Source organism: Crocodylus porosus, unplaced genomic scaffold (assembly GCF_001723895.1).
Source record: "Crocodylus porosus isolate Cpor-Errol unplaced genomic scaffold, CroPor_comp1, whole genome shotgun sequence".
NCBI classification, from domain to species: domain Eukaryota; kingdom Metazoa; phylum Chordata; order Crocodylia; family Crocodylidae; genus Crocodylus; species Crocodylus porosus.
The window spans coordinates 6,477,181-6,540,097 of record NW_017728934.1 but is presented as its reverse complement, the minus strand read 5'-3'; the positions used below and the strand labels follow the sequence as shown (position 1 = coordinate 6,540,097).

Genomic DNA, 62,917 nt, shown 5'->3' with positions numbered 1-62,917 from the left:
CCAGTTTCTTAATGAGAACGGGGTGAGAGACAGTGTCAAAAGCCTTCCGGAAGTCCAGGAAGACTATGTCCACTGCTACCCCTGCGTCTAATGATCTGGTGATCTGTTCGTAAAAGGCCACTAGGTTGGTCTGACAGGACCTGCCACTGATGAGCCCATGCTGGTTGCCCCTAAGCATGCAGTCCCCTGCTGGCCCCTCCTGGATGTGTGCCAGCATAATTTTCTCATAATTTGCTTGTGTTATTCACGGGCTTCTTTCTCCGTGGAAAGGAAGGGCCCGGAAGGAGCGTGGGGAGGGAGATCTCCCAGTCTGCAGAGGGCCAGACAAAGGCCATGAGCTGAAGCATGGCCCTAGTCTGCTTCTGCAAGGATGTTACCTTCGGCTGAGGAATCAGGTCAGATCAGTAATAAAAGCTTGGAGGAATCCTAGGGGCTGCTGTGACAGCAGGATGGTCCCCTTGGAAAGTACTGTCATGGCAAGGATGCGCCCTTGGGATCTCTGCAGCAGCCGGGACAGTGAGTGCTGTGCTGGCCAGGGCAGGCCTGGGGAGTGTGGCTGCACCATGACAGCGTTGGGGCCTGTGTGAGAGAGTCGGGCCTTGTTTTCTTTACGCCTTACTGCAGTGAGTCCCAGGACCTGGCTGCCTGCCTACAATTAGGAAGAGCAAAGGAATGAAGCTCCGCTTCGGCCAGTCTGTGCAAAATGCCCAAATATGGACATTTCTCTGGGTTTCAAGAAACCAGCTCCAGAGCCAGGCATGCCTCAGCCCTTAGCAACAGCATATACTGCAGGGTACGGGGCTGACGCACATGCTTCACCTGAAGGGCACGGCGAATTGACAGTGAGATGTGGACGGAGCCCTCCTGGCCTGGTGCAACCTGTACTTTGCACAGCAAAACCTGTCTGTGAACATGCATAGGTACATGTGCACACACTTGCTTCGGGAGGGTGGTGCATGCACATGCACATGTACATATATATGAGTCTGCGTGTTTAGAGTTGCGTGTTTAGAGTTGCATTTTTAGAGTTTTCTGCAAGCAACACCTGGAGTGGTGTCCTGCTGCATTTGGCTACGACTTCAAGGCACATGATTTTTACCCCAGCTTGTTAGATGGAGCCTTTTCCATGTTTTCTCTGGCAGTGATAGGCTATACAAAGGTCTCACAAAGAAAGGTCCCTGCAGTGTGCAGCGATCTCCCAGCCCTAGTCCTGAGCTCAGTGGTGGGGCCAGTCATGCTGCTGAATATCAGCGTGGTAACCATCAGACATAGGCTTCTTGTGTACAGTACGTGCTCTCTGGCATACAGTATGTGTCCACACTGGTGTGGAGGGTGATCCACAGCTATGTGGGGCAGGCAGCACGACTCTGCAGGAGTTCTGCTCTCTTCGGGAGAAGAGGTCTTAGGGGACAGTATTGGGCAGTCCGTTGTCTGTTTGCCTCATGGGTGACTCAGGTGGATTGTGTTGGGGCCAGCCTTGGGTGTGTATGGGAGTCTGCACTGCCAGCATTGAATGCACATCAGGGTGAGCAGGTTACTGCCTGAGCGGGCACAGCAGTATGCGCTGTTCTGACCTGAGTGCACACATACGCCTGCAGGCTCTCTCCCTGAGCATGTCGGGGTGCAGGGTCCTGCCCTGAGTGTGCACGGACCATGCAGAGTCCTTGCCTGAGCGGGCATAGGAGCATACAGAGCCCTGCCCAGAGCGTGTCTGAGCCTGCAGAGGTCTCTGAGCAGATACGCTCTGTATTCCCAGTGCGCTGCCCCCCAGCCTCGTCATTCTGACACATACCATGCCAGCCTCTCTTCCCCATCCAGGGTGCTTGTGTTGTGATATCACCTGCTATTCTGTGGAGGCCTCTTGCCCTCATCCAGCTGCCCACTGTACCTGTAGCAGCTGCTGTGGTTGCTGTCGAAGGAAGCTGGCTGGGCCTTGGCCTTGGCCTTGTGGAAAACCTGATCACTCACATGCCCAGTTTGCTTTTCTTCCTTCCCTCAGCCCTCCTTCCAGTCCTGTCTCTCCCTGCACCCTGGCCTGCTCTTCCCAAACTCTCCTTCCTTCCTGCTCTGCTCTTCCCAAACTCTCCTTCCTTTCTGCTCCTTAGGACATGCTGTCCTGCCCAGCCAGCCCACTCTGCTCTCTTGGACTTTTTTCTCTGCTTCTGGCTGACAGCTCCAAGCCACTGGCACATCCAGCCCTTGACAGCAGCTCTGGTGTCATCCCAGCTATGAGTAGCAGCAGTGCCTGCTAGAGGCAGCTAAGTTTGTTCCATTTTGTGTCCAGCTATTTTGACAGACAACTCATAGCTTGAACCCTGAGCATGAAGGAAAGAGGAGCACTAGTGCCCCAGGAGCAGCCAGCTTTCTGCACTGGAAGTGCCCAGGGTGCATAAGACAATGTAACGGCAAGGAATAGGATGAGATTTGATACCCAGACCAGGCTGAAAGACTGTGGTCACCCTTGGTGACAAGCCTGCCCCATAGGGGCATTGGCAGACTCAGGGCTGCTCCTTGGGCCATGCTTCCAGACATCAGCTTTCCCTCAATTCCTCGCTGTGGGACCTCACTGTGATTTTTACCCTCCATTTTGCCACAGTGGAATGAAAATGATGCATTTTAAAGGCCACTTGGACTGGGTCCTGCATGCTCGCCTGGGAAGTCTGAAGTTCCCCAGCAGATGAGCCGTGAATTAAATGTGCACTGAGCCCTCAGCATTGAAGCATCATGGAAGGAAGGGGTTTCCCACCAGTAACAGTCATCAGTATGAAGCCTAGGAAAAGCCCTTGTGTGTAACACTATTGCAGTCTTCCCCTACAGTCAACTACAAGTTTCAACCTTGATGCTGCAGAGCTCACTGCCCTGCCCGTATTTGCAGCAGTCCTTGGGGAGATCATGTCCCACAGCCAGATAGCCGGCCATCTGCATCACGTGTAGCGTGTAAGTGACCTTTATTAATGACACAGTGGGTGATTTCGTACAGATTGCAAACACGTTTTACATTCACAAATTACAGAGCTGAAAATGGCAGGAGTGTCAGCTTGTAGTTTAATGCTTTTTTTTTTTTTTTTGGATTATTCTGGAAAAAACCCACCTAATGGAGTCTTAAAAAAGACACTGCTATGTTAGCTAGCTGGATGGATTTCCAGTGGAGCATGACTACTCCTGTTCATCATCATCACCATCATCCCCATCACTTAGAAAGTACTTACTAATTAGTTAAGAATTATACTTTCCACATGGGAGAGCTATTATCTCCATTTTGTAATGAAGAAAACTGAGGCAAAGTGGTTAAGTCCTTGGGCTTCAGAGTAAGCTGCTGTTGATAGGTGGGGGATCAAAAGTGAGGTTTACCTGGGTCCTGAGGCTTATACTCAAGCATTAATGCACACAGCCTTTGTACAGAAGCATGTGTCAGTACAGATCAGAGAATGGGGACAGTTGGGTAACATGCTCTGTTGGCAATAGCAGATCATGGAACGCTGTCTCCTACATCTTCTGGCAGCCCTACACCAGATCACTTGACTAGGTAACTGGTGGGTATTCGGGGGGAAAGGACCAACTCAGTGACAGTCTGGTTATTATTCTGTAGTGTCTTGTGAAAGGTGGGTTCAGAGCTGAGTTCCTACTGGAGTCTCCAGGAGTTCTGGGTCTCAAAAAGTTAGTGGCATCATTATCTCATCCCACCTTGGTAAGCTCAGGTGTGAACCACTGTTAGGGTTCATTGGACTTCATAGTATCATAGTACTTAGGGTCAGAAGAGACCTAAAAATGATCATCAGGTCCGACCCCCTGCCCTGGGCAGGAGTGGATGCCAGGATCGTATCAGCCCAGCCAAATATGACTTCCACAAATGACTTCCTCATTTGTGCTCCATCCACAGCACAGATTTCAGCCACAGAGCCTGGATCTTCAGCTCTTGTCTATAGCTCTGGTATTGATCAAGGTGGGGGCTGCCCTTGAGCTCTGCCATAGGAGGGCAAGGAGGATATGTATAGGTGGGAATCCCATGTCCAACCACCAGAATGGAAACCTGGGGGGGCCTGGCACACTTGCAGAGGGACGGGGGGAAACAGTGAGTGTGGTGGGTTTCTGTTGCCCACTGGGCAGCTGACAGGTGTGCTTTGGCAGCTGGGGGCAGATGCAGATCTCTCTATGCATTATGTATCTGTGTTATCAAAACCTTATGGCTAAACAAATATACCAAAGTTTTTTTATTTACACACAAGCAGAGGGAAGCAAGGAAGGTGCCCTCCAGCCTCAACTCCAGAACAACCTGCCCCAGTTTTCTGTGACTAGGTTTCCACTTCCATCGTTCAACATTACTGCATCCTGGCGTGGTTTAGGCCCATCTCTAAGCCTAAGTCTAAACCTCATACCCAATCCCTGCTATTGCATTCATGCCCTCTATACACAGCAGCCACAAGCTACAGTCGCTGCCTGGTGTAATTGCAGCAAAGCAGACAAAATAATCTCATTGAACCACACCTGCATATTGATGTTCACAGACAGAGCTGTCTGTGGAAGGGGTTCCTGTACACATGCACCGGTCTGTTGTGTGCACAAGTGTGCACAGGCACCCAGCAGGCGATTCAGTTTCAAAGGGGCGAGTTATATCCCTCCATGCTGGGATACCACAGCCTATCAGTTCATTCCACCCAGGGTAGGGAGGATCAGAAGCCCAGCAAAGTAGCAACAGAAGGGCTCCAAAAGCAGATTTTCCATCCTGCAGAAAATTGAAATGTCAAACTTTTTTTTTTCATTCCAAATTGGGCCCCAAAGCAAAAATTGCAAAAAAAAATTCTACAAAACAAAATTTTAAGATGAGAGTCTTTTGGGTTCTATGACCATTTCATTTCAATACATTTAAACCTTTATAATTTCAAAATATTTTAAAATTGAAATATTTTGCCTTTTAAAGTGCTTAAAAACAAAATAAAGCAAATTTTGAAGCAAAATGTCTTTTAAAAATGAAAAATCATAACGTTTTGTTCCAAACTTATTAACCTGGGACATTTCTAAGTTTCTTGACAAATGTCATTGAAAGTGAAAGCAATTCATGAATCATTATGGAGGCATCAAAATAGTGTTTCCTAATGGAAAATTCTTTCAACAAAGTATCTCAACCATCTGTCCAAGCAATGCGCTGCTGCTCATCTCTCTCTCTCTTTCAGGACAGAAAATCCTCTTAGGGTCTGTGACTGAACTCCTCTAGAGCACTTCTGCCAGACAGGGCCAGGGGGGAATTGGCCCATCCCTCCCCCTAACCGGGAGAGTGTCTAACGGGTCCTCTTTTGAGGGGACCCATTTATTTCCCAGAAAGCTTAAGATTGTAACTCTGCAGTTATTACTATCAAAATAGCATGTGCCATGCAGGACTGGACATAACTGAGCACAAGTAGTTAGCAAGGAGAACAACCTCCAGTGGGCTGTTATGATGCACACTCCCTTCTACAAAACCAGGCCCCACTTTGTGATTCCCCAGAATCCTTCTTCTCCCTCAGCCCAGACTCTCCAGGCTGCATCACATCCTGGAACTCTCCTCTGTTTCAATGACTGGCTCCTCTTCTTGCCCTCACAGACCTCAGTTTGCTAGATACTGAAAACCACAGTGAACAACTCATCTCATTATTCCCGAACAATTTCTTTCATGCTGGAATTTGGAAACTCGCAGCATGGCTGCAGTAATCCCTCTAATCCCCTGTCACTCCCCTGGTGCTTTGGAGCCTCCTTGGTGAGTTACAATGTGTGACAATTACAGCAAGAGCAATCAGATCACCCTTTGCCCCTGAGAAAAGCAGAATCTGTGCAGTCAGAAAGTATCTGTCACTCAGGCATATATGCTAATACCATGTCCAAACCTGCCTTCCACTCCACTTTGGTTAGGGAGTAACAGCTGGGTGGGAACTATACATGCCTGATGACCACTGACCAAACTGAGCTAGAGAGAGAGGGCAACAGAGCACTGTGCATGCAAGCCTACAGGTAAGGGTGAGTCCTTCTTGAACAACAGCCTGTGGACTAAGCAAGTTCTTTTTCTCAGAGGTACAGAGGAGACCTCCTTTTCTCTGCCTGTAACTCTCATATGCATAGCAGAGCCTTGATTTGAAGCACTGTTTTCTCAATTCAAACCCTGCCTTCCCCTCTCCAGTCCCTGAAGAAAGTCCCATGCTCTGTCCATTGCAAAGGAAAGCAGCAGAGCATGTGGAGCAGAAGAGTTACAGTGTAAAGTGTGTCCCAACAGCCTGGCTCCCCTTGACTCCTCCAGGCTGGTGCCATAGCAGGAGCTTGGAAATCAGGGAAAACTGAGCCCTAAAGATTCTGTGTCTAGGTTATATCAGGGTTGGCTCTCTGCAAACTTCAGTTATTGTATTATGCAAAATCTCAGCATCATGTATATCTCTCCAGAAAAAACATTCAGCCAACATGACATGTCTCCTCTCCCCTTCCATCTTAGGTCCCCTTTTTCTTTTTGGAGGAATAGAGATCCTGGATCCACAGAGGTGGTGGCAATTGGCTTCTGCCCAAAACTTGCTCCTGCCTTCTGATCTGCTCTACTCCAGACACAGCTTTCTGCCAGATACCCGCAGTGGGCTCCCAAGACAAGAGAGCAGCAAGAGCCATGGCTGCTGATATTTCATGGTAGGAGTGCTCCCATGTATTTGTAGACCCACACTGTCTCTCTGCTGCAACCCAGACCAGGACACAGATATTCAAGGACATTCTCAGTAGGGCTCATCCTGCATCACTGCATCCACATTCCAAAATTTCTGAGCAGAAATGGAAGCACCCCAAAACCTGTGTTCCAGCAACCTTCTCCTCAGCATCTCCAGCTGGCAGGGCAGGGCAATACACTTCGGCACAGGCTAAAAGAAAAAGCTGTAGGATTTGAAAAATAAAAAATAAATACTACATCTTCCTCACGCATGTCATCCAATGACCCCCCACCCCCCCATGCCCTTCTTGGCACCCGGTCCCCCTCTTCATTCAGTCCCATAGAGAACACTGCTTCTTTAGCTTTGGTGCAGTCAGGTGGTCACTGCGGAGTCCCAAAGGGCTTGTCATGTAAACAGTCATCATGAGAATGGCAAATGTCTTGTACTCTGCCACACAGGTCTCAGTGTGTGGGAGATCTGGTTTCCGCTTCCTATTGCAGCAATTTTGGCACCTCCACCTGCCAAGATAAAATGGTCTATTATTTTTCAGTGAGCATTAGGGGGAATTGTTGGAAAGGCTGGGGCTTGTTTGTCTTTCAGTGAATTGTAAGTGAATGAAAGTCCTGCATTAGGAGCTCTGGGGACTGAGTCTCTACCTGATGAGCTGACATACCACAGGCAACTGCTCAAGACCCTCCCCACTATCCCAGCTCACGAAGAGTTCAGTCTTCCTGAGAAATTCAGAGTTTGGACTTCCCTCTGTTGGCCAAAAAGACAGCTCACTGCAAGGAAGTGGGAACCTGTTCATTAGGAGGCCATTTAGCTGGAGCCACAATTCATTTTACACAGATCACCATGCTGTCAGCAATTCAAAGTGAGTGGCACAGCCACCACAACTGCCCCCAGGGTCTCTAGCTTTTATTACAAAACCTCAGTCTTCATGCCAAGACAGTCAAAACTTGGGGTTTATATGAGAGCATGGACTTCAACATTGTTCTGGGCACTGGTAAGGTGAGGTCTACCTCATTAACTACATGTGAGGCCTAAGCTCTGTGACACCTAGTACATACATCTGGGATAACATTTGTCAAAGGCCTATTTCCTTATAAATTGGTCATTAAGGGAGAATTTGTTAACAGTCCTCAGCATCATAATGTAAAGAAGTGTTTAATATAAAGATCTAGGACTACAAACCAGAACTTTGCTACACTGATGAAAAAAAATCTAAACATGGAAAAACTGTTAAATATAGATAAAACATTGCAAAATATAAAATAAATTAAGAAGGAAAGGGAACTTTGAAGCTGATGTATAGCGCAAAACCCAGGACTAGCAAAACTAGTGCTAGTTCTTTATTACCTATTGATTTAAAATAAAAAGGGTAAAAAATATAAATTAACATTTTATAAATTCAGGGGGAAAGAATTTTCAGTGCAGTACAAAAATTTAAAGCATTCTTTTTAACCCATGAGCATATGGACTTGGAAAATCCTGATTCACTTACTGTCACCTAATGATATAGATGAGTTTTAAGGCTATTGAGCTAACAGGCAAAATCTCTGGTCTCAGGAAATAGCCAAGGATTTCAAAGGAAAGGGGAACAGAATTTGACTGCTGAAAATAACTGCCCAGAAGTCTTCTCCTTGCTGATTTGAGGTCCACGTGCTTTAATGGGGCACATGATGAGCGGGTCTAACTAACCCAGGGGTGGGCAAAATGTGGCCTGCGAGCCAAATGCGGCCTGCCAGGCCATTCTATCCGGCCTGTGGGGCCCCTAAAAAATTTAGAAAATTAATATTTATCTGCCCCTGGCTGCGTGTCAGCGGCCCCCAATGGCTTGCCAAAACTCAGTAAGTGGCCCTCCACCCAAAATAATTGCCCGGCCCTGACAAAGAAATGACCATAGTGGAGTACCACGCCCTGCCTCTGATTGGCTATCCCCCTTGGCCAATGGAGCTGTCCAAAGGAAAATAAGCCTTGCAAGTAAAACAAATACGGTGCAGGATGTGCTTGTAGTCAAATGCCAAAAGGCCGAGACGGGGCATCTTGAGCTACATCTGAAATTTGGTTCACATAAAAAAGCCTATCAATATTCCATAGAGGCTCCAGGTCCAAACATCCCTGTTTCAGCCCCTCACTTGCCTTCTTTAACTGTTTGACATTGCTGGATCGAATGGCAGCCAAAAGCTGATCCCGCGAATTCTCCTGAGCAGGAGGTGCTTTTTCTGCCATCTTCCTCTGCGTGGCCGGAGAGAGAGAATTCCTTAGGTTTTCATTGATCAGAGGTGGAGCCAATGGAGGTGGGGGTGGGGGAGGTGCAGCTGGAGCCCCACCCTTTTTAGGAGAACTTTTAGGGGAAGACCAGGGGGATGATTTGGGGGATGGTTGTGGCGAAGGCTTGGGGGAGCCTTTTAGCAGGCCTCCTACTTTGGGCACTTCCAGCAGGTCTTTCTTCTCCCCCCGTTCTTGAGCTTGTTTCTGCTCCTGCAGTCGTTTCTGCCTCTGCTTGTCCATGTTCCTGCTCAGCAGATTTGTGACTGTCATACGGGGACCTGCCAGCTCAAAATGGTAGCCCAACTTCAGAAGGGTAGTGTTCTCTTTTAGTAACTTGGCTATCTCCATCTCTGTCTTGCCTCCACAGATGTGCCTCTGATTATGGAAGCGCAGCTCTGTCAGGACGTTGTTCTGCAGCAGTGCACGGAAGATGGCCAAGATGCCTTTGCCTGTGATGTGATTTGAGTCCAGATTGATGCTGGTCAGCATCTTGTTTGACTTCAACAAAATGGCAATGGCAAAAGCAACATGGTCGTCAGCACGAGTATTAGCCAGTGCAAACACTTTGACCACGGTGTTAAATTCCAGGGCTTCTGCAAAGCGCACCAGGATTTCATTGTTTATGCAGTCAGAGTTATTAACATTGACTTCTGTGATCTCTGGGTCATTATTTTTCACTCTTTCTAAGAGTTCATCAAACATACTCGAAGCTGCATCTTCCTCCTCCTCGGTTGGACCTGGAGGGGTGTCAGCAGGTTTGGCAAGGCTGTTCTCAGGGACCTGTTTTGTCTCTTTCTCTGGTGCTGGAGGAATTTTTTCTTCTGGTGCCTTTTTGGAGTCAGTTAGTGATTTCTCTTTGCCATAAGCTGTGGAATATTTCTTTGAAGCAGAGCTCTTTGTTTCTTCGCTTTTATCCTTTTCTTTCTTCTCTTCTTTTTTATCCTTTTCTTCTTTTTTATCCTTTTCTTTCTTCTCTTCTTTTTTGTCCTTTTCTTCTTTTTTATCCTTTTCTTTTTTCTCTTCTTTTTTGTCCTTTTCTTCTTTTTTATCTTTTTCTTTCTTTAATGCCAAACTTTTCTCTGCTTCCCTTTTATCTTTTCCAAATTCTTTCTTTAGAGCTGTACTCTTCTCGTCTTCTTTTCTATCCTTTCCTATCAGTTTTTTTTCCATGGCCTTGACTTTGTCATTGGGAAATTTTCCCTCTTTGTGTTTACTGTCTACTTCATCTTTCTCTTTTTTACTGGTTTTCTGAAGAGTTTCTTCCTTTTTGCTCTCTTTTCCCAGTGCAGGAACATGTTTCTTCCCCAGGTCTTTGGAATGAGCTCCCTTCCCCTTTTCTTCAAGGTTCTTGAGCTCTTTCTTCTTCTCTGCTTGTTTCCCTTCCTACCAAAAAAAAAAGAGGATGAAACAAGACACTATTAGGTTCAATTTCCATGACTATGTAGCACATCAACAAAATAGTTGGGCACTGGGCAGTGTTGTTTCAGTGTTGCGTGTACTACAATGTCAATAGCGCTAATGCCAAGTGATTGTAAACTCTTTTTCTATTTAGATTTTTAAACAGTAGATTAACAGTCTTTGGTATTAATCTAGGTCATCACAGGGCACAATATATATACAGACACATTAACAAAGGAGTGTAATAATACATACATCATATACGTTGTTCATGAGAAGAATGTGGGAATCAGACCCACAATTTATCTAGTTCAGTATCCTGTCTCTAACACTGGCCATAGCCAAGTGCCAGTAGATAGATATAGGATAATCTTTTCCTCTTAAAATTCATCTCTTAATCTCAGCTAGTGAGAATCTGGCTTAAAGAACTAAAGCACAAGGTTTAGTGTCCTTTCCAAAACTGCCGCTGTCATGTCCTATTCTAACTCTGGAGGAATGACACCCAGTCCTAACTGGCTCAGTAGCCACATGAGTAGTCAACATTAATAAAAAGACCCGACACCACAGACATCCTTAAGTGAATTGTAGCAAACCCATTCCAGTTCAAAAGAAAAAATCTGTAGCCCTTGTACCACATTTGGGGGCTCGTACTCTGTTTTTATGACTGCAGGAAAGACATGCCCAATGCATGCAATAAAAAAAAATCTTTGATAACATGTTCCATGATGAGCTGGAAACACTTGTGGCTCTAAAGCTGCTGTTCCAGATAATCCAGGTATCCATTCAAGGGATGGCCAATGATGACAAATCCAGGTATCCACAGAAACATCTGATTCTTTGAAACTTGCAACATTCTTGGCTTCAGTGACACCCTGTGACCAGTAGTTCCAGTCTAATTGCACTTGGAGTGAAACAGTTTTGGTTTTGAATTTGTCACCCTTTGATTTCATTCACCGTTCCTCTGTTACAAGATAGGCCCATGCTCAGCTTTCCCTAGATCATGTTATGATAAGGTGTAAGAGTGGTGTTGTTGCCATGATGGTCCAGAAATTATATGAGAGGCAAGGACATCTTCTACTGGACCAACTACTGGAGTTGGAATAGAGTTAGACAAGCTTTTGAATGCAAGGTGACCTGATGAGGCATGTCTTGCATTCAAAAGTTTGTCTAACTCTATCCCAGCTCTACAGTATGTCGAATCAAAGATATCACCCTAAGAAATGCTTGCCTCTTCCCTAGACCATTCATTATTTTGTTGTGTCCCCTCTTACTTCTTTCCTTTGTAAAATAACATCCTAATCTTTTCAGCTTCTTCAGAGGAGAGGTTTTCCAGCTCCTAATTATTCTTATTGCCCTTTCTGAACCCCCTCTAGTTCTGCATTTTCTTTTGGAGATGGGTGGACAATAAAAGGCCCAAGATTTCATGTGAGGGTGCACCATTGATTTACATAATGACACTATGATATTTGCAAAAGGCAAGGATTTTTTGGGGTGCTAGCCTTAGACTAATTGCATAGCTGGGAGACATTTTAGACACGGTTGGTCCAGTAAAAGTTTCCTCCCCAAAAAATCCTTGCCTCTCACGTACCAGTGTTTCCTGGACCATTGCAGTTACAACATCACTCAGACATTACTGCTATGGAGTTTTCCATTTTATTCTTTTCATGCCTCTTAATGCCCTGTTTGCTTTTTCAGCTGTAGCTGCACCCTGCACAGACGTCTCTATTGATCCTGTTGTACTATTCCCCTTCCTGAGTCAGTAGAGCTAATTTAGCACCCTGAATAGTTTAAATTCCCTGCTGCCCTTTGTTTGTGTTACTATTCATTTATCAACTTTAAATTCTATTTGTCATTGTGCTGCTTGTTCACCTAGCTTGGTTAGGGCCCCCAAAAGCTCCTTGCAGTCCTCTCTGGTCTTCACTAAGCTAAAATCTTTGCAACATTTGTTTCCCAGACAGTTTTTTCATCTATGACAATATTTTGCCTCTTGCCAGGCTACTTAGCTTCTTTAACAGTTTATCGTGGGTGAGCTTGGGCTAGATCCACATAGAGGGATAGAAGTCTGACTGCTACGCTGGACATTTATATTCAAATTTTTATCCTTAAAACCTACCGTCTAACCCTGGAGGTACCTAAATTGCTGACCCAGGGTACAGGAGAAAACAAGAAGTCTCAGCAGGAGCTGGCAGCCCAGTGCCAGAATTCACCTGGGATTTCCAGGCGAGGTCTTCCCCACCACACCTCCTCTGAGCATCCACAGGCACAGTCCAAGCCCAGAAGTCAAGAGGCTGGGTTGTGCCTCGGTGCCTCCTTTTGAGCCATCAGTCTCTAATGTTTCACTGGTAAACTTCTGGGTTTGGTGTTTTTCAACAGACTCGGGTGGCTGAAGGGTGCACAGACCCACCACTGCTGCTGTGTAGACAAGCCCTGCAAGTGGCATCTCCTACATGGGCAAGTGCTAGCCTTGCACCTGAAGCACAAATCGGAATAAATGGTCTGTAGTTTGTGTCTGTCATGTGTGGCAATGGTCTCCTGTAAACTCTGTTTCAGGCCCATTATCTTGTACCTCACTGTATCCCTTTTTTGGCTTCCTAAAATGTAGTGGGACTTGTCTTGCAGTCACTGAACTGCCTACTGCAAAGTTAGCGTAGTCCTCTGCACACAGGGCTAGGGTGACCATGCATCCCTAATTGAGTGGGACCATCCCAAAGTGTAAACATTGAGACCCAGGGGCAGCATTTGTCCTGGATTCCCCTTGGCACAGTCAAACAACTAGCATCCCAGTATCACGTGCAGGGATCTAGGTTTTCCATTCTCCTCAGAAAAAAACTTGGATTCTCTCCTTTAAAGGAGAAAACCATGAGAAACCACTGGTTTCCCCTTGCAGGCTGGCAGAGTACAGCCTGCAAGGGACTGCTTGGGGCTATGGGGAACAGGACACAGGGGGCACCATGTGCATGTGTGCACTTGTATATATGCACATGGCCAGCAATATAACGAGGCAGCAGTGGAGAGCAGCTCCCCGAGCTGCCTGCAGGTAAGTCTATGGGGGGAAGGGGGCATAGGAGAAGCAGGGGCAGGGGGCAAAGGGGGCATATTGAAACCCCCACAGTGAGGGAGGGAGCAGGGCAGGGTTGGCAGCTGGGGCTGAGGGTGTTGCCTGGCAGGGTGGTGCATGGGGCCTGGGCTGAAATGCACAGCTGCAGGGCCCAGCCAGGGAGCGGGACAGAGCCATGGGCAGCTTGTCCAGGGGGCAGTGAGGGGGGCATGTGTCCCACTTATGTATTTTGAAAAGGTGGTTCCCTTACACAGGCTACATGGAATAGGTTCAACCTGTGTGCCAATCACTCTTCCTAGTAGTGTTTCTGTCTTCCCTAAATGTTCAGAAGAGAACGGAGGAAGCTGGACCTCACAAGGAGGTGGCCAAGCTTCTCTGCTCAGGGGTAAGCACCAGGCATGCACTGAAGTCACCCTAACAGACAGCTTGATAGTAAGGTGAGATGTCAGACCGGGCTCAGCTGCTGTGACTATTATGAGGGCTCAGATTCACAGGAGGGAAGACAGGATGCTCCAGATGTCCCAGCAACCATACTACCTTGTTTCTGGAAGGAATAGGACATGGCAGAGAAAGAAACTTCTCTGTGCAGGGCCTTTGACACTTGGGAGTTTAAGACAGACCTCTGAGAATGATTTTTTCTATGTTTAAAAATTGTAAATTGTCTAAAAAAAAATCGCAAATCTCTGAATAGAAAACTAAAATCCATTTTTTTCTGCAGTTAAAATGAAATGCCACTGATACCTATATATATATAGGTATCAGTTGAACACAATTTTTATTTATTTACAATTTTAAAGCAATTTGGAAGCCTACCAGTGCCTCCAACACTATAATGAAATACATTCTAAATACCTATAAATGTTGGCATTTGATTTTGAGTTTTTTGTCATGGAAAACCAGAGCTTCCCCTGCCCCTTTTGCTCAGGACATAGGTCCAGTGCGGCTGTTGCCCCCTGCCCACTTTGTGGCATTGAGCAGTCATGATATGCTGGTACCCTGCCCATGCCATTGCTTCTCACTTCCCGCCCACAGCTCCCAGCCCTGCTGGAGGGGGCCCCAGTTGCCAGGGCTGTGGGGCCAGGGACCTGGGTCCACAGCCCCCTGCCCTCCCCAGTAGCGCTCAAGCCCTGTACATGTACATGTACATGGCTCCCCCTGCCTGACCCCCCTCCTCCCACTCCCCCCAGCCCCTGGCAGGCTGGAACTCTGCCCGCCTGCAAGGGGAACTGTTTCCCATGGTCTTCTCATTTAAAGGAGAAAATCTGCATTCTTCTCTTTTAAATGAGAAAATCCACCTTTTTTTTTTCTTAAAATGAGAAAATCCACATTTTACCACATTTCTCCATGGCGAACAGAAAACACGGGTCCCTGCTTGTAAGTTACCACTATGAACAAACTCAGTTACAGGGGAACTCCAGAACCACTTGAAATGAAAGTCCAACCAAAAGAACCGAGCCAGCAGCCCAACTCTGAATGCCCTTTGCTTCAGGGATTTTTGGGTCTGGCTCGGGCCCATCTCTGCTTGAATTGTTTCCATGGTGCGCAATATACAGGTTGCCAACTCTGTCCTACTGAATGTGCACACAACAGTAATTTTTTCTTTGGAAAAAACTGGCTTTGCTCTAAGCAGAGCTGCCCTTGGATACTGTTTGTACCTGGAGTATAAACAGACGCCATTTGGGACCGGATTTCTGTTTATTTAGCTAAGATTTTTCTTGGCTCCTCATCATGGATCTAAACAAGCAGCAAAAGGGTATATACCAGACAGCTAAACAGTCCTGCATCCATGATTCCTGCCAGTTCCTTCCTATCCAGCCTGGAATGCAAACTACCAAGCCCTGTTACCCATCTGGGAGTGTGCTGCTGGGGGGAGGGTGTCTGAAGAGCTCCCCCTTCCTTAAAGCCACTGGAGTAAAGTATGACCTGCAGCCTTGTCTTTTCTTTTTGTTATTCTGGGTCTAGCTCCCAAGAGAAGGAAACTTGATCTTGTCCCAGTGGTGGAAGAAAAGGAGCTGGAGTGACTCCTCTCACTGAGATATAAGCACCCATTTCTGACATCTGGATGAAGAACCTGAGAACAAGAAAGGATAAGCAACAGCATTTGTGACTGCCCAAGCCCCTGCGAAAGGAAAGAACAGGGCTCCAGCAGCAGGTGTCCAAAGTAGGCAACTGGCCAGCCTGAGGAGCACGTGGTACTTGCTGTCAGACGGTTTCTTTGCTTCAGAGGCTAATGAGGCTCATTCTGTCACAGTGATCTTTGCAATGGGAACAGGAGTTTTCCTATAGTTAGCATACATCTATCCTGTCCCAGCTCCCCAGCTAGGGCACTTGCACAGGCAAAGAACTGGATCCTTTTGGTCTGCACAGTACCAGCCCCTTCCTCTTTCTTTAGTATCCTCCCTCTTCTCTTTTCCCTCGTGTACCACCTTTTCCCCCTGTAGCAACAACTTCCCTTCTCTCACATCAAACATCTTCCCTTGTTCACAAAACCCAGTCTCCTCCCTTCTGCACAGCAACCCAACCCTGATCCCACCCACAGCAATCCTGCCTTATAATGACCCTCCCAGCCCATCCTTTCCTTATAACAATGTTTCCTTTCCCTGCAGGGATCCCATCTGCTCCATCTCCTCTTTACAGCAATCCCACAACCTCCCCAGCGCACAGAGACCTGACCCACCTCTCGCACTCCCACAGCCAACCCGTCTACCCCTCCATGAACCACTGCCTCTCCACCCCTCTCCGTAACAGCCTCCTCAGCAAAAGTTCCTCATCTGTTCTTTCCTTTGCTGCAATCACAGTACTTCTTGCTATTGCTAGGTTTTCCTTCCCTCCTAGTCCCACGGCTTGCTGTGCAGTTTGGTAGGCATTTACATATCGTTTAAAAGTAGGAGGGACTCATCACATTACTGTATGGCAGCAGATGCAATGAAAAGCCTTCTCTCCCTCAAATCTTTATCTCAAGATATTGCACTCTCTAAGCCCTTGTTTATACATAAGGGTTTCCTGGTGTACCTGTATAGGTGGAGCTGTCCTGGCAGTCCCGTTTGAAGAGCAGCTTAAACTGGGAAAACGTTTTTTTTCCAAGTACATCTTAAACTAGTTGCCTTATTGGAATAAACTGAACTGCCACAAGGACATTTTGCTGATATGACTGCATCTACACCAACCTCTTGCTGGCACAGCTATGTCAGTTCTTGTGGGGAGAGGACTCATACCTGACTGATGCAACTCTGCCAACACAATATTAAGTGTAAACCAGAGAAGAAAAGCCCTAGTTAGGACATCTGCATCCCTCTGTTACAGTACTGTTCCAGGCAATGAAACCTGACTCAGCCATTGCACTCTGCTGTGGAACCAGCAGTGATAGAGACTGTTCCCAGTCCCGGTCCCACTGGGCCCCCATACAGCCAAGACACCTCTCATGTTTGAAAGAGGAAGCATGTCATCACAGACATGACTGAACTGTTGTCTATTTGCATTCATCAGTCTTGTCTTTAGCTTGGAAGTTCACTAGGCCCAAAGTCTCCCATTTGGCCTGTAGAGTGTCCAATATAATAAAGTCCCATGCCTGGCTGAGGCCTTTTCCTACTAGGATACAAATCAATCAATAATGTCAGAAGTCAGGGCAGCAAGTGAGCGAGTTAGTCCCCAACTGGCCCTCATTACCCAGATGAGCCCAGCTGCCAGTGACCTAGCTAACTACTTCAAGCTGGCCCTAGTTTCCTGTATGGATGTAGCTGCCTACTTATATGTATGTATATATGTACTTATATATGTACATCCTGTATGGATGTAGCTACACCTACTCTCTCAGGTGCCCAGTAAACTACCCAATGGATGTTTCTTTGTATAGTCCTAGGCTTCTGATTCCTTCTTCCTGCCTGCTGATGCCTTATTCCCAAACTGTTGCCTCCTAAGCCTTTTGCTCCATTGTGGAACCCTGTTTCTCAGCCCCGATCCCCTGGTGGATGACCTTGTAGGGCAGGGGCAGGCAATTATTTTGGGTGAAGGGCCGCTTACCGAGTTTTGGCAAACTGTTGAGGGCTGCATTACCCTTTCCAGTGCAGGGAAGCAGGAACAGCCCCATGGCCCCAGGCCAGAAGCCTCTGCTAGGCAGGGGTTTCTGGTTGGGGGGGCAAGGGCTGGGCAGACCTTGCTGCTGGGTACTGCCACAAGCTTCCTTTTTTTTTTTTTCCTGTCATCTTTGCCAGGCAGCTAGGAGCAAATAAATATTAATTTTCTAATTTTTAGGGGCCCCACGGGACGGATAGAATGGCCTGGTGAGCCAGTTCCGGCCCCTGGGCCATATTTTGCCCACCCCTGATCTAGGGTGACAGTGTGGTGGGGACAGGGCAGGAAGTGCTTATCTCTCCTTCCCCAGTCAGGATCAATGCACAGCTGCTTGGGTAAGAACTGGCATTTCTATAAGCTTTGCTGCCCTTCATGGCCAAAAGAAAAGGTGGATCATACCTCCATTCACCTGAGAAGCTCTTTCAGTACGTTTGCTAGCTCCTGGAGCCAACTGCTATGGACAGCCCAGTTCTTTTGTTGTCTTGTTCAGCTAAATGAAGTTTGAAAATGTTGAGACTCTTGGACTAGTCCAAGCACTTAGAGTTATAAAGGCAGCATTGTGGCCTCTCATAACAAGGGTTCCAGGCTTATGGCATCCAAAGAAGCCAGCTTCCATATAACTGAGTGGCAAATAGTGAGACTTTGTCTGAAAAATGGAAGCAATGAAGGAAGAACTGGGATAAGAGGCACATAAACATGTTTTGCCATGTAGGAAATGCAGACAGAGTGGAAAGATGGAAGGATTGACAGAATCACAAATAGGTTTCTCCAATTGAGGAGAGATAAAAGAACAATAGGACACTTAGCAGATTTCTGCTTAACAGATCTGCAGCAGAAGCACTGATAGAATATCTAGCACTGCTAACACCATTAATATTTAATTTTTACTGTTCTTAACTAAGAAGTTCTCTACTGTTCTCATCTAACCAGGTGCTTTAAGTCCTGTGCCCACTGCAGACGGACTCTTTTGGGCTCTGTGCCCAGTGCAGAGTCCTTTTGGGTTTGCTCTGAGATGTAGCTTTAGAAGGGCTCTGAGAGCGCATCTACATGTTGCCCTATGGTGATGTTGTTACTATGCTGTGCTTTAGTACTTCCTTTTGGAAGTACTAAAGCATGGCACAGTAACTGCCTGTACCACGCTGTACATGCTCAGTGCATGGTTATTTTTAGCAGCTACTTCACCGTAGCTGCGCATTAGAACAGGGAAGCACACCACTATGGTGAAGTAGCTGCTGGTCACGTGTAGACACCTGTGGACACTATGCTGCCATAGTGCACTGCTACAGTGACAAAGTGTCACATGTAGATTCATAGATTCATAGATGTAGGGTCGGAAGGGACCTTGCAGATCTTCTAGTCCGACCCCCTGCCCTGGGCAGAAGAGAAAACTGGGCTCAAATGACCCCAGCCAGGTAAACGTCGAGCCTCCTCTTAAAGACCCCCAGGGTAGGAGCCAGCACCACTTCTCTTGGAAGCTGGTTCCAGACCCTAGCTGCCCTGACTGTGAAGTAGCGCCTCCTGCTGTCTAGTCTGAACCTACTCTCTAACAGCTTATGGCCGTTATTCCTTGTTACTCTGGTAGGTGCTCAGGGGAACAAGGTCTCTCCCAAACCCTGCTGGTTCCCCCTAGTAAGTTTATAGATAGCCACCAGTTCCCCGCTGTAGATGCGCCCCAAGTTTCTTTAGTCTAGCAATGGCAGCACTTCAGGGTAAAAGTCTCTGCAACTTCAAGTGAAGGAGGGTAGCAAAGTTTCCAATAAGCACAAACTGGCTCAGAAGCCTCTGCTCTCATGGCATTGGGATTACTGGGTTCATGGCTCTGGAACTGATTTTCATATTGGGCAAGAACTGTCTGAATACACAGTGGTTCCCTAGTGTCCCAAGACAGGCCCAAAGGGAGCTAAGAGGGTAATTTAATCTGATACTGAAGTAAAGGATGGTCCAAATGACTTCAGAAGGCAGAGGGACAAGCCGAAGCAAGAAGAGCCATTTCATTTGGAACTTGATGCCAGGGATTGTTCTCTGGGAATTGGCAGGAATGCATTGACAATCACAGGAGCGAGTCACTGCCGATCTCATTCATCATGTGGCAAGAACATGAGCTGTCCTGGGGGTTCTCTGTGTAAATGCACAATTCCTAGTACTGCCAGTAAGATACAGCTACAGAGCTCTGCCGACACAGCTAATCCCACTGTCCCAGTGCCTGCAGCAGCAGGAGAAGTGCTGTCTATATTTGTCACTTTGCCTGCTACATAATAATACCCATCCTGCCTTCAACCTGAACTCTTCCAGTTCAGGTGCTGGTACTGCCATCTATCCATACTGCATATAAAAATGGGTTATAAACTAGCTAAATGGGGGTCATAGCAAGTAACCGTGAAAAAAGAATCATTATCCAGTAGGAACGTTTCCAGTGGGAACTTGTAAGGACATATCCATTGTCTAAAGCTAATCAATATCAAATCAAAGTGCAAGGTTTTATATTCAGGAACCAAACAGACAGGTCACACCTACAGGGTGGGGGGGCTGCAGTTTAAAAAGCAGTGACCAGGAAAGGAATTAGGGGTCATGATGGCAAATAAACTGACCATGAGCTCCCAGTGCAATAGCGTAGCTAAGGAAGCAAACACAATCCTTGAGTGCATAAGCTGTGGAAATACTGAGCAGAAATAGGCTTTTGTTATTACTAGTGTGTGCCACATTAGTGAGACCATTAGACTCTGTCTCCAGTTCTGAGCTACAAGACTTACCCAAAGTCTGAAAAATGCACCTTATATCCAAAGTCTATAGAAACTCTATCTAGGGAGTTTCTCAATAGATTGTTTAAAGACAAGATTAAAAAGTGACTTGATCACCAACTATCTGGTACTTAATAAGGGAAAGACTTCTGAAAGTATAAGGATCTTTATTTAATGGACAAAGGATATCAAGACCCAATGGCTAGAACGTGAGACTAGACAAATGCAGGCTAGAAAAAAAGGTTTAAGAAGTAGTAGCATGACTGAGGAGGACAAGTAGGGCACCAGCCCTAGGTGCCAACTTAGAGGGAGTGCCAGTATGGCCCCCTCCCTCAAGGAGTCTTTGCCACAGCAGGCAGACTGGCCAGAGGAGCTGGACAGGTGCATCCCCAAGCCCAGCAGTCTGGGAAGGAAGGGGGCATGGAATGATATGCCCCCTTGGGAGGCTTTGCCATGGGAGGCACGGCCCTGCCCCGAGAGGTGGCAGTGAGTGAACACGGCACCAGGAGCAGCCCCTGCGGACCCCCCGCTGCTGCCTGTCCCTCAGCTTTAGTAGCCTAGCAGCCATGCTGCTGCTCAAGTGAGGAGAGTCCTGGCAGGTAAGACTTCTTTTCTTCTGCCCTCCTTCTCCCCACTCTCTCTTCCTCTGCCCTCCAGTGGTCAGCATAATTCACCACCCCTGCCCTGGGTGCTTAATGAGCTTACTACACCTCTGTTAAAATGTGAAGGAAATTGGTACCCATCAGAACTCTGTCCAAGTGGATGTGCTAGTTTGTCCCTTACTTGAAAACTTGATTTAAAGCTTTAATACGACTTTCTAAGAGCTATGCTCTAGCTCAAGCAAAAATTCTGAGCTTGATATAGTGAGCTTGATATGATTCTGAGCTTGACTCAGTGCAATTCTCTGGCTTGTGCTATTCAGATCAGACTAAATGATCATAATGTCCTCTCTGGCCTTCAGATCCCTGAACCTATACATGTTCAGGCACTGTATCTTGTTCTCCTACAATCTCAGCCAGTGTCTGAAGCACAGGAGCACTCTTCCTTTGCCTTACAAGCCCTACAACTGCTATGTGTGCCCTTCCCCCTATGCTGCACCCTGCCAGTCTCCATCCCCACTGCCGTATTTTTACTATATCTGCTTTGGGAGTCTCTAACTTCCCTGATACATTCACCTCAAATATTTAGAAGTGATTGAAAGTGCAAATTTCCTTCATCTCACTGTGTTTCCCAAGCCATCCTGAAGTGCCATTATTAAGATAATATTTTTATACCAAGTGTCAGACTTCAAAAAAAAATCTAATAGAAACAGGCTGGTACTTAGCTGATGTTTTGATTAATTGAAATGCCTGCTGGTTTCCTCTAAATAGAATAAAATTACCATTGCTATTGCTTGTTTGCAATTGCAATCCTCAGTTCCACTCAGTTGTTTCCTTAAAAGGCAAAGAAGACGGGGAACTTCTTGTCTGGCATCTGAGCATTAGAAGCAAGCACTCCCTCGCTTCTGGGGGTCACATCAGCAGAAACTCAAAAGCCTTGGCTGCAGAATATGTTTGTTGGAGGCAGACATTTAGAGGGCTTGTTTAATAGGCATCATCTGATTTGACTCTAGAGATTCACCTGCAGGGCTGCAGCATGTAGCAGATATTTACCATGAATATGCAGCTCAGAGCTAAAGAAGTACCTTTGATTCCCCCTGGCTGCACATGTAGGTCAAGCAGACCATAGCGCCATCTGACTGCCCCTTCTCCCATGCAGTGCTCATTCCAAACTGAATTCAAGACTGACAAGGAGCATCCTGAGTTGTCTTGGTCTGGCAATAGCAGAACTTCAGCATAAAGACCTCAGGAGTTCCTACTACAGACAGCAGCAACATTTCCAAAAAGTATAGTGTAATTGTGGAACACCACAGAGACATTGTTGTGCTGTGACACTTTAAAATGAATAGTTAAAAAAAAGGACTGATGTGGTTGGTGGTAACCTGGATAGCTAATATACTTACATCATTCAGCCTTCAGCAAAAAGCAACTGTAGCAATCTCAGCTCAGAGGTCAAGAACTGGCTGGGTAATGGAGACAGGAATTCCTCTATGTGCCTATAAGTGGTTTCCTAAGGGCTGGGGGAGTCATCTTAGTGTAGAGGAAGTGAGGGAATAAAGCCAAACATAAATTTGTTTGCTAAGTGGAGCTGTTTTGGGGAGGGGGTTTGTTTAAATGGGAAAACAACTGAAAGTACTTTTGTTCTTCCTCTGTAAAGCATACATCTCAGAATACAGTTTATCACAGGATAAAGGGAAACTGGTTGGGGTGCCTCTTGTTCAGACACTGGAGGCATGATATGTCAAACAGAAGACCTCAGTCTCGATCCTTCACCAATAAAAAGTTTTCTTAATATACTGATAATGTGTCCTGCAGTCTTACTACTACCTCCTAATTCTAAAGTCAGTGAAACCCTAAATGTCCTAACTCTGAATGTTTGGGGTCCTTCAGAAACATTCCCACCTGATTGCTAAATTGATTCATGTATGTGTCACATAAGTAATACCTTCTTGCCAAGTTGTGGCAAGGCTGAGTAGCGTAACGAGAACAAGCTGTAATACATGAACCATGTCCAGACCCATAAAGGCATTTGTACTTTTGACCTGGGGCTCTGTATGATAGTCATTCTGAAAGAGCCTCTGTACAGACACTCAGTACCATAATCAGCACCTGCAAGGCATATAGCATTGGAAAATATGTGATATCAATTCCTGAATGATCCAGGGCTCCAGGAACTCCTTTCTAACATCTTCCAAGCTGCTTGCTGCTATTTTTCATTATATACACTAAAGAGGATGCTTTACAAACCCTGAAATAGATTCCAACTCTGTGTGATTTAGAAGTATGCTCATAAGGAAGACAATGAAGAAACAGGGTAGGTTACCGGATGACAAGTGCAGTTGGCAGCAAGGATATGGAATGACTCAAACAGACTAGAGTATTTTAGATGCTTTCAAGTCAGCAGACTGGATGAGATGCACTCTAGGGTACTGAAAGAATTGGCTGAGAAAATTTCAGAGCCATTAGCTTATACTTTTTGAAAACTTGTGAGTTTAAGTGAGGTCCTGGATGATTGGAAAAGAGAAAATACAGTGCCCAGGATTAATAAAGGGAAGAAGGAAGAAGTGGGGAATTACACACAAGTCAGCTTGACCTCAGTACCAAGAAAGATCACGAAGCAGTCAGCTGGTACTGGGGTACTCCTTTCTAGATGGACACTGACAGGCAGGAACTCCTTCCTTGTCAGAAGTAGATGACCTTCACAGAGGACTATACTCAGCATAAGCAAATCTAACAGCACAAAGACTATAGGGCAGATGGATAAAGCCAAATGATGAGGGCTCTTCTCACTCCCCTCCATGTTAGTGATTTTCTTCTGCAGCTCACAGAAGTTTCCTGTCACTTCTTGTTCTCTGGAAAAAAAGTGGCAGCAGATGCAGAGCATAGGACATCTAATGAGCAAAAGGGGTGCAGACAGGAGTTATGTTTTTTGTGCAATTTGTCCCCTGAATCACACCTGTATGGTCGCAGAGAGCTTTTGAAATGCCTGATTGCACAAAAAATTAACTCTCCTCAAAAAAGGGATCAGATGAAGGATCTTTACTCCAGAGCACCTTAGGAAACTTGTGTTTCTTAAGGTTAATTTATCATGCAGTCAGGGCTAGGCTGATGCTGATGCTCACTCCTTTCGGACTAGATGACGTTCTCACAGCCTGGACAGTCCCAAAGGAGTGACATGATCACAGTGAGAAGCAGCGAGCCCCTGGCTCCAGACAAGACCAAAGCATCTGGGCTGAATGCAGGTGCCTCTACAGGCTCCACGGACTCCAACACATAACGCAATCCAGAAATCCTCTTCAGGGAAGCATGCATGGTTTCCTTCTCCCCCTTCCCTTCCTGCTGACAGCCCCAGAGTCGGAGGGGGAGGGAGCCAGGCCTTGGGAGAAGAGCAGCTCCTCCATTTGTTACTTGCCTGCAGGCAGGCTTAATTCCCCCCCAGACCCATAGGCAAACATCTGTTGGGTTGGGGCCAGGGGGGCACTCTAACTCATCGCGCTTTATGTAAAGAGTTAGAGTGGGGCCTGAATGTCTGTCAGCACCCAAGGTTACATCAGTCCCACCATCGGACTGTCATCTTGGGTCACTCTTTGGAAAGGGATTAATTATAACTCCTGATCTGTAAGTTATTAGCTCATCTTCTGTCATCAGCACCTTGCTCCAGAGTGTCCTGCAGATGCTTCTGAGAAGGCCTAATGAGCTCCATGTGGGTCTCCAGAACATAAGAGTCAGATAAGATCCATCATAAAGAAAAGGGAAGGCGGACTGAGCAGGCACAGCACAGTCAATGAGAACCAGTAACGAGCAGTCCCACCGGAGGTTCAGAGAAGCTTATAACAGGGTCCTGCCCGGTAGTGGTGTGTAAAGTGGGAAGTTTTCAATTCGGATTTGGCCCAATTCAGGGGATAGCCCAATTCAGCCGAATCTAAATCTGAAAATTTGATTCTGATTTGGAGGTACTTTATATGTGCCTTGAGGTATGTAGGAAAAACATATAAAGCTGTGTCTATGGCCGAATCATCAAATCTCTCTGAATCTTTCAGAATCGAGAGATTAATGGGTCTCCTGATTCAATTTGGCTTCTGAGATTTGGCCGTCGAATCGGGCTAAATCTCCTCTGAATTAAATCAGCAACTGCAGCTTTGCACAGCCCTACTGCCTGGGGAGGCTGCCTGGCAGTAAGTAACCATGATCAAGGGAGGACACAAGTCACAAGAAAGCTGAGAAGGAGCAGGAGCACCTCTGTGAGCCACTTCCTCCACACAGAGAAGCCCCTGAGGCAGGAGACTGCCAATGGGCATAAGCAGGTTGGGTTTTATTTTCACTCTGCACTAATGGATTTTCATGCCCCCATGTTGCAGCTTCTGGACAAATGGGAGAGATGAATTAAATTAATCGCTAGTACAGCAAGCTCTCTTCCTTGCATTCTCCTACCGGCTGTAAATAACCCAGGGGTGGTTCATGGCCAAGTACATTCCTGGTGAGAAGATGTGTCCTTGGCTGTGTTCTGAAGGTTATTAAACTTGGACTCTAGACGCCCGCCAAAGGAACTAATGGGAGGACGTCAAATTGCACCCCCCACACCACTGTTTTTGAGAGAGCTTTTCTGGGGACAGCTATTGCTGCGGTTTATGCAGAGAGAAGCTCTAGTGGAGACTGTGATACCCTCCCTTGGCCATATTGTGGTACCTTAAGATGAAAACAGTGTCACTGGACTGCTCACAGAGTAACACACCTGTGAGAACAAGCACAGATATCACAGTCTGCTCCTATAATAACCAGACTCTATGTTTTACCACCTTCATCCCACTCACCATAAACACCTGTTCTCCTGTCACACTACTTCCACTTGGGAATCTGTCTTTCTGTAGGTTCCAATTTCCCATGCAAATATCACCAAACATGGTCCTGAAATTCTGCCATAAGCACTGCCCTGCCAAGCAGAGCTCCTGTCTATACTGGCTCCCAAATAGATGGCAGATGATTTACATTTTGGTATGTTTACATTTTTGGCACAATACAGAATGACTCTGGCCATGGCAGATTGACAGTGGCTTCCCATATCAAACCAGAATGCCATTCTGATTGTTCAGATGCTGCATGATCTCATGCTCATGCTGGATGTACCTAATTCTGGAACAGTGAACAAGGCAAACAACCTTTCTGCTGTTTCTTTCCTAGCAATTGCTTTCATTTATCTTAACAAAAGCACAGTCTTATCCATCGTTTCCTTCTCTTCAGGCCTTTTGGACCCCAAATCTCACGCTCTTTTTGCAATCTCCAGCTCCATATTTCCTGAGATGTACACTTTTTGAACCAGCACACCATTCTTAAGAGACCATAGGGTTTTTCTGGCATTGTTTCTAATCATACATTGGCTTTAGTTGCTGAATTTAAGCCAGTCAACAGACCTTTAGACTCAGTTCCGTTGTCAGAAATGTCATTTTACTAAAATAGTTCAGTCTCCTCCTGAGTACTGTAAAGTGAGTGCTCAGAGTGCCCATTAATCTGCTGGACTATTTGCAACTCAAAATGTTTGTTTCTCTTATAAAATCTGTTTTTAGAAGTTTTCATTTCTTTCCTGCACAGCTCCTTTCCCAGCGCTTTTTTCCAACGCTGCAACAGTGGAGAAGGACATTCCCAGGCTGAGACCTTTATGTTGGTAGCCTCCTTCAAGATCATTGACAGAGGTCAGGAAATTGAACTAGACCCCAGTAATTCACAGCATTTTTGCTCTGGGCTCAATTAGTGCAAGGCACTCTGTCTGGGGCTACCAATGAAGAACGTCCAAAAGTTCTATACTAATGAAAGAACTGCAAAGACAGATCAGATCACTAAATCCATCCAGGTCACTCCCGTCTCCTCCAGGAATGCCTAGCTGCAGTTACCAAAAGAAAATGATGGGTTTCCATAATGCTCAATTATTACTAGAAGTATCTAGCAGTTGTATTATGACTTAATGCATGAAAGTTTATGTAACTTGTACCAGATCCTATTCTGCCTCTAGAACATCTAAGTATACTTACATGGCTTTTAGGTATCGAAAGATAGAATTTGATTTCACTTAGTGGACAATTAAAGTGAAGCTTGTGGCCAACTCTTAGTCACCTGACTATTGGGTAAGAGCTATCCTATTAACCCTCTGGGCATGTAAGTACCCCCACTATAGGAACAGGATCATTCTTCAGGGATGTCTGGATTGGAAAGAGGACACAAAGACTAAATGTCTAATTGGGAGGAGGTGCCAAGTAGCTTGTCCTGGGTCTGATAATGTTTAACATCTTCATTATTTGAATAATGGGTTTGCTGTATAGTTAACAAATTTGTGGATGATACCAGTTAGGTGGAGTTGCAGACACTCAGCAGGGTAGGGCCAGGATCCTAAATGACCTGGGTAAACCGGAGAAATGTCTGAAATCTGTCAGATGAAATGCAACATGGACAAATGCAAAGTCTTGCATGTGGGATAGACTCACTGCATACACAAATACAGACTGGGAAATGATTGGCTAGCTTGTAGTACTGTAAAGAAAGGCCTCACAATTACAGTGAACCATAAGCTGAACATGACCCAACACTGTTCTTGTTCCAAAAAAAACCCAACAACATCCTGTGTTGAATGTCACTTGTGAATCCGGGGAAGTGATTCTTCCAGCACTGGTGAGGCCTCACCTGGAGCACTGTGTCCAGTTTTGGGCCTCATAGTTCAAGAGGAATGTGGTCAGATTGGAAAGAGTCCATTGTAAAGCAGCAAAAATTATTAGAGGCCTGGGAAGCACGACTTAGGAAGAAAAGCTGAAAGAACTAAGATTATTTAGTCTGTAGAAGAGAAGACTGAGGGGGGCAGGGGTTGATAACCTGAAGGGAGATTATAGAGAGGATGGAGATGGGTTTTTCTCTGTGGCTGTAGGGGAAATGACTGGATCAATGGCCTCAAGCTGCAGCAAGGGAAATTTAGGTTGGATATTAGAAGGAATTTTCTCACTGTAAGGGTGGGCAACCATTGGAACACCCTATCTAGAAAAATTGTGGAATTTCCATCCTTGGAAGCTTTCAAGAGCAAGTTGGACAGACACTTGGCTAAGATGATTTAGTCAGGGATGATCCTGCTCTAAGCAAGGGGCTGGCCTGGATGAGCTCATGAGGTCCCTTAGAGCCCAACTTTTCTATGAAGTTATGAACTTTTGCCCAATATCCGACTAATTAGAACATTTTTCTAGAATTGGGAGACCTTGATTTTAAGCACTTAGGTTCTTTGTCCTGGGCATGTTTTTGGTGCAGGCTCAAGGCTATTGCAAGATGGCTACACTACCTAATTTAGGGGCTTTGGAAGAAGTGAAAAGGAAGAGGGCATGATTCTGGCTAGCAGTCTTGAACGCAGTATCTGGTCAGTACATACAAACTCCCTTTGTGAATATTGTCTTAGAGGCATTTTATACAGAACATAGTACTCAAATACAGCAGGGCCATTCTCATGAAGAGGCATATTCTAAATCTGTTAGCAACTAAGGTGTTTCTGTCAAAATAAACATCTTGCAGAACTTTTATATCCAGAAGTGGCCAGTAACAATTAAATCTACTAACTCTGTAGGGCTTCCTTTTTTCCAAGTAGCTTGGAACATATTAATATAGGCCTAGTTATTCTGGCGAATGACAGATCCATTCCACCAAGACACTGCTGTGCTTTTATATTAACCTATCTTACAAAAGGTGGATAGAGGTGACATAGTTGGCTTTAGTTTTTGTCACTTCTCAATCTGGAGTCACATGGAAAAATCAGGAACCTTCAAAAAAAGTGGAAAGACCTTTTAAAAAATGACATGACCTTGGGTCTCCCAGGAAAAGGCAGTGCCGACAGAGAAGGGTTGCCAACTGTCAGTAAATTTACTGACTCTCAGTAAAAAAAATAAAAATAGCTGTCAATAAAATCCATAAGAAAACTTCAGCTGTCAGTAAAAACACTAAGACACAGCTTGATTGATGCTCTGACAGACACAGCATGCAGTACCACCTGGTGTTTGAGTGGAAAAGCAGCACCCTGTAGGGAGCATTCTCTCAGACATGTGCTGCTGCAACAGCCCAGGCAGCCTGTAATACTTCTGGGTCACAGGTCAGGGTCTTTTAGGGTCTGTGCCAGGATGGAGAGCAGGCAGCAGGGGCCAGAAAGGGTAAGTAAGGCTCTGGTGATGGACTGGGGGGCAGGGGCATCAGGGTGAAGGGTGTAGTCAGGGGCATCAGGGTGAGCAGGGGGCCCCTGATTGGGGTAGGGAGCAGCACAGTGTAAAACCATTGCTGCAGTCAGGCAGGCTTGCCAACCCAAGAACATTTTTTTAACTGAAAACTTTTTATTAACAACCAAGCTTTTTTACTATGGTTGATGTTAAACTCCTTTGAAGCCGGTCCTTTTAGCCGGCAGGCTGGCAGAAAAGTCACATTTACATTATGGAAACATGTATCAGTAAAAATGTGTCAGAAAAAAGTTTGGTCATCAGTAAAAAACTTGAAGATTGTCAGTATAACAAATTTCTTCAGTTGGTAATCCTAACACAGTCACTTGTACTATCTTTGTTTTGCAACTTCTTAATGGGGCTCCCTGGCTACAATTACCATTAAGCTTTTGTTAGAGGGAATCAAGCTGAAATTGTGTCTTTTCATCATGTGCTATCTTCCTGGGATGATAGGTTGCCCCTGTAATTACACAAATGGTTTGGAAATGTTTAAAAGGAATCTCTCTCCATTTTACACTTCTATCCAAACCCTGCACATGCTACCATGGGGGAAAATACAGTTGCCCTGAAATGTCATCTTCCTTGAAACGTCCCTTATGAAATACGTGGGAGTCTGCACGCTCCAAAATGCCGTGATTCCCACTGAGACATGGGATGGATTGAGTGATACAGCTGGTTCAGTCTGACTGCCCTGCTGGGACTTGAGTCAGAGAGGCCATTTTAACATACAAATGATAGCATAATGCTGAGAAAAAAAAAGTGATATATAAATCTTCAGAGTTCAGTTCCTCCAAAAGTCAACACACCACTTAACCATAAATAGATAATAAATGGCCCATTCCTCCTTAGTGGCAGCTCAGTTCATATAAGTTAAATAATACAATGTTTATGTGCATTTCCCTGCATTCAGAATGAAGTAAGCCCAGAATGAAGATTTTGTTTTTAGATTGGTTAGAAATTTAGAGCATTTTCCCCTTTCCATTGTGCCCTTTGATGGAATGTAATCTTTCAGTTAGACAGTCTGGTGTAAATCCTAAAAAAAAGAATCTATGACAAATCTTTATCCTGTAGCTCACCCAGTTCTTGTAAACCCTGCAAATATCACTTCTCCCAACAGTATTAGAAAGTAAAGTGGTTTTTTTTTTTTTTACCATTGTCCTTTATACTATTCATCTAAAATGTAATGCATTTTTTTCCATATCATCCCAATTGTTTCTAATTTTCATTAAACTGAAAACCTTTCAGATTGCCATCACTGGAAATTTTTTGTTTTCCTTTTTAATTCAGCGACTGGTTTGTTTGTTTCTGAAAGCTCATTGTGATGCTTGGTGCATTTCCAAACAAAAAAAAGGCAAATATTTAATCTCAATCAAAAACAGTTTTTATTTTAGACTGAAAAACAGAGGACAGAAGGAGCAAAAGGACTGTATTCCAGCCAGAGACCTCTGTATGTTGGCTCTGCAACGGTCTTCAGAAAGTACATATGTGCCTGCTCCTTATAACTTCAATGTATGTGCAAAACTGGCCAAAGGCACATCTTTGTTCCTGGTGAGCAGTTACGAACAACTTCTTACATTCAAACGTGGTTTTTTTCCTTTATTTGTTAATCAAGAGATATAGTGACAGAAACTGAAATACGTCCTTTCCCCTTTATATAACTTATCAGAAAAAAAAAAAGACTTGATCCATACAGTGCAAAGTACCTGTGTTTTCCAACAGATCTAAAGACATAAACAGGTACTGCAGGCAGGTAGATATTGTACCTGCAAATTTTGAACGTTTTTCCTTTCCCTATTCCTACAATTAATTGCTGCTTCCAATATCATATCTATTCTCTATGCTAAAAGCTGGAAAGAATTTCATTCCCTTTCATTATAGCTAATAGAGGAAGGGAGTGGGAATAGGCTGGATGTTCTATTCCAGATTGTTAGAAAATGTTTTCCCAAAGGCTTCCTGTTACTATTTTGTTAAAGTTATTTTAAAAAGAAAAAAGTGGGCTCTGGGGATGAGAGTGGTCATGGCCTGCCCTTAGAATATTTCCCCACTGTGGGCAGACAGAGGTTAGTGCCACCTCAGCCTGCATTCACTTTTCAGAGCCCCGTATATATTTGGATGATATGTGTTTGTTGCCCCTCTCCACTTCAGCTCCTTGGACTCACAAGTAACAGAAAGAATGTGAACCATACATCTCCGGAGAGGCTAGTGCCCAGTGTCATTGTTACATCCTAACTACTTTCCAGATCAGGGGCTAGCCAGAAACACAGGATTTTCATAAAAAATGAACTCCAGCAAAGTTACATATGATCCTGAAAATGTTCAAAACATGGTTTAAAAGAGAAGACGCTGAGAGGGGCTGGAAATTTCCAGCTGGAAATCTGGAATGGTCCTTCCACTGAGTTCTCAGCTGAAACAAGGGAACAGGCTTGGCAAATGCACAGAAAAGTCTTGTAAACAAAGGAGCAAAGTTTAAATGCAACTCTGTTAGTCACAAAATTATTAAGATGTTTAAAAGATGATACAACATTTTTTTCTTCTCTTTTTATGATTTCCCTTGAGCCTGTCCCAGCTACTCAAGTCTGGCGTGTGTTTTTTATAAACATCCTCAAGAAAAGATGGCAATCTAAGCAATATGAACATGAAATTCAAGAATTATCTATGACTGCCACTGCTTCTACCAAGAGTTAGATTGTAGTGGATTTAGACATTAGTGGCATCTTCTCTGAAATACGTTACAGACAAACAATGGATTAAGTACTGTGCCTTATGCAAGTACTTTCCAGTCACAATTTAGAACAGCGGTTCCCAACCTCGGGTCGCAATCCAAATGAGGGTCACGGGGGCAATGCCAGCGGCGCCACACACAAAGTACAAGCTGCTCCCCTGCCCCTGCACTCCACTCCCAGCATTGGGTCGCAGCAATAAAAGGTTGGGAACCACTGATTTAGACAGTACCAGAAAGGATTTTTTGGGATTGCTCAAATATATAACGTTGGCGACACTGGACAGTCTGCAGACTATAGTCCTCAGGAGTCTCCATACATATGTGCTTCTCTCACAATGACCTCCTTGGTTCACTTTACACAGAATGCAAATGATTCTGCAGCCACTCTTACATTTGTGCGACAACATATCCGAAGTTTTCATTGTTCTACATTTACTTGCCTTGCTCTGAAAACTGAATCCTTTAAATATGTTGCATTTGGGGAATGTAAACTAGATCCAAGATCCAATGTCTTTGACAAAGAAGCATTGTGCTAAAGGATAGCATTCTACCCTTCGATGGGTGTTATGTATCTAACAAAAAACCTATACTGCTGTGAAGTACAGGACAATCCTCAGGCAGATTTGTCTAGACCCCTAGTACTCAAACTTCTTGCCTGGCGGGCCAGATGGGCTGGGTGCAGTCAGTGCTCTCAATCTAGTGGCCACGTGGTAAACCCCATCTGGCTGCGTGGAACGAGACAGAGGGCAGCCCAGACTCAACCCAGGCCTGTAGGAGAAGGGGGCTTGATTTAGCCCCGTGGCGAGGAAACAGGGGAAAGGGAATGTGACTCAGTCCCAATCCTGCTACTGCTGGGGTATGGCTCAGTCCTGATACAGCTGCGAGGGGGAGAATGGGTGTGGCTCAGTCCTACGGGGGGAAAGAGGGCTCAGCCCAGCTCCAATCTATTGTGCATGGGATTTGGGGATTTGGCAGGTAGGCTACAGAGGGAGTTTTGGGGAGCTGTCATGGGCCAGGTCAGCAGCCTCCCCCCCATGCAACAGCTTGCCAAACCTCCCTATGCAGGTTGGGGCTGTGGGTGGGCAGGGAGCTGGCATGAGCGCTGGTGGCAGTGGCATGGGCTCCAGGTCCCACTTCTTCCTGCTGCTGCTGCTGTGGCCAGGGCAGGTGGGTCCAGAGCAGCTGCTGCAGGGACCTTGACTCCCCATGAGGGGCAGGCCAGGGCCAGGACTGGGATCATACACTCAGCCTGGCCCTTGGGCCCTGCCCATGCAGGTCCTGATTGATCTCCATGGAGCTGGGGCCAGCAGCAGCAGTAGCCAGAAGGAGCCACCATTGCCAGTGCTGCCGAGAAATGGAGTCCAGCCATGGAGATACCCCAGTCCCGCTGTGTGACTGAGGGTGGCAGGACAGGCCATGCGCCGGATGATGCCTGAGCCAGGCAGGACCAAGAGAACCACCATGGGCTGGACAAAGTCCCTCAGAGGGCTGGATCTGGCCCACAGACCATATATTACCCACCCCCCTCCTAACTGACCAAAATATCTCAGCACAGGAGTGTTATGTGAGCATCAAGGAAAAGCAATCTTTAATAAACCAAATACCACGAGGAAATATAAAAATAAAGGATTATAAAAAAAGTTTGTGTGTATGTGTACATTGTGTATCACAGTGTCAAATATACACTCTCCTTTCTACAGAGGAACTTAGAAGTTTCCCTCAAATAATCTGTAGTTTTCTACAAAACATAAATTAAAACAGGGAGAAAGGAAGATGGTAAAGCATTAAACAGAACCAGTGGTACAACTCTTTTCTCCCAGAAAGGTTGACCACTTAGGTGCTTCCAAGGTGCTATCACAGCACCTAAAACTGGCCTCAGAAAGGGCTAGGTACTTAGGCTTCTTATACAGTCAAGGGGGAGAGCTGGATGCCCTCAAACATGATCGAGAGAGCCTGGACAACAAAAGAAGGGGCTGACTTGAGATAGCCGTGGGAAACATTAACTGCAATGGTGTCTGAAGTCCCACTTCTCTTCAGAGCTTTGGCATCTAATTCAGGGCCCCATTTTAGACAATTCCATCCGCTCCGAGTCCAGAGCCCAGACTACTCTTCCAATGGTCAACATGCAACGGAGCAGGGATCACACTTGAAAGATAAAGCCCATGGTTGTGCTGGTGCCATTGCTACCACCCATGGCTTGTATAACAGCCATCTGGTTAGAATACTTGGGCAGGAAGTGTGAGACTTAGGCCCTAGGCCTCCCTCCCTTAGCCTGAAGGAGTTCAAACTGCATTTCTTACTTCAAAGAAAGAGCTCTAAGTACCAGGCTTCAACATTGCTGTGAGGGCCTCTCCACCCCTCCTATTGAAACTAGGCCACTGAACAACCACAAGTGCAAGCATTTTAGGACTAAAAAGAGAAAAAGCAAGCAGAAGCTATGCCACTTGCCCACAAGGCAGGAGGCATGAGTCTTAAGACCTCCTGCTCTCGGAACAGTTTGTGCATTTTATGCAAGACAGCCATAATGAATTGGGCCTATCTGAGGATTTGGGTGGAGTTTAGGAAACCTTTCCACCTCTCTCCTGGATTACAAAAGACTTGAGAGAGAAACTAGGTGGCTTACCACTCAGACTGCCGTGCTTTGGGACCTGCATGAAAGTCTACATTTAAGAACCTATGCATGCCTACCATCCAAACTGTAGATACCAAATGAATTTAGAAATCTCATGAATTTTGTGGCTGCTGAAGCAGGGTTATTCTGGACTGCTTTTTGTGATGTAGGTGCCTATATTCTTCCTAAGTCCTATTTAGCTACCTAGTTTACAAACCTAAATCTGCCCCCTTGTTCCTTAAAACTAGAGACCTCAATAAATATATTATCTCTAAGAACTACCTTCCTCATAACAATCTAGCTATCAACCACAGAATTTTTGTACGGTGTTTCTGTATCAAATCCATATCTTCTGGTTCAGGTAACTCAGGGGTGGCAAACCTGTGGCATGGGCCACTTCCATGTATGGCAGGTGGCAGATTGGGGAGGTGACAGAGAAAAACACCTGCAGTTAGGTCAGGGAGCAGAAAGTAGAGCAGCAGACTGGGTAGAGGAAGGGGATGTGGGGCTAATTTGTGGCACGCCTGCCAAAAATGTTGGCCCCACTGATCTAAATAAAAAACAAAACACAAGCCCATATGCACATGCACACACAGGGTGCTTGTACATGCAACAAAACTAGCCTTTAAAGTGACTTAACTGCCCTTTTGCACCACTGTAACGATGTTGTTATTTACACGTTTGGCAGCATATTCTGCTTTAATTTCATGACAATGTACACATTAGGCGGCGTATTTCTCTTTAAATTACTTTGTTACATAGTAAGGTAAAACCCATCCCAGGTATTTTAGTTTGGAGGGAAGCACTGGGCCCTGCGCAGCTCAGGCAGGCTCTGGGAAGGAAAAAAAAAGGTCAGGCTTCTCACCACTTTTTCCTCCCCCCCAGTGGAGTCTGCCTGCACAAGCTGCCGCCAGGTCGCACAGCCCCTGAGCTGTGCAGGGCCTAGTGCTTCCCTCCATGGTGGCAGCACCCCCCAGGACCACCTGGGCCAGATGCTAGTGGATTGCCACGTGGGGGGTGCTGCTGCCACAGAGGGAAGGACCAGGGTCCCCCACAGCTCAGAGACTACTCAGCCCACCAGCAGCTCACCCCTTCCCCCCTGCCACGGGAGAGGCAGGCAGGCTCTGGGGGGAAAAAAAAGAAAAGAATTGGGACCCTTACCGCTTTTTTTTTTCTTCTGGTGGAGCTGGAATGGGGGGAGAGGAAGGGAAAGGCAGGTGAACTGACCGGGGGAGGAGGGGAGCCATGACACACTGTGACGCCACGTGACATCATTCCTAGATTGAAACGGTGGGTTTTTAATTGGTGGGTTTTAACTGCAACATTTAAAAACCCACCATTTCAATTTAGGGGGAACTAAATTGAAACTAAACCCCTGTTGTGTGTACAAGCACCCACACGCATCCACATCTTGATATATGGATTTCAAGTGAAGGATAATCCACAACCTCCCTAGACATGTCTACATGCACTATTAATGCACAGTAAGGTTACTGCGCACTAAAATGAGGTGCAGTAAACTGTTCCCTGGACAGGGTGTACACATGTACTGGCTTGGAAGCAAATTTCCTCCCAGCCAGAGCACTTGAGATCAGGGCTGTTTCTGCCCCTGTCATGCTTGGCCCTGCTGCAGCAGCCAGGGGGAGCTCCAGGGTCTCTTGGGTGCCAGCCCTGGGGCTGACAGAGAGCACCGGGCTGGTCCCAACCCTCATGTGGAGAAGGAAGAGCTGTCCTGGCATCCCAGCTGTGTGGGGATTCAACCCAATCCCCATGTGGCCAGGAGGGGCATCCCTGCTCATCAGGGACGATCAGCAAGAAAACTGTTTGGCAGCCATGTAGGGATTTGGAGAGTCCCAATCCCCACATGGCTGTCCTCTCCAGCTGGGGATGTCTCTCCCTGCCATGTGGGGACTGGGTCCTTATCATGTAAATACGGGTGACAGATTTACTTCACATTAGCCTATTTTGCTGCGAAGTAGCTCAGCACATGCTTGTATAGTGAAGCTTTACTGATTAGTCTAATTAGATTAGGCTACTGTGCAGTAAAGCATCTTGTGTAGACATGCCCCGTGGGTAACTCATTCCAGTCGTTAATTGCTCTAACTCTTACAAATTTGCACCTTATCTGTAGCCTGACTTTTTCAGCATCTGCTTCCAGGTACTGTACCTTGTTAAGATTGTCTGCTAGATTAAAGACTCATCTGCTATCAGAAATCCGCTCCCTATGTAACTACTTGTGGGCTGTGACCTAAATTTCTCTTAGACAGTATTCATTTCACTAAAGGCCCCAGCCCCTCCTCCACCTCCCACCCCTTCCAACATAGTGATGGATCTCTGTTCAGGTCTGAGGTCCTCTTAAGTGGCTTTAAAGTGCTTTAGTCCTAAGACTGAACTGGGGAATACTTTCACTCACTAGCAACAGGAAACAAAAGTTAATTAGTGCATAACCAAGATATCGATTTGGCTTCCCAGTGCAGAGGAGCTGTGAAGAAGCTCATTTCTATTTTGGGTTGTTTATAAACAGCTTCATGGTTACCCAAGTTTGCCCTTTTCATCACAGAGAGGGAAGACATATTATTATGTAGTTAAAATACTTCTAAATATACTTACTCCTCCAAGATTTAGCAGGGAGTTGGGTGTCTCAAGCTAGTCCTAAAAATCTCCTCAGAAAATAAAAATCAGTACTAGAGATGCTTCCTGGATTGGCAGGACTGAAACATTTCCTTAGAATACCATATATGCTTTTCTGTACTTCAGCAGATCCAGGGAAAGTGGCTAGTTCTTCCCAAATAAGGGCTGCAACAGAGATGGAATACAGTGGTCACCGAGTAGGTTCTTATACAAGGTAATACCTGCCAGCTCAGAGCAGAGTATGCAGAGGTGAGAGGCAGAAAAGCAGAATACAATATGTCCACAGACTACACACAGCTGGCAGATCTCATTTTAGATCAAGCAGCTGGGTCAGTATCTCTATAAAAGGCTCATATTTAAGATAATGTCAGAATCATAGTCCCTGCCCAGGCAAAGAGGGAACAGGCTCCTTCCTTCAGTAATCCTGATTAAAGGCACTGGAATGTTAAACAAAAGCAGGCAAGCTTTGTAGAGTTTATATGAGCTCTGTAATATCTGTCAAGAGATTCACAGTTTGTATGCTGTTGCAAAATTAGCTGATTAGCAGTAATATGATGCAGACTGAGGTTTTAACATGAAGCTAGAAAAGAAATTCCCTGGGTATTTATATTCTTGGTCCTTTTGTACAGCATTTCTGATCCTGACACACGCTCTAGTTTAAAGAAGGAAAACTTGTCTCTCATTTCCTGTCCTTGAAAACTCATCCCCCATACATGATAAAATCTTAACAAACTTTGTATGGCTATGACCTCCAGAAGAAATCTTACATCCCTTTCTTGCTGATCCTTATGCCTGTCTGTCCCACCCATGCTTACAATTCTGTTTCTTGCCTGCAATTTTTTTGCTTGATGTATTTAATCAGAAACATGGGGCAGGGCATATACTGAGGGTGAATACAGACAGACTTGTAAGGCACAAAACTGAAAGCTAAGTGACTTTACACCCTTTTCCAGACATAATATGCAAATATGCTCTGTGTGACATCTTAGACAACCTTGATATACATGATAGCTTATACACAGAAAGAGAAAGTGACCTGTTCTTTAACTGACAAACCTGAGGGCCAATGAGAAAGTTGCAATTATGTTCAGCATCCTAATATATGTGCCCCACAACAGAGCAGAAGGCACAATTAAAGTGCTGGCACTGACTGAACTTCTAGTGTTGGGCACTGGCATTTTACCAGTGCTAATCCTCAATTTCTAACAATGCCAAGAAGAAGGAAGGAGTACAGAGGATATTTTTTCTTTCCCTCCAGGGATTGAAATAGAAGAAGAGTTAGCTCTGCAAATATCTAATTACTGCAAGAAAATCTATCTGAGCTAGTTTTGCCAGGAGCTTAACCACTAGCCAATATGCTTTGTCTTCCATATCCTGAAGCTACCAAAGGGCAAAGAGCGAGAGAAAGCAGCACTCTCCTCAAAAGCCTACATTTAAGCCCCATTCTTCTCACCGCAGAGAAGCACCTCGCTATTCTCTTTCAGAACCTGCCTTACAGGACATCTCTACTCTGAAAAATGAATTCCCAAAACAGTCAAAGGATCTTGCCCATCCCACCATAAAATCCTTCCTCCACAACACATGCTCAAACACTGGAATAGGTCTGTGTCACTTGCTTTTTACTAAGGCTAAACTTTATGTTTGAAAGTAACAAATTTTCTAGTTTTCTAATTTTTCCAGTTTTGAAACCTATCATGTTACCGTTGAGGATATACAGGAACATAGGACTGGAAGGTGCACCTACGTTTGCAGGTGAGCTTCATAATCACCACATCATCCCTCACCCACAATTTCATGGAACAATACTCCAAACACCAAGAATAATTTATATTTTGTCATAGGTTTAAAAACAAGGGAAGGAGGGCTCTACCAATACCCTGGCACTGCAATGTCAGGGAAGTAGGTGGATGTGTGCTCAAAGAAACACAGGAAAAGGACTGTGCCCCATACTACTGAGGAAGCCCAAAACTCCCACAGTCTGTGCCATTCCAAAGAATATTTCCCTTCCCTGTCTGGATATTTAGCTTTCTGAATGTCAGTTTTTGAATGCTGACAGAGAGCTAGGGTTACCTACATGGCACTAGCGAATACTGCCTTCAGTGTCACTGAGCTGTGCTTAAGATCATTTGTTCTACGGTCACAGTATATTCTTAATTCACCCTGGTCGAGGTGGAAGAAACACATCCTTACATCATATGACAGTTGGTACATAAGAACAAACCTAGATGTGCTGAGCCAAGGTCAACTGTGCTTCATATCAGTAGCACCTAAACAATGAAGTATAGCAGTGCTAAGAGGCCCATTGACCTATATAGACTATCCCAAAAAGGTTGTTGTAGAGTCTAACAAGGTTTGAAGCACTTAGCTGAAGAAAGACGGCCAGGCCATACCAAGGTAAGAATAAAACTCCTAGAAACATTCAAGGCATTTGGAGTGGAGAGGAAGGGAAACATTTAACTCTTGGGAATCAAAACTATCTTGTTTGTTGCCTCTATGCCTGCAATTATCTTCTTGTCCTTCCTTTTAACATTTTGGCAGCACCCAGAGACCTCAGGCAGGATCGGGGCTTTATTGTGGTCAAGTCTGTACAAACACATAAGAAGCCATAACTTCTATTTCAAAGAGTTTACTAGTTAGTCTGGGGCTTGATTACTCAGCAAAGCAAGGATAACCTGTTAAAACGGGTATTCACTTAAGTCTCTACTGTGCTTACTAAAACTATTTATATTGTTCAGTATTCTCCTTTACAGCAGATGGCCATCAGGCCTGGGACACAGAAACTTGCAGATACAGATAGCTAAGTTTCAAGAGTCCCATACTTTTGGATACTAGTCCACTTTGCTACAGAAAAACTTGCAAACACAATGAGGTAGCATTTCTCCATACCTTCAAGCATAAAAAAAATTGCTCTGTACTTGAGTTAGTAAATGCTGCAGAGAATGTATATGGGCTACATTGAAGCTACACGCAAGATGTGAGTAAGATGGACACAACAAAAAACCCACAGAATCAGGGCTTACAGTAAACCATTAAAAGAGAAAAATTTACAGTGCTAGTTCAGAGAAACTAAAAAGACTTGCCAGCTATAGAAAAGGAGAAACAAAGATAAAATTGCATAATTAAATCCATATCCTAATGGAAGAGTGACCTTTAGTTTACAGTAAACATCCAGAATCAAAAGGCCTTATTGTTACTTTCTTATACACCAATTCTTTATATTGATTTCCAGAGACTAGCACATTTTCTCTGACTTTTCAACAATAATATCAATGGGGCAATGGAATTCTCTAAATCACAAAATAGACACAGACATTAGGAAATACATCATTGTGAACTGTTTTTAATGCTGTGAAAACTTGAGCTTATTTCTGGGAGATATGTTCTGGCTGCAAAAGTTGCTCCCAGGAAAAACCCACAGAAGGATATTTGACTATTAGAGGAAAACAGCTATAAAATCCCCTATGTAGCCAGAGCTTTGGTACTTATGAATAATGTTTGGATTTGAAAAAAAAATCCCTGTCTCCTTCTCAAAGCATCTGCCAATCCCTGAATAAATCTTTCATTTAAATCTCTCAGCACGCAGCCTTGCAACATTACTGCTCATTTTCCTACATGGCAGCTGCTTCTATTTACGCTCTATTTTTCCACATTTATTATTTCCCGTTTTTCACCCTGAAACAGCCCACTGGCATTCAAAGGTGTATCACTTTTTTTTCTCTCAGTGTCCCTGGTCACAGCTCACATGTTGGCAGATGTGACTTACGTCCACTGACAGTTCCCTCTGAATAAGTTTCTTTGTCTCCTTTTCACAGTAGTTGAGCATTGCCTCTCTGTTGTACAGGCCAGTTGGCTGTTTGTCAGTTTGGTTTCTCTGCCTGAGTCCAATAGGGATGCTCCCATCCGGATCAGCTGTATCCAGTTCTTTTTCCAGTTCTTCCATCTCCTCTGGAGACAGAGTGGACAATAAGTTATCAATATCTGGATCTTCACTGACTTGCCTCCGGTACTTTGCTACCCTAGACATCTTGGCAATTTGCTACGGAAATACAAGTGCAGCAGTATGTAAAGCCAAAGGGTAGAGGAAAACTGGTGAAGTTGTAGGACAGCGTCTGAAAAAGCAGAGTCTAGAGAGAACAGAAGCTACTTTCCTCCAGCCAGCAGGTGCTGAAGTGTGAAATCTAAGGAGCTCTGACTTACTGGCCCCCAGCATATATCGGTTAGAAATAGAGGACTCACTGATACAACAGCTGGCCAATGAAATTCAACAGCTGCACAGCCTGGCCGAGAAAAACCAATCAGGCAAGGCAGGAGGCGGGGTTCGCTGTATCAGAGGAGTTTGAAACCTGAGGACATTCCAGGGAATCTTGAAGAGCTTCATGACCAAATTTAGTACTGAACATTTAGCCTTTTAAAGGCAATAGAACAATATAGTGAGAAAACATGCAAAAAACATAAGCTTTCAGCTAGGCCTTTGAAACTGGGGGAAAAAGCAGCAGATCTTTATGACAGATCCATCAGGAGCGTCAAGATCTGACAGCAAATACATAGCAGCTACTTGTATTACATAGTTTTCTTCTGCATCACAGGAGGAAAGAGTTGCTGGAACCCAGTATTATGTTAATCCCTGCTCTTTGATTATTTTGATAATAAAATGAAAGAGGAATGTTAGGAGTTTGCAGGGCACTTATAAAAGTTTTCATTTTTATAAATGTTTGGTTTACTTTTATTCACTGTTCATGGTCACTGAAAATGGGGGTACTCTGCGTTGTTTCTGTTTGGAGAAGATGAGGGTAGAATCAGTTATTCTTTCGATGCAACCCTGTGCACTTAGGAAGAATGTACGAAGTCCTGCTTCTTCCAACGATGGAGGATCTAACAACAACTACTTTCTGTGTTCACACTTCTAAGTCTTTTTTAGCATCAACCCAAAAGCATTCTTAGAGCTCTTTACTCAGGATCACACTAGTAGTGTTTCTTTTGCCATGCCTGTTATTTCCTTGATACCTGCTCTGTCTCCTTTGGTGTCTCACATAGCCTTAGTTTAAACAACACTTAAAGCAGCCCCTCCTATCCAGTTCAAATTCCCAAGCAACCACATGTCTTTGCTTTGGCCTTATGCTCCTGGGTGACTGACCTGATGTACTTTTGGTTTAGGACTAAATCTCTGAATGGCTTCACATGTACCTTTGGATGGTAACGTGTCAGTAGTTTGGTTGAAGGCTCCTATATTTTCAGCTACCCAGTTCCATAAGGAAGCTTAATGGCTTTCTAAAACCATCTTAAATGAAGGATGGTGGTTCCTCTCTTCTCCCCAATTTCAATAAGTTTTAACCCAATCCATAACAAATCCATCCTACATATTCATCAGGGTGGGGATAGGACATGCTCTGTTTACCAGGGCACCCCTTGGAGTAACTAGAAATAACGGCTACTAACTGAGAGCAGATTAAGGTTAGACATCAGGAAGAACTTCTTTATGGTAAGGGTTGCCAGAATCTGGAGTGGGCTTCCAAGGCAGATGAAGCTCTCCCCTACCTTGGGGGTCTTTAAGAGGAGACTGGACAACCACCTGGCTGGGGTCATCTGACCCCAATTCTCTTTCCTGCCTGGGGCAGGGGGTTGGACTCGATGATCTGCTGAGGTCCTTTCTGACCCTAATATCTATGAATCTATAACACTTCTTTAACCATTCTTCGAAATCTTTCACAGCCTCCCTTCCTTTTAAAGAAAACATACACAGTTTAATCTGAAAGCCCGTACAACTCCCTCCTTCCAAACTCATATGAGTATGTTAGACATGTATGACTACATGTTTAAAGAATTGCATACAAATAAGATTGCCTGATTAGTGTATGGTGTGGACACTGCAGATATACAAAGCAAAATAAATACAATCCTATGTTCAAAGAATTGAAGCTGAACAGATTAGGAATTCCAAAACAAAATAGTATCTATCTCTGAAAATACACAACCAGATACGAATCAAGCAGATGTTCCCTGTACTACTAAATGTTCAGGGAGGGTTGTCAAAGTTTGTAATGAACATTTTTAGTTGCATGTTATCATAGTTTTTAGTTATATAATTGTTAAACTGAGGTATTAGCATAACCCCAATGCCCTGTATACCTGCTGTCTTGTAAGTGCTCAGTATATTAAAGGGCCTTACAATCATGTACCCTTAAATATAAATGAGAAACTTATGTGTGCATGCAAAAATACAAATGTTTATTTGACGTATATGGAACTATATATTGGCTGCTCTTCCTTGGCAGAATAATGTGTAAGGGCTGAGGAAGTATGTGCTGGGAGTTCACCCCCAGCCTGCACTCTTACATAAGGAATATGTAAAATCCTGGCCCTTTGAAATCTTGCCATTCACTTCAGTACCACTAGGATTTTACCTGTTGTGCTCCTGAAGTACCATCTGCCAGGCAGTCAGAGTACCAAGAGCAATTCAAGCAGGGGATTGTATGCTCAACTTCTTCCTTATCATCTGAGACTAGGATCTGGAGAGGCATAGTACATTTCTTTTAAACTGTGTAGACATTAAGGATCCTGTATAGACATAATTGATGTAGATTTGCATGAGTCAGATCAAGTATGGCTAACAGTGTAGCTATGGTAGAATGGATTTCAGGGCAAGCTAAAAATTCTACCTTGGAAGTTGATTAGATACTCTGGTATGTTTTGCAACACATACTGAGCTCTGTCTTACCACAATCACACTGCTAGTGGTGACTGAGCTGGCTAGTTTTAAAGCCAGTTCAGGAATGTCTGCCTAAAAAAACCGCAATCATAGCAGTGACCGCAGTATAGACATACCATCAGTCTATCTCTCTTCATCCCATGCAAAAAGGGTCTGGAAATCAGTCATGGTGCTAGTCTGCATCCATAACATACATTAGTGGTTGATAAAACAGTAGTATGTCTCACATTTTCTTACAGTTGAATAGGCCAGAAGAGAACAAGAATCAAGCTGAAGGACTGGGTTTTGTGAGAAACTTTAAAGAGTAGTACTGGGCTTTGTTTTAGCTAACATTTTAATTAATGATTTAGGAGTAATTGGCACTGTAATGAAATAAACAATGCATTCTAAGCCACTCTGAACATCAAGAAAGAAATAATATAGCAGTGTACAGAGGAAGGTTAGGAGAAGTATAAGGAAATTCTATTTGAGGATGTTATGTATTTCACCAGCAAAATTCAGTTCAGACCACACCACAGAATGCACTATGGGATCTAGGACACTTCTAAGTCCCCAGAAAGGTAAGAATCCCATCCCCCCTGCTCCTGGCACCCACTCTTTTTCCCTTTGGCCTCAGCAGCATGTCCCTTCCTTTCCCTTTCCATTCTCCTCCTCCCCCATCAGCCCCTGTGCTGTCACTGTTGCTGTCCTCAACTGATCTGGGAGCAGGAAGGGAAAGGGGGTCTCAAGAGCTGCTCCTGCCTGGCTCCAGCTTGGAACAGCAGCAGCAGACAAGTTCCTCCTTCCTGATTGTTCCTCAGCTTGTGGTTTGGGAGGGATGTGGGGGGGTGGGGGAAGATTCCAGTGCAGCTGTAGCCAGGCTTAACAGGGGACAGCAGCAATGACAGCAGATGGGTTCCCCCACTCTGTACTTGCTCCTGAGCAGGAAGGGAACACACACAGAGACTGGGCAGTGCAGAAGAACCTGCTGCTGCTGTTCCTGGTTGGAGCAACTCTGGAGCCTCCCACTCCTGGATCAGCCGAGGACAGCAAGTGATGAGCAGGGGAACAGGAAGGGGGTGGGGAGGAAGTGCTGCTGGGGAGGGAGGAGAAGGGTGGGAGTGCCGAGAGACAAGATAACAAGATGGGATTCTTACTTTTTGGCAACTTACAAAAAACCCCTGGTTGCTGTTTCCACCCTGTGATTGGAAAAGAGTGTTCGTTCATCTGCTGTACTCCACCCCCGCTGGATCTGTCTCCGCTTTCTCATGTCATGTTCCTGGTTATGACCACTGCAGCCGTGGTATGTGGGACACTGTGGGCATGTCTACATGTGCATTAATGCACTTTAAGTTAACGTGCATTGAACCTAATACCTCCATTGTTAGGTATTAACCTCATGGTGTACCTCCATTGTGAGGCATTAACTAAAGAACACATTTTTTTTTAGTGATGCTTAATGCACAATAACTTATTTTAATGTGCTTTAACTAATTACTATGGGGAATTTATACATGTGCTCTGGGAGGCGGGAGGCACTTTCATTAGTGCAGCTCTGAGAGCCATGCTAATTAAAAGCACCCACAGTGACATGTGTATCAGCATCCCCACACTGAAAAATGGCAGTAGGGCACTTTGAACTAAAGCTCATCAAACAAGCTTTAGTTTAAAGTGCCCCATCCCCATTTTTCAGCATGGGGACGCTGATACATGGTGCTGCTGAAGGCTACTAGAGTACATTAAATTCCATGCTCGCAGACTCTATTATTCGAGTCTGCTTCAACGCACTGGAATTTCAGCGTGTTGGAGAAGGCTCTCTGCACATGTATAGGAGCCCACGGGTTTTTAGTGACACTTTAATGCACATTAAAATAGGCTAATGCACATTGAAGTGCATGTGTAAATGTGCCCTGTATGTCAAGGAATCCATAGATTTTGGAGGCCAATCTGAGCAGTTTCCTCAAAGTCTGAATATGAAAGTGGGTCTGCTTGTTCACTTGCATTTCATTTGGTCCAGTCAGTACCTAATTTATCAGAGAAAAAGACATGAAGCATTTTAGGAAAACTTGAATCTTACTGGGTGCATCTACGTGTGTTGGACTGCACAGTTGTTACCGCACAATCATTTAGTGCTTGCTTAAGCACATACTAAATGACTGTGCAATAACCAACATTACTGTGCAGCTCCAAAGCTGCACACATTGTTTCTGATGCTACTGCACTGTAACCCATTGCTATGGCAGAGTAACTTGGGCATCAGGGTTCATACCTGCTGACACTACATCACCATAGTAACAAGCTATGTCAATGTAGCTCATCCCAATAGCAACATAGAGCCTTGTGTAGATGCACCCACTGTTAACCTAATATTTCCACAACTTCCAAATGACAGAACTAGGTGGATCAGACCAGAAAGGTCAGACTGACATGGGAAAGGAACTCTGCATTAGAAATATCATTTTTCAGGTTTTATGGACATCTCAGAGCCAGGCTACAGAGCTTGGACTGGAACAGTTTTCCACTCTCCTTCTGTCCATTTTTTCCTCTTAATGTCCTTTTCTAAGCACAGTCCTTAGAAAAGTCACACTACCACCTTCTGGTATCCTCCATTATTACCACATCACTATACATAGTTCCTTTCACTGCTTCCTCTTACCCTCTTAAAGCAAAGTTGCAGAATTCAAAATAGAACCAGTATCTTCTATACGTAAAACTATTTTAACGACTCCAAAAAGCATAAAGAGAAAGGGAAAAAATTTTTTTTATTCCATTGCCTCAATTCATGACTTCAAGACAATATTTGCATCACTTGTGTCCAAAAATAACAAGATAGGAAAATCTTTTTTTTAAATTCCAGCAATGCTAAATGTGTAAGATTACATTAGAACAGTTTATTAAAACCATAGGTGATGTGTAGGGGAGGTATGAGGGGGCACACCCCCCCCCCCGAGATTGGCCTCTGGCTTCTGCAGGCGGTCGTCGCTTGCACCTTCCCATCCCATCCTGCCACTCGCTGCCAATGTAACCAGCTGCATCTGCGGACAGTCCCCACTCGCCAACACTGACGTTGGCAGCTGCAGGTGGTCCCTGCTCGCTGCCATGTTGCCCCCCGTCTCGGAAGGCACCACTCATTCATGATTAAAACAGTGACTTATTTACTCTTTATAATGCTTCAGCACATTTCTGAAGGAACGTTCAAAGTCCTTTGTTCCCTGTACTGATATTTTCTTTCAACATCAAGACCACTCAAGCTTTCAGCTATTTCTTAGTGCAACTCCCAGATCCTCCTGCTATTAATAACTCCTTTAAAGAACCTCCCTCATACAGTTAGTAGGTGCCTCAATTACAGGATCCTCAGGCACTCCAAGTCGCTTGGAATTGAAGCTGCTTCCCCCCAGTCTTTAGGTATCTAGCACATCTACCTGTTTTCAGAAATATTAAAAGAGGAGTTGTAAATATTTACGTTTGTTGTTAGATTCTGTTTGCAGCACATTCACATCTACCTTCATTTAGGAAGTTAAGAGGACTAGGTGAAATGAACAGTATGGCTGTTATTCTGCATATACCGGAATTGCTCCCTGTAGCTAGTTACAAAAGAAAAAAAACTTTCTCCATAGCTACAAAAAGCTATCCAGTAAAAGAAGGCATTGGGTGCCAATATGTCTTTGGAAACCAACATTTTGTGTTTCCAGGATCAGGATCAATTCCACCCCATTTCAGAACACCGTTTTGTACCATGTCCTAAACTCTTGGGGCAAAGACCATCTTTTGATGGGATGTTTGCGCAGTGCCTCTTGCAGTCGGGTCAGGACTTGGAGGCACTACACAATACAAGAGCAGGAGCAGAATGACTGAGTAACTGCTGCCGACTTGGCCCCTAGAAGGGTGAGGAGCATGGCCTGTCCCTGCCCCTCAATGACCACCTCAAGCCATGCCTTGCCTTGTTGCTCTGCCCGCCTCAGGCTCCTTCTGCAAGCAGCCTAGGGGCAGCTCTTGTCTCCTCCGCTCGAAGGCCCAGCGGGTGGCTGCAGGCAGCACGTACCTAGGCTCCTGGTGGCCCCAAGCCAACTCTAATATCGGCCCCCGCTTTGCCAGAGATAACGGCAATAATAATAATTCAAGTTACCACTTTCAGGACCCCTTTGTGTCCCTCGCACATGTCGGTGTCCAGCCCTGGCGGGCGGACGGGCCCACTGGAGAAAGACTCCTGCCCAGGGCTGCCAGGGCCGAAGCACCTCACACCCGGGAGTGGGGGTGGAAAGAAGGTACCAGGGGCCGGGCCGAGCCAGGAGCATCACGGCAGCTCCAGCAGCGCCGCTCTGCAGGAGGAGGAAGAGGACCCATGGGCCAGCCGGGGCCGTGCCTCCAATGCCTCTACAGGGGGCGGGGCTTCCTCGGGGCCCAACCCCTTCCGCTGAAGCGTCACTCGGACGAACACCATTGGCTAGCGCCTGAGGCCGAGAGCCAATCGGGTGGCGCCAGGATCCCCGGCGAACGTGCGGGGCGTCACGCGACCGGAGCCGGTTCCGTCGCTGCCGCGTGTGCCATGGAGGAGTACGCGCGCGAGCCCTGGTGAGCGGTACCCAGCAGGCTGCGCCCAGCCCGGCTGAGGGGAGCCGGGGCCCCGGGGGGTGAGGGGCGGTCTGGGCACGAGGCAGCGGCTTCGTCCGTCCCGCGCGCGGCGGAGGCCGAGCTGGACTCGCAGCCACGCATCGCCGGGGCTCGGCGCGGCTCGAGGCGCCTCACGACGAGCCTCCCTGGCTAACATGGCCGCCGCCGGGCGCTTGGGGCCTTGACCTGCCCTTGGACCCGCCATGGCCGGGTGGAGGTGAAGGTTAAGGCTCAGGACACTCGACGGGGCTCGGCCTCCCTGGCAGCTCTGCTCCGTCCTCCGGAAAACGCTCCCCCTGGTGCTCGGGATTCTTAAAACCCCTAAAATTCCTGCATGGGGCCGCATTTGGGACGGTTGCAGCCCCGTTGTGAAGTTTTCTGCTGCAGTTGCTGATGCTTTTTTCATTCTCCTGTTTTAACAGGGTTTTATTGGGGAAGGGGCCTGGTAACGTATGTGCTGTCAGACAGCTAAATTGGGCAGGGTTTCAGATTCTTGTTCAAGCAGAGACTTAGTAGTGGCCCACATTGTGTGTGGGAATGAACAGCAAATGGAAAAAGCCCATCCAGAGGCCAATTATTAGTGAACCGTTGTTATGGTTTGGATCACTGCGCTGCCCCTCGGGAAGCTGGCGGGAGTCACGGGCTGCAGGAGGTACTGGCTGCAGCAGCAGGTCGGGCTCTGGTTGCTAACCCCCACCCCCTAGCCTGGCCTGACCCACCCTGCCTCCAGCCCCAAGGGAAGGGGTGTTGGAGCCAGGAGCTCATGTGGAGGCAGAGCTGGCCCGGCCCAAGGACACAAAGCTCAGGCTGGGCTGGCTTCATGCCACCATGTGCAGCTCCTGGCACTACAGACGGGGGCCACACGCCATGGGGCTGGGCTGGGCTGGCTCTGTTCCTCCACGTGTGGCTGGCTTCCAGCACTGCAGCCTTGGGAGCTGTGCGCCATTTGGGCCGGACTAGCTTTTTGCCTCCAGGTGCAGCTCCTTGCTGTAGTGCCAGGAGCAACATATGGAAGCAGAGAGCCAGCCTGGCCCAATGATGCATGTCTCCCTGCAGTTCCCAGCACTGCAGCAGGAGCTATGGAGAGCTGCGCTTCACCAGCTGGCTCCATGCTACCAGATGTGGCTTCTGGTGCTCCAGTGAGGAGCTGCATGCCACTGGACTGGGCTTGTTCTGTGCCTCTACATGCAGCTCCCCACTGGAGTGCTGGGAGCCCTACCTCATGGCATAGAGCCAGCTTGTACTGATGGCGCACGGCTCCCTGCAGTTGGCCCACAGCTTCCTACTGGAGTGCTAGCATCAGGCCAGGAGCTGCACACCATTGGACCAGGCCAGGCCACCTCTGTGCTAGCATTTGTAGCTCCTGGGACTCGTCTGCTGGGGGTGCCACCTGACACAGACCATGAGTGCCCTGAGGGCTGCTGCCTGCTGCTGCCACTGGCACCATGGGGGAACAGGGGTATGTGACACATACCCTGCACCACATCCCCACAAACCACCCAACCATACCCCACATACCTTCCCCCCCCCACATGCACAATATATTTTTTTTATTAGAAAATATAACATTTTATTTCACTTGTAAACATCCCTTCACCACAAATACATATAAGCATAGATTTCTAAAATAAAACAGAATTATATATAAACTCCATCTGTCTTCAGCCACCCAATTTCATAATCTCTTTCCTCATGTTTATGACACATGAACACTTATTTTCAAATTGACTTAACTATTCAATTCTAAGATTATACAATGATATAATCCCCATGTCTCCTTTATGTATCCACAAATTCTTTTCTTTCTTTTACCATTTCTGTGAATTCCATCTATATACATTTATTCTTCTATATCCATCTATGTCTACATATATACATATTTACATTTATTCAGCTTTGACCCATCTTTCCACTTATTTTATTAGACCTCTCCCCTGAGGGGTTACATTCTTTGATTTCTTTCTCCCCCACACACAATATACAAAGAGAAGTTAGTACATCCCATCTTTCCCATTTCCAATGATTCCTGTTTTGTCACCAGCCTTTAAATGTCTGGCAAACATCACCAAACAGGGTCCCAGACAGTTCACCCAGAATTCCTCTGTTGCCTCTCTGTTAGCCTGGCGCATATGATTAGGGTGGCCACACCGTATATGAGATGAAGCTGGATGAGGTTGACCTGTGCCTCGTCTGCATGTAAATTTTTCAGGACTCCTGACAAGAATACCCAGTTCCAGTCAAGTGGAGGGCTATTTGGCATGTTGGTCCTTTGGGGGTATCTAGAATGCATGTGCATCCTGAGCAGTGCTGAGCCATGGAATCACAGTGGTTTGACATGCTGTTGACTCTGGTGGAGTCCAGTCCAATGAGCCTTTTGTAAATCATGAGCCTTTTTGGCTTTGGAATAATGTCCAAATAGTGGGGCTACCATGATCACCAGGTTTTCCCAGAATGAAGCCTCTTTATTGCATTCGAGGCAGGCTGACCTATGCAAGTTTCCCAAATGTGGGAAATTCAGCTGCACAGTTCTGTGGTAATGGGAGATTGTGTTTGTGTTTTCTCCTTGGTGTGTTCCTTTGGCCTTTTGGCTAGGATAAGCATGACTAGGTGTATCTGAACTTGTAACACCTTTGGGATTGGTGTCTGCATGTAGGATGCTTGCTGTGTATTTGGGGAGTCTCCTAAGTTCCAGATTGATGGGTCCGGAAGGGAGGAGACTTGCCCAGTGGCAGAGCCACACAGATTTGAACAATTGAGCTTGGCCCAGTTGATTTGATTTAGCCTTAAGCCAGGGAAAAAAAAGTTTGTGTTATATATAAAAAGTAGGTACAGAAGTGCTACTAAGTGTGTTTTATGAAGTACCAATGCTAAAACTTGCAGCAGTTTCAAAAAAAGTAAATTGCATCAATTCTGGATTAACTAAGTCTGTTGGTACTATATGCAAATTAGTACAGCTATGTTTATTTCAAATTCTTTTTTTTCCCCAATTTACTCCATACTTGCCACTGGTCACCTTGCTAGGGTCACTTGATCCTATTATCTTTCCTGCTTGATGCAGGGGTCTGGACTCAATGGTCTTCCAAGGTCCCTTCCAGCCTTGCAGTCTATGAATCTGTGTGCTCAGGGGGAGTATCTACGTGTTCATTAATGTGCAGTGCCTACTGCTCATTAAATTTAGTACTTGCAAAAGGAAGTACTAAATAAATGGGCAGTAGGCCGCCCTACTATGCATTAGCACAATTGCATACTTTTTTGGGTGTACTACAAACTAGGAATGAATGTCTAATTGAATAATTTAAACCATTTTCATGTTCTTCAATGATAATTTCCATATTATAATTGTATGAAAAAAAAGTATTTATTTTTCTTTAGCCCCTGGCGGATAGTAGATGACTGTGGTGGTGCCTTTACAATGGGAGCCATAGGTGGTGGCATCTTCCAAGCTATTAAAGGGTTCAGAAATTCTCCAGTGGTGAGTAAAATAATTTTTGTTATGTAAACTCTCAGCAGCTTTGGCTCTTTTTTCATGCAGCAGTGAAATTTGGAAGGAGCTAGCAAGGATGGCATCTCTATATGCTTATCTTTACAGAGATTAGCCTCTAGTTGTGTTAAGGAAATTATTTAATCCACTGAACAAAAAGGTTCCAGGCCAGGAAAATAAATCTGATGAGCATCCCTGGTTCTGGGTGGTCCGTCTTTGTTAAAGCTCCCTTCTTCCACTGCAGGTCTTTGCCCTTTCTGTTCCTATCACCCTCAACAGTGTGGTCCTAATAGTGTGGCCCCAACTTTTAAGGGGCATCTTTCAGAATGGGTTGGTTGAGTGGGGAAAGGATGCAGCAGGATGATAGTCTGCATACCTGTTATCTTTGTGCCTTTAGTTTCATTTGGCTCAACAAGGAAAGATATGCATCCTTGGCCGCAGACTTAGCTTGTCCCTTTCTGTTCTGGCTCACTTCCTTTCCCATTCTGTTTCCTCTCCCTTTAAGTGAAAACTCAATGTCCTTTTGCATAGGGAGATGAAGGGAGGGTGTTAGAGGCTTGTGTCTGCGAGGAATGGAAGCAACCAGAATGAATCGGATATCTCATTTAGATGGTCAGTCCTAACTTTTTTGAGGGATGTTACTGGCTTACCAGCCACTTTTGACCTCTGCTGCTATTAAATCTAATTTAAAAAGCCATTTTTTATTTAAATGATTATCTTTTTTGTTTCATTTATACACTTCTGCATTTGTCTAAGTTTGGCTGATGAAAATCGGGGGTTTTTTTAATCTTCGAGTTCATTGCTGTTGTGTTTGGACTACTGACACTGCAGTGGATGTTTATTTGCATAAAATAATGACTTGTTAGGAATTTAAAGAAAGCCATCTCTCTTGGGATTAAAGTTACCAAAAAGGGCTCCTTCACAATCTAAGTTTGTTTTATCTTTAATGTAACATTATACTTTTAAACTTCAGCATGAGTGACTTTTCCAGTTTGCCCTTTAAGTAAAATTATTCTTTTCCATGTTTGGCTTGATAAATTAATAAGGGTGTATACGATTAAAAGTGTGCATATTCGTAAGTGTTTAATTAGGACTTTCTAGGAATGCAGTGATAAAAATGTTCTGGGCCAATACCGATGGCCCATTATTAACAAGCCATATTGGCTGATGCTGATCTGGTTGCCAATATGCAGCCTGGAAGCTCAGAGAGCAGTGTCTGGCTGTTAAGTCTGTTAGGGATGTGTGGGGGGGGAATGGGCGTGGGCAGATCAAGGCCCCCGTGGTGAGGGAAGGAGTGGGACAGGAGCACGCACTGCTCAGCTGGGGTGGGGTGGGGCATGGGACAGAGCTATGAATGGGGTGCAGGGAGGTGGGGTGGCTCCATCCACTGTATGCACACCTGGAAGAGGCATAGTTTCTAGGGTTGGAAGGGACCTGAACAGATCATCAGGTTCAACCCTCTGTCCTGGGCAGGAACGAGTGTTGGGATTATAATACCTCAGCCAGATATCTATCCAACCTCCTCTTGAAGACCCCCAATGTAGGGGAGAGGACCACTTCCCTTGGGAGCCCAGTCCAGAGCCTGGCGGCCCTAACTGTAAAGTAATGCCTCCTGATATCAAGCCTGAACCTACTCTCAGTCAATTTGTGGCCATTATTCTGTGTTACCCCAGGTGGTGCCCAGGGGAACAGAGCCTCACCTATTTTCTGCTGGTCCCCCCTGGTGAGTTTATAGATGGCCACCAGATTCGCTCTCAGTCTTCTCTTGTGGAGGCTGAATAGATTCAGGCCCTTTAGTTTATCTTTGTAGGGCCTGGCCTGCTGCCCTTTGACTATGCGAGTAGCCCTCCTCTGGCCCCTCTCAAGGTTAGCCACATCCCTATTGAAGTGTGGTGCCCAGAACTGGACGCAGACGCATCATGGGGGCATGTGCCTCTGGGATCTGTGTGCGGGACAAGGGTGGGATGCTGCTGCAGACTGGGACTGGGGGCAGTGCTGGGCTCTTCCTGTTGGGTGGTGTGTGTGTGTGTGGGGGGGAGGGGCTGGGAATCCACTCAGGGCAGGCAGCACTGGGATGGGGGGCTACAGGTTGGACTACAGCCACCCCAAAATTCACTGTAGGCCCCCCAAACCCACCCATCCCAGCACTACTGCTGCCTGCACTGAGCACAGCCCTGGCCCAACCCCCCCTCCGGGAAGAGCCAGGCATTCACCACCCCTGGCCCCAGTTTACAGGGGCAGTCCACCTTTGCCCCATGCACAGATCTGGGGGGCATGTGCTCCCCATGCCATCCTCGGGGGGGTGTGCAGCGGCAGGACCTGCACCCTCCTGCCCCTCCCCAGATGAGCAGCTCATGGTGGTGTCCCACGCCCTGCCCTAGCCCCACTCCCTCCCTCACTATGGGTGCCTCGATCTGTGCCTCCTCCCCTATACTCCTTCCTTCCCCTCTGCCCCATCCCCACAACAGGCTTACTAGCCCAGCGCTGCTCTCCAAGCTGCCGGGCTGCACTCCTAGCCCCGTGTATGCTATGGCTGCACACGTGTGTGCAGCACTTATCAGCTACTTTATTGGCCACATCAGCCAATAAAAGCCAATTGCTGATGATGTCAATTTTCCTTATATCAGTGCCAATATGATACGGACTGATGTATTGGTGCTCCTCTAGGACATTCATTTCTGTATACCTTTTGAATGTTAGCTTTCTTGGATGTTATCTTAAAAGCAGAGATTTTGTTCTATGTGGCTGTCAAAATTGATATATAATCCTTTAAAAAATGTATCCATTTAAAAAGAAAGATTTTGTCATCTGTTGATCATTTCTACCAGTGTTCAGGATAAAAGCATATTTTCCTTGATGTTGAAAGGGAAAACCTCTCTTCTCACCTTCCTCCCTGAAAAAAAAATTGCACAATGTGTTTATATTTAGTTTCACTGTTTTCCTCGGGGGTTGGGAGGTTTGTTTGTTTCTTTGTTTTAAAAAACACTGTGAAACTAAAAATGTTTTTCCTCTAATACTACTATACCAATCTGGGAGTTATTTGAAACCATAGAAAATAAATCATTTTCAGAGAGAAGTGTAATATTATTGAAAATAATTTCCCTGTAACAGTTTCCCTACTTCTCTCTCTGGTGGTAGAATTCCTTAGTGTACACAAAAAAAATATCCTCTGTTTACTTGTATACATTGAGCTGTGCCCCAATTTCATGTCTGAATACTGCTTTCTGCTAGAAGATGTTAGTCCTTCCCTGGGTGTATTCACACTTACAAATGCTGTGGGGTGGGTTTATTTTAGAGTAAATTACTTTAGAGTAAACCCACCTCAGGCAGGTATCTACACAATTGGGGATACAGGAGTAGATTTCCTGCTCCTAGCACATCTGCTCCTGCCCCTTCCAGCCCTGCACTGACCCCATGCAGTAGCCAGGGGGAGCTCTAGGCTCCCCCTGGGTGCTAGCCCAGCGGTTGGCAGGGAGCACGGGGCCAGGAGAGCACGCCTGCTGCTGGGGTGGGCCTGGGTGGGAACAATGTCCCCCTGCCCTGGCAGCAGAGAGCTCCTGGCCCCAGCTCCCTGATCGGGGTCAGGAGGCTTAGAAAGAGCTGCAGGAGAGGGGCAGGTCCCAGCCCCCTGCCCTGACCTGCTAGTGAGGCAGCTAGCAGCAAGTCCCTGGCTGGGTGGTGATTCCCCACTCAGCCAGGGGCTCTCTGTAAGCTGCCCAACCAGTGGATAGGGTGGGGGGCTGAGTCCTGCTCCTCCCCTGCAGCTCTTCCCACGCCCCAGTCCTTGATCACCCAATCGGGGCACGGGGCTGGGACTGTCTGAAACAGGACAGTCCCCATCCACCTCCAGGCTGCATGTGCAGACTCTGCATGGCTCAAGGCTGGCCAGGACTGTCCCAGTCAGGGGCAGGTCCCAGCCAGCTCCAGGCTGGACAGGAAACTCTCTCGGTGCATGGAGCTCCCAGGCCTAACTCTGAAATTGTGGAGTGGGGGCTGGGAACAGGCTGGGGAGATTGTTCCCAGCTCTATGATCATTGAACTGGATCTGGGAACACAGCAGTTGTGGAGGTGGTGCTGGGAGCTCCCTGCTGCTGGGGCAGGGGGACTTTGTCCATGCCTGTACTCGAGGGGCAGACAGCAGTCTCCCACCCTCTGTTGCTTGGCTCTCCAGGAGCAGATTGCTCCAGGGCAACAGTCTGCATGTTCTTTACTGCACAGTAATTACTCCTGAGTAAATTTGCTACTTGTATTTACAAGTAGCAAATTTACTCATGATTGGGGTAAATTAGGCAATGACACTACACAGTAATTGGCTCTACTGCACAGTAAAGTGTCTTGTGTAGATGTGCCCCCTATGTATTAACTTAGTGAAGTAATTTGGAATCATTCAGAAAAAAATAATAGATAAATTAAAAATAAGTCTGAGCTGTTATAGAAGTGTCTTGTTAAAACTGTGATACAGCAATTAAGCTATTACATCACAGAAAATTGTCTACTACAGTCATGTAACTGGGTTCTGTAGTTTACACATATGCTAAGAAGGACATACTAAATACTTAATGATAAAATAAAAATTACTACCTTATCAGTATATACAAAATAGTCTGGAATGGCTATGTTCAATGAACTGTCAAACTGGTTTATAATAAAAAATACTTAGTGGGCACAGTAACTATTGCACACTTAGTCCTTGTAGAATCAGGTACTAAATAAATGTGCAGTAAATAGAGTTACTGCCCAGTACCTCTAGTGAATGCCTTTTTAGTGATGATACTGCACAGTAGCCTAATAATACTGCACGGTATTGTATTAGCACTGTGCTGTTAGGCTACTGTGCAGTTAGTGTCTTAGATGTGCCCAGTGATAACCACAAGTGTCTAAGAATTTGCAGCTGAATTGTTTATAAAGCTTAAAGATAGAAAACTTGAACTTCATTCTGACAATCAATTTGGTTTATTGTAGGGTGTAAACCACCGGCTGCGGGGAAGCTTGACGGCTATTAAAACCAGAGCGCCTCAATTGGGAGGTAATTACAGCTTTGTACACTTGTTATTTGTAAGTCTGTTTTTCACTTTTTAAAGGGAAGCTTCACAGGAACTAAATAACTCAGAGGCTTTGAGTGAGGTTCAAAAACTTTGTAACAACAAACATTGTGATCTGACGTGTATTTTGTGAAAGGAGTTGATGGTTTCAGTCTAGTTTGATTTCTTTGAGGCGGAGGAGTTGGTATCTACTATAAAATCTGCCATCCATAGTTTGGTATTTTGATGATGATCTAAGTCAGAGTTTTAGTCAAAATGCAGCTTCAACAACCTGCCATGCTTAAGAATGATTCTAAAGTTAACTACACATGAAGTGATGTCCCTTACTTCATTAATTCGATTCTAAAAGTTGACTGCGTGGTTTGGGTGATTAGTTTGAAAAGGAAAAAAAAAGGAGATGGTGACTAGACACTGCAAGAAAATGCATTAAGTGCAGCAGGGGTGTACTTGGTAGCCGTGTTAGTCTGAGACGACAACACAGCTACCAAGCACACTCTTGAAACATGGAAGATGCCGAATTGTAGCCGACTTTCAGATTTTAAAATTCATTGCAGAACAGCAAGAAAGATTTTTTACCTCCCTGCCTGCCATCTGACACCTCCAGATAAGGAATTCTACCTGATCTACACATCAAAGAGCTACTCAGCACAGCTCACAAAGAGACTCTCATGGACCCAGAGGGACAGCCTTCCATTTTCAGCTCCCTCTGTGCAAAAATGAAGTTTATTTCCTACCTATGGGGACTTTTTACCATCTTGTACCACCTATAATTTTCCCAGAGCCTGACAAAGGAACTTTGATCCCGAAAGCTTGCAGAAAAGAACAGTTTTCTTACGATTTCCTGGTTGGTCTAATAAAAGGTATCATTTTGAAACCAAGAGTTCTAGTTTTTTGTATGCCTTAAGTGCAGCAGGACTCCTTGAAGAGCACAGAAATTATTGTTGCCTCCTGAAGAAGCACATACTGTTGCTGCTTCATTATACCTACATTAAAACTCAGGACTTCAGTCTCCATGTTTTTTCTTTTTACTGTTAAGCTTTCACAGGCATTGAAGCACTCTGAGGACTGCATTTATTCTGCATAGTACCGGTTTCTGAAAATAAATACTTCTCACCAAGTTAATAAACTACACTTTCATTAGGCTGGAATTTATGTTTGCTTTTTGTAGGGGCTGTTGTTGTTAATGGTAATACTACTGCTTCTAGTAATATGTATGATGTGTTAGCCTTCTGGCAACCTTATCACTTGCATTCTGCTAGTATGGGTAGACCATACAGACCAATCATGATACTATGGACAGGTGCTAAATGTGTTTTGGAAATGTCACAAGCAAGAGTGGGCTAAGATTCCTTTAGATCATTGTCTTAATGATGGTTGCATTAATAGATTTAAAACCTTATTTATTGTTTACTATAAGCTTTCTGTAAAGTTACTCTGATCAATAAACTTTAGTGTTCAAAGATATACTTTAGTGTTCAAAAATAGGCTGCTTATTATAAACTACAACACATGTTTATAATATGGGTGTACTATAATCTGGTGTGTATTAGTAAAGTATCTAAAAGTTTTCGGTTTTTTGTTTTTCAAATAGGGAGCTTTGCAATCTGGGGTGGTCTCTTCTCCATGATTGACTGCAGTATGGTGCAGGTGAGGGGTAAAGAAGATCCATGGAACTCTATCACAAGTGGTGCCTTAACTGGAGCCATATTAGCTGCAAGAAGTAAGGAACCACATTCTGGGGTTATTGACCATCTTTTAATGTTTAAATTATATATACACATTGATTAAGCTGACAGCATCGGACTTGGGAAGGATTTTGTTTCTTATTATTTTTGTTTCCTGTGTTCTTAAAGTAACAAATCTTTCCATTTTTTTATTTTAGGAATGTTACTGTTTTTATAATTATCTTGACATGTCCAGTGAGGCATCCAACATATATTTGAATGGTTAAACAATTTATAATATGATAGATTAGAGTTTGCTTTAAAATTATAATACAGCATTTCGGCCTGGATTGAGGAAATATTGAAGTTATTGTAACTATTTTCCTGAATGGGGTCTCTCATGGAATTTTCAAGTAAAGGAGTTGGACTTCTCAGTGATGTTCTGCTGACCATACGTACTCGAGTAGTACGGTATAATTGAGAAGTTGCTTAGGGACACTGCGGAAATGCTAATTTGATTTGTTTGATTAAACACAGATAGTTTTATACTTGTTAAAAGTCAGTTTATTTTTAATATCCTAAATGCCACTAAATATTAGACTGTTTCAGAATGGTTTAAATGTTTGTGTGCTGGATAATAGAGTTAAATGTGTCCACAAATGATAATCAGGACTTCCACCCATTGTTAGCTGCAGTACAGAGCATAGAGACTGAACAATGCTGCTTCATCAGTATTGAAGAATTTTGTGAATCTTTTATCAAGTCCATTATGCTTTTTTCAGCAAGCTTTGAAGCACATACTTAAATGCTTTGTTGAATGGGGATAGATTTAAGCATATGCTGGAGTTTTTGCTGAGTGGAGGTCCTAAAAGAGAATAAATGGCAGTGGTCAGATAGTCTCAGTAATATGAGGAATTACTGGTCAGTGGTAAGGAAGAAGACTTAAGGGTTTATTCTTCATAAGAACACAAAAAGTGCCATACTGGGTCAGACCAATAGTTCATCTAGCCTGGTATCCTGCCTCCGATGGTGGCAGAAGTGGATCCTGTACAGGGAGAGCACTGAATTGGGCATCTGTAGAATGAATTATCCCTTATTCAGTACCCACTCTGGCATCCACAATTACTTGTTTAGAAATGCCAGAGGAAATATCTCTGACCATTGTGTTCAATAGCCATTAATTGAGCTATCATCCAGGAATTTATTCAGTCCTTGTTTTAACCTGGGTATGTTACCTACCTCCACCACCTCCTGTGGCAATGAATTTACAAGTTAACTACACATTGCATAAAAAGTTCTTTCTCTTGTTAGTTTTAAACCTGTTACTTATTTCAGTGGGCGCCTTCTAGTATTCTAGGACTTGGTGAAGGATAGTTCCCTGTTTCCTTGGCCCACATCCTTCATGATTGTACAGATTTCAATCATAACCCCCCCTTCCTTCCCCCAGCCTTCTCCTTTCCAAACTAAAGAGTCTTAGCCTTTTTAGTCTCTCTCGGTCTCATAACTGCTTATTCTGACTGCCCTTCTCTGTACCTTTTCTAATTCTACCACATCCTTTTTTGAGGTGTGGGGACCAGAACTGCACAGTTTTCAATATGAGGTGCACCATAGATTTATATAATGGTATGCTAATATTCTCCTTTCTGTTTTCTATTCCGTTCTTGATGATGCCCGTAATTTTATTGGTTTTTTTGGCTGCTGCTGCAGTGACCTGGCGTTTTTAGAGAATTGTTGATAGCGACTCCAAGTGATCTTTCCTGAGTCATAAATAACAGCTAATTCAGAACCCAGCATTGTTTGTATAGTTGAGGTTATTTTTCGCTAGGTATATTACCTTGCATGTGTCGACACTGAAGTTTATCTGCCATTTTTTACCTGGTCACTGAACTTAATGAGATTTTTGCAGCTCCTCTCCATCAGTGTGGGATCTGTCTACCCAGAATAATTTGGTGTCATCTGCAAACATAGAGTTCACTGTGCACCCAAAATGTTGAACAAAATAGTGCTTGGCACAGATAAGTCTTTGGTGATGGATCTTGTTTGAATGCCTTTTGAAAGTCCAAGTATATTATCAACTGGATTCCCTTTGTCCATGTGCTTGTTAACATTTGAACTTCAACAGATTTGTGAGGCAGGATTTCTCTTTACAAAACCATGTAGATCATTTGCCCTTGTGGCTTCTGATTTTACTCTTTATTATAGATTCTACTACCAACTTACCAGGTATAGAAATGAGACTCGATGGTCTATAGTCCCCAGGATTGCCTCTGGCACCCTTTTCAAAGGTGGCTGTTTTGTTGGCAATCTGCCAGTCCTCTGGCACAGAGGCTTGTAAGCATTATGCTGAATGCCATCTGGTCCTATTGACTTACTAGTATTTATTTTACCAGTGGGCATGCCTACATGAGATACTTACTAAGCAATAGCTTAATAACACTGTGAAGTAGCATACCAGTCAAAAACCGTGCTAATACGCTCTTGCACAGTGTTCTTAAGCTGCTGATCAGTAACTAGGCGCATTAATAAACATGTAGATGCACCGAGTTGTCTCTCTTGTCACTTCAGTGTGGTCCAGCTCTTCTGACCTGTCTACTCAAAAGGATTGATCTGGCACCTGGCATGGGAATTTCCCCGGCATCTTCTGTGGTAACAACCAATGCAGAGAATTTGTTTAACTTCTCTGCTCTGACCTTATCATCCCTGGGTGCACCTTTTACATTATCATCTAATGGTCCCATCAATTCACTAGCTGGCTTCCTAGTTCTGGTATATTTATTATTAACTTCAGCATCTTTTGCTAGATGCTAAAAGAGAATTTGAAGAGTGTGCCTTATTTTGCTTTTTCACTTGACCAGAATTTGTGATTCTTCCCATTTTCCTCATTTGGGCACACCTTCCTTTTTTTATTTTTTGAAAGTTGCTTTCTTGCCTTGAATAGCCTCAACTCTGCTCTTAAAAAATGTAGGGGTTTTACTGGTCTGCTTGGTACCTTTTTTGGTTTGTGGCTTATATTTTTCCTGAGCTTCTAATATGGTATTTTTAAACAGTTTCCAAGCTGCGCACAGGCTTTTTACATTTTTGACTGTTCCATTAAACTTCTTTCTAACTTCCCTCCTCATTTATGTAATTTCCCTTCCTAAAGTTGCATGTTGGCATGGTAGACTTTTTTGGCTTACTCCTTCCTGCCAGAACTTTAAATGAAATTGTTATGGTTGCTATTACCAAATGGCTCACCAACAGATGCCACTTGATCCAGGTCCTGTATGTTGCTTAGTATTAGGTCTACAATTGGTTCTCCTCTTGTGGGTGCCAAAATGAGTTGTTCTATAAAACAGTCACTTATCACATCCAGAAATTTTATTTCTACATCTCACCCTGATGAGGTCATTGTGAGGATGGCTGAAATCCCCTTTTGTGATTATTTCATTTTAGTAGCTTCTGTAATCTCCCCGAGTATTTCCTAATCACCTTCACCTTCCTGATCAGGTAGTCAGTAGTACAAACCTAATACTATAATCTTTTCATTCAAGTTTGGAATTTCTTCCCACAGGGTTTCTGTGGTAGTTTTCTTTTCAGTAAGATTTTTATACTACTCCTATCTATACTGTCCTTAACGTGGAGTGCCACTCCACCACCTGTACATTCTATTCTGGCATTTCCGTATAGTTTGTAACCTGTTAGAACAGTATCTCTTTGACTATTGTCCTTCCACCAAGTCTCTGAGATGCCTAGTTTGTCAGTGTCACCATTTAATACCAGACATTCTCGTTCACCCCTTATATTTTAGGTTTCTGGCTTTTATACAGAAGCACTTATAAATTTTGCCCTTACCTGTTACTGCTTATGCTGTTTGTTTGGAACTCCAGATGTTCTGAGTCATCCTCACTGGATGCATCTATGTGTATAATTAATGCGCACAAAGATAAGCCCTGGAGTTTTGTGCTCCCAGGCACACTGTTTGAATATGCACCTGGGAGCAAAAAACCCAGGAGCATATTGCTCTGGAGTTTGTTCATATGCGGCACATGGGGCCTGGTTAGAGCAGCGTGGGCTCACAGGGGACCTGGGGAGTCAGCCTGCCAGCCCAGGGCTGCTATAACAGGCCTCCATGTGCTGTGGAGGGACTGGATGAGGCACAAGGATGCTTCATCCCAGGGCTAGCTGGCAGGCAACCCCTGCCTGAAGCACCCTCATGCCTCAGCCAGCTGCTCTTCAGTATGTGAGCCCCATCAGAGCAGCCCTGGGCTAGCTGCTCCACTGAGGCTTCATGTGCTATGGAGCAGCTGGCTGAGGCATAAGGGTACTTCAGCATGGGGGCTGTCAGCTAGCCCCATGCTGAAGCATCCTCATGCTCAGACAGTCACCCTGGTCCCCCTGACCTCCTGGGTTCCCTGCCAGCCCAGGGCTGCTCCAAGCGGGCTCCATGTGGTGCAGAGGAGCTGGCTGAGGCATGA

The 62,917-nt window shown here is 45.1% G+C and overlaps 2 protein-coding genes and 1 long non-coding RNA gene across 3 annotated transcripts in view; 1 reads left to right on the top strand and 2 right to left on the bottom strand.

The window, feature by feature from the left end:
* Positions 1 to 2,931: 2,931 nt before the first annotated feature.
* On the bottom strand, positions 2,932 to 41,194 carry LMOD1 (leiomodin 1). The gene is made up of 3 exons (XM_019546409.1): positions 40,744 to 41,194; positions 8,796 to 10,310; positions 2,932 to 7,171 (listed from the first exon to the last, which is right to left on the bottom strand). The coding sequence occupies exons 1-3, from the start codon at positions 41,002 to 41,004 to the stop codon at positions 7,145 to 7,147; spliced, it is 1,803 nt and encodes a 600-aa protein (XP_019401954.1). The 5' UTR covers positions 41,005 to 41,194; the 3' UTR covers positions 2,932 to 7,144.
* A 6,938-nt stretch (positions 41,195 to 48,132) lies between these two features.
* TIMM17A (translocase of inner mitochondrial membrane 17 homolog A (yeast)) overlaps positions 48,133 to 62,917 on the top strand; it is a 21,879-nt gene continuing 7,094 nt past the window's right edge. The window contains exons 1-4 of the mRNA XM_019546407.1: positions 48,133 to 48,237; positions 51,649 to 51,748; positions 56,720 to 56,783; positions 58,391 to 58,519. Of these exons, the coding sequence (XP_019401952.1) occupies positions 48,212 to 48,237; positions 51,649 to 51,748; positions 56,720 to 56,783; positions 58,391 to 58,519 (319 nt within the window). The 5' untranslated portion in view covers positions 48,133 to 48,211. The remainder of the gene's footprint in view (positions 48,238 to 51,648; positions 51,749 to 56,719; positions 56,784 to 58,390; positions 58,520 to 62,917) is intronic.
* The window catches only part of LOC109317614, a 7,637-nt gene continuing 5,705 nt past the window's right edge, over positions 60,986 to 62,917 (bottom strand). Inside the window, exon 3 of the long non-coding RNA XR_002103080.1 lies at positions 60,986 to 61,980. This is a non-coding gene — a long non-coding RNA (uncharacterized LOC109317614). The remainder of the gene's footprint in view (positions 61,981 to 62,917) is intronic.

What these genes read in the sequence shown, in the direction of transcription:
- LMOD1 (XM_019546409.1), bottom strand. Translation starts at nt 41,004, where the DNA reads ATGTCTAGGGTAGCAAAGTACCGGAGGCAAGTCAGTGAAGATCCAGAT. An exon ending in AGAGGGAACTGTCAGTGGAC is followed by an intron (nt 10,311 to 40,743) that starts GTAAGTCACATC and finishes TTTTTTTGGTAG; the next exon opens with GAAGGGAAACAAGCAGAGAA. An exon ending in ATGTCAAACAGTTAAAGAAG is followed by an intron (nt 7,172 to 8,795) that starts GCAAGTGAGGGG and finishes TTATCTTGGCAG; the next exon opens with GTGGAGGTGCCAAAATTGCT.